General features: G+C 47.9%; 2 protein-coding genes across 2 annotated transcripts; both read left to right on the top strand.

Moving 5' to 3' along the window:
* Positions 1–37,757: 37,757 nt before the first annotated feature.
* On the top strand, positions 37,758–39,290 carry ANKRD34C (ankyrin repeat domain 34C). The gene has a single exon (XM_004577902.2). It carries the CDS (start codon positions 37,758–37,760, stop codon positions 39,288–39,290), a length of 1,533 nt encoding a protein of 510 aa, XP_004577959.2.
* Positions 39,291–50,582: 11,292 nt separating this feature from the next.
* TMED3 (transmembrane p24 trafficking protein 3) lies at positions 50,583–57,766 on the top strand. The gene is made up of 3 exons (XM_058665555.1): positions 50,583–50,880; positions 52,848–53,096; positions 57,275–57,766. The coding sequence occupies exons 1-3, from the start codon at positions 50,710–50,712 to the stop codon at positions 57,509–57,511; spliced, it is 657 nt and encodes a 218-aa protein (XP_058521538.1). The 5' UTR covers positions 50,583–50,709; the 3' UTR covers positions 57,512–57,766.
* The last annotated feature ends 13,573 nt before the right edge of the window (positions 57,767–71,339 follow it).

The following is a 71,339-nucleotide window of genomic DNA, read 5'->3' as shown; positions in this document are numbered from 1 at the left end:
GCTGCCACTCACCCTTCCTCCCTGGGGAGCAGGGGAGGGTCTGACACAGTTCATGGGATTGGATTAACAGCTTACAAATTGGTCCAGCGATCCCACCTGAGTGCCTTCTCCCTTGATCCTCTTGTTGTGAGCCGGACTTTCCTTCCTGCCCCCTGCTGCTGGTTTCTGATCAAAGTAGCAGGGAACCAGAGTGTGGCTGCAGATTTCAGCCATTCTTGACCTGCAGCAGAGCTGGCTCTTTGATGGCACCTTTGTCAGGTCACTTGGAGCTCACAGGGTATCGGAGCTGGATAGACTTTGACTCTGGAGTGAATAACAAGTCCTGAATTGCCAATCTAGGGGATGTGGGTGAGGAGAGACATAACCAGAGAATACATACAGGCATGCATTCACATTTCCAGGTGGTCCTCCCTCCCTGTGGCTATCCTTGGTCTTCTGGGCTTCTCCCTCCCAGTCCCCAAAAAGCTGCAATGCTTTTACCCCATGAACCCAGTCGGGCCTGGTACCCCTGAGTCCCACCCTAGTGTATTGCCAGACTCTTGTCCACATGCTCTGACCTGCCTGGTCGGCTCCAGCACAGCGCTATGAACATCCAGTTCAGCCTTGGCATCGAGGGCCTGCTCCTCCTGGCAATGCCAGCTGTTGCATTATGAAACATGAGAGGAGTCTTCAGATGTTTGTAAAGGGCCATTTGAACTTGTCTTTAATATCCTGCTTCTCCCGGGAAAGGGCATTTCTGTTTCACCGAAAAGGAATCATTGGATAATCAGAAATCTGACTCCTTGCTACTTCCGGTACTACAAACCTTGCACACTCCCTACACACAGTCCAGGCAGCTCTCTCTGAGCACTTGGTCCTGCCCGACCCTCTGTGCCAAATAATTCACATGGAATTCTGTCTATTCCCTGCTCTCTGCACTTGTTTCTTCCTCTCAGGGATTCTGAGCTTGGGCTTGATTGGCCTTCATTCTTCCTGCCTGGCCAAGGAAATCCACTCCATTGTCTGGACCCAACACTGTGTTTCCAGCCTTTCAGATAGAACCAAAGCACAATGGGCTATGCCTTGTCTATGTAGTGTCTATGGGTCAACTTCAACAGCTCAGATGTCTAGAAGAGAAAACCAGCACACAAACAGAAAACCACAAGACAAGTGGGTGTCCTGCTTCTGGAGAGTGTATGGGGAGTGTAGGAAGCACACCTGGGGTGAGCTGAACAGAAGAGGGACAGACATTTACATGGGGCAGGACTGGGTTTGCAGCAGGAGGCAGAGCTGGAGCCTTGGGGCTTTCAGTTCACCAGGGACATCAAGTAGGGTCTTTCATCAACAAATGCTAGGGAGCCACAGAGGGACACAGACCACGTTACAAGATCTTGCTATAAGTGGCAGCTACTGTTTTATTCTGAGGGTGACCAACTTTTCTCAGCTCACCCAGGATTTTCTGTTTTTTGCACCAAAGACCCACTTCTTGAGAAATCTCTCCATTCTATGAAAATAGGGATGGATGGTTACCCTGCTTTGGACCTAAGGCTAGAAGGATGACATGAGTGAAGTGACTTGGATTGGAAAGTGAAGGTGTGAGCATCACTTACCTTCCAAATCATCTCTAGCACCTAAGCATTGGCAGTGGATGTGTCGCTGATGCAAGCCGGAGTGACAATGGAGGCAGCTCTGACCCAAGAGGCGAGGAACCACAGTTCCCCCTTCACCTCCCAGAGGAAGGGCTGACGATTGGCCAACAAAGTGGCCACTGTATATGTGCACTGACTCTCATCCTCTCTGAAAAAATTTGTCCTTTCTTGCACGACCCACTTCTGGATAAAATGACACTAATAATATCCATCACCTTCTCAGGACTGCGAGGAGTCAGGAGCTAATGTATGCACTGTGCTCATTATGCAAATGACCTGTCCGGTGGCACAGACAGGGTGGGTGGGGTGTGCATACACTCCTGCCCATGCCTGGGCGTCAGGGTTTGTCTGTGGCTGCTGATACATCTTCCCAGGAGTATCTGAAAGCATGCACTTGAGCAGCTCTCTAAAGCAATGATCAAGCGGCCAGAAGCATCTTCACATCACTCTGGAGAAGAGGATACTCAAGGTCAATGTCTCTATTGAGATAAGAAAGGCTGGTGCTGCCTAACAGGGGCTGTGTAACTAGGGACATGTCTCCCTTTTCTGACTTGCTATAAAAGTGTGATGATAGCTAAGCCATCCACATCCAGCCTAGACACCCCAAAGCAGGTGATGATGACAATCGAGAGTATAATGTGGCTTGCCAGGGCATGAATTGGAAATATCCAAATGTATTGCAAAACCAGGGGTTCACAGTGGGCATTTGCACCATCTGAGGGATTATTTGATGCCTGTGTATGGACACCTGTAAAGTTCCCGTGCTGTGTTAGCCACAGGTAGAGCAAACACAGACTTTGGAGCAATATCCATCCATGGTTGAATTGTCAGCTTCAGGTGTGAGGGAGGCTGGGCGGCCAGGGAAGAGGCTGTTGGGGGTGGCAGTGCTTGCTGGCAATGTGCCTGCAGGCTGTGTCCTGTCCACAAACAAATTTGCTGCACAGCCATGAGGCTGTGGCACAGGGGACAGGAGGAGACCCACCAAGCACCCCCTCCTGACCCCGGCGAGCTCTGCCAGTGCCAGTTGACTCCACTTGTGACTGAGCTATTTTTAACCCAACCGTCGCCATGGCAGCAGAAGAATGGCTGGGGAAGCTGGCACCTTTCCTGCAGTTTTCAGGATTGTTGGCTGCCCTCTGGCCTGCCTTCATCTCCCAGGTGGGTGCCAGTGACCAGCTCCTTAAATGCCCACCCCTTCCTCAGAGAGCACAGCTAACCTTTCTTCAGATGCATCCTTATCTGCAAAGCTGGCGTGTTTGTTGGGGAGCAACGTCCAGAAGGTTATGGAGGTGCCCCAGAGCCCTCTGCATGTTCCAGTGGGTGGCTTCTAGGGTTGACGCACCTTCAGATACTGGCAATGCATTCTGGAGGATTTATTTTCACAGTGAGAAATGCAGTAGTCAAGTATTGCAGAGAAATGTTGCGGCCATGTGAGTAGATGCCTCTCTGCCCAGTTTTCTCCATGGGCCTGAAAATCCCGGCATTGGGTGCAGGACTACAGGCAGGTGTGGAGGGCATCAGAATCCTCCCAGGTGAGAGATGCATGAGTTTCATGGGTTCTCTCATAGGTTCCTGGACCTGGAACGGCTTTTTAATGTTGGGGCCAAGATCCCTGGGGAAGCAGAGAATGAGGGACAGAAGGGAAATTCTTGCTTCAATGTCTACCCATGGCCTGTGTCTTAGCCTCTTCCCCCATGCTCCTTGCATGGAACCTTCTTAAACGTTTGTTTATTTGTATCGGAAAGGCAGATTTACAGAGAGAAGGAGAAACCATGAGAGAAAGATCTTCCATCTGCTGGTTCACTCCGCAAATGATTGAAAAGGCCAGAGCTGAGTCAATACAAAGCTGAGAGTCAGGAGTTTTTTCCAGATCTCCCAAGTGGGTGTAGAGACCCAAGGACTTGAGTCATCCTTTGCTAGTCTCCCAGGCTATAAACAGAGACCTGGATCAGAAATGGAGCAGCTTGGACCAGAACCAGTGCCCACATGGGGTGCTGGCTCTAGAAGCAGAGGATTAGCTTGCTATGCCACAATGCCAGTTCTAGAACTTTCTTTTCTTTAGGACTGGCTTGGTGATGAATCTTCCCCCTTTGGGCTGCCAGCCAAAATATCCCATGGTTGGTATCTGTGTGATTTGTCTAGTTCTGCTCTGTAAGGATGACTAGAAATTCTTCTTTTCAAGTATTTTGAAATTATCCTCCCAACAACTTTAATGGAAAAAAATCATATTTGATCTGTAAGTGGCTCATAGGTCAAACTGGATAGTTTAAGGAAAGACAAGAATTTCCTGGGCAGCAAATGGGAAGTTGAAGCACCATTGTATTGGTTTGTCCTCTCTCCTTCCACCCAAATTCCTCTTTTTAAATTAAGGTTGACACAAATATGGCTTGCATCACACAAAGGAGGGAAGGCTTGGGGATGCCTGTGCCTAGGGAGAAGTTGCACTTCGATTAGTGGGTTGGTGTGTTGCCAAGGAAATACTGCCTGAAGGTGGTAGAAATGGTTTCTGTGAATGGAAATCTGGGATCTAGACAGTGGGATGGCTGCTTGTGGGTGTCCTGGGGACCCAGCTACCCAGGGAATCCTGACTTCAGGGCTTTGAGTCTTTGTCCTAGGTTGGGGAAATCCACTTCCGGCTGAGTGCAGATGCATGTCTAGAGGGAGTTGGCTGTATGATTTTCCCTGGGGCGCAGGCCTTGGAGGAGTCCTGAGGGGGACCGTTTGCACAGCAGAGGCTAAAGACCCTGTATTATAGTGCCCTTAGACACCTATCTGCTGATTCACTCCCCAGGTGATCACAACAGTCAGATTGGGCTGGTCTAAAGCCAGGAACCTAGAGCTTTCTCTTGGTCTCCCATGTGGTTGCAGAGTTCCAAGCACTTGGGCCATCCTCCATTGCCTTCTCAGGGAGCTGGATTGGAAGTGGAGCAGCTGGGACTTCAATTGACACCCTCGTGGAATACTGGTGTCACCGGCAGAGGATTAACCCGAATGTCACCACACCTGCCCCGTATGTATTTCCTTACAGAAATGCATTTCTCTACATCAACATGAGAGATTTGGGAGAAGCTCCTTGGCTTCTGGCTTTAGTCTGGCCCAGACTTAGCAGTTAGAGCCATTTGGAAAGTGAACCAGTGGATGGAATTTCTCTCTTGTTCTCTCTTTATAACTCTTTCTAATAAATCTTTTTAAAAAAGATGTACGTTGAAAGGCAAACACTTAATATTTTCATTGCTTCCTGTAGCACATTGTTAAGTTGAATTGACCTTTTAAAATTTATATGTATTTAAATGTATTTTATACATCATAAATTAATAGACGCACTTGTAGTTTGAATAAGTGGCTATGAAGAATACGTTGACAACCAGATTGGTTTCAGGCCACCGCCTTAATTCTTGCTAAGGCTCCAGCCCTCTTGGGGGCCAACATCGCAGTCAGGAGAAAGGTCTAGAATGGTTGCTTGGTGGTGTTGAGTCTACAGACCCCTGAAAGAACCCTGGGGATCCCTCAGAAATTCACAGCTTGGACTTTGAACGGAGCTGTTTTTCCCCCTACATATTTATTATTTATTTAAAATAAATGAGAGTGAGAGATATTCCATCCATTGTTCTGCTTCAAGTACCCTCTGTACCCTCCGTTTCTGGGCCAGAGCTGAATTCAGGAGCCTGGAACTAGATCCCAGTCTCCCATTTGGGTGGCTGGGACTCAGCTACTTGAGCCACAACTGCTACTCTGCAGTGTGCCTTAGCAGGAAGCTGGAGTCAGGCATGCAGAGGAAATTTGATTCCAGGTGCTGCAATACGGAATTCAGGTGTCTCAAGCAGCATCCTAACCACCATGCCCAATGTTTGCCCACAAAGCATCATTTTTAAGTAATTCCAGGCTTTATGCTCGTTTACCTGTCTATACTCGATATGCATCTCTAACAAAGACTTCAAAAGCTTTAATCCTCCACACTAGTATCACATACAACATAAATAATGTGTTCTTGATATCCTCTCATAGTACTGAGTCTAAGTCTAAATTTCCATAACATCTTAAAAACAATTTTTCACAATATTTTTTTTGAATCAGGGTCAGTGTCCACACATGACATTCATTCTATGTTCCTAAAAAAACTATTTCAGGGACCAGAGCAGTGGCATAGTAGGCTGAACTGATATCTCATATAAGCACTACCTCAAGTCCTGGCTGTTCTACCTCTCATCCAGCTCCCTGTTTATGGCCTGGGAAAGCAGCAGAGGATGGCCCAGGTCCTGGGCCTCTGCATCCACATGGGAGACCCATGTGGCTTCAGATTGGTCCAATCTCTGGCTATTGCTGCCATCTGGGGACTGAACCAGGGGATGGAAGATCTCTCTCTCTTTGCAACTCTGCTTTCCAAATAAAAATAAAACATATCTTTTTAAAAAAATCTGTTTCAATGTCTCCTCTCTCTGTTGACTTGTGGAAGAAAGTGGCTCTGGTCTTCAGGATTTCACCAATTGATTGTTTGTGGTGTCATTCCAAGTGTTTTTGGATCTCTCGTGATTTCTGTCCATGGGGTAGGTAGATCTGGTACAACACTGCTCAGCCCCACCCTGCAGGTGCCCTGGATCAGTAATGCCTCAGGGTGGGGCTGTCCTGTGCGAAGCTGGCTGTTGAGCTGCGTTCTCGACCTCCAGGCATCAGAGACTGACAGTATCTTCTTGCTCGCACAGATGGCAGCCAGCAGTGATGTTGTCCGACCTTACCAGAAGTTTCCTGGAAGGCCAATTCACTATTCTCGGGGCGGGAGGGGTGGTGTTCTGGAGACTTGGTTAGATTCTGATCCAACTTCTGGTTAGGCAAAGAAAGGCCACAGTCAGGGCTGAGTGTTTCTAATTATATCCGTCCGAAGTCTGGTTGACCCTCTTTAAGTCATGCTAGATTGATCTCCAGGTTAATGTGTTGTCAGGCGGAGCTAATAACTCTAAAAGTCTCCAACATCTTCCACTGGTGATGACTGCCTTGAATGTAAAGATATGATCTGATGTTTCTTTTGTTTCAGTCACTGGCTTCTGTTTCTCTAAGCTTTCTCTGTTTAATCTGAAATAAGGACCAAGCGGGATACACAGCTCATTCTTTGTGCTCACTGGTTTTTAGGGAGATAAGCAGGTGCCTGATTTATTTTCTCCGTCTCCTCCAATTCCGAACTTGCAGAAACAATCGCTAGGAATGTCATCTAGGTTTCTTATGTGTGTGGCAGGGAAGAAAGTCATCAAGCCATCCTCGGCTGCCTCTCAGGAAGCTGGACTGCAGGCAGAGCCAGACCTCAACCTGATACGGGATGCAGGTGTCCCAAGCAGTTTTTAACCGCTAGACCAAAGGCCTGCCCTCATGGTTTCTTTGTGGAATATTTGCCCCCTGCCACTCAGGACAGTGCAGGCCCCTCACTTTTCTTCATTGGTACTACAGCCCGGAGATCTCTTCAAAGCTGAACACAGGAATTGGCTCAATGGTTTTACTTGTGAATTTGTCACCGCAACCCTTGTGTAGCACATTTCTGCCACTCAAACAAATTCCTTTGCAGTCATTGATCACTCCCAGTCCCAGTCAACCTCAGATCTGAGTTCCCTCGCTGGGACTTTCTGATTTTCCTTTCTCTCAACAATTTATGCTGTCCTACAGTGCTTGGGGTGTGGCCCCTTCCACTCTTTTTTTTTTTTTTTGCTTGTGCTGTGGTGTGCAGCTGTACTTGGCTAATCTCAGTTGCTTAATTGTACTGCCGTGTCTGGTAATTACATAGTTGATTCATTCAGCTGGTAGAATGTTTGGGTATTTCCCATTTGGGGGTGGTTATGAACAATGCTGCCAAGAGCATCTCCATTCTTGCCTTTCCATGGACGTGCATTTTTTTTCAGCATTGGCTGGATTTGTAAGGGATGGAATTGTTGCTTGTTTTCTGTTTCTTTGTCCAGCTACACTGTTGTACTACAGTTTATTCAGCCAGGCCTCCATGAACAGGGACTTCTGCAGACATTTGTATGGTTGTTCATTCCTTTTATCAGGGTATCATTTGGATAGATCCCCAGATGTGGCTGTACCAGTTACATGGTAATAAAAATTCAGTTTGGAGAGAGAGTGCCACACCCTCCTTTCTAGGGGTGTGTTGTTCACTGTCCCCAGCAGGAACTGATGAGTATGGCTGATGTGAGCCAGAGCATCTTGGCTTCTCTTCCAGGTCCTTGCCCCCCAAGGGATAGGAATTCAAAGTTGAAGCATCATATTTGTAATGTAACAGTGAGAACAAGATCTTTGCAACACTGAGAATAAACACATACTCACAGGTGATGTGGGCTACTCTACATGGAGAAGTAACCATCAGGAGTGGGTCAGAGAGTTGACCACAAAAGTGAAAGAGAGCTGTACCTCCAAATATGGTCTGTAGCAAGAAGGGACATTTCCCCCCATTCACTTCTAGGAGGTACAAAATGGTACCTTGTATCTTATTTAGATAAGCAAATAGAGTAGGGTCTCAACAGGCATCATAGTCCCAGATGAGATGCAGGTGTATCTGGGATGGTGGGCATATCAAGCTACCAGGTAAGAGAGAAACATTATATTGTAGGACCATAAGAATGCCAGCTCACCCAGGTCAAACTGCTTGCTTAGTTCCATCAGGTACATTTTCCACAGTATTCCATCACACAGAGCATTCAACTTTGAGATGTTCATGGAAGGGCTAGGTCTTGGCAGAATCTTAATTAGGAATGTTCTCTTTGCTGGGGTGTCATGGAATGCTCTCTCCTTCCTAGACTGTCATCTCATGCATTCATCCAAGTGTGTCATGTAACCTGGAGGTAGCGTCCCATAGGCTGTCCTCGTGCTACTACTATTGTGATCATGAGTGCCAGGCAGATGTAGCTCTGAACTAGGTGAGGATGCATTTTGTCCCCTTGGAGCATGTGTTCTGGTAAAGGAAGAAAAATGATAACTTTCCTTTCTGGTATTTGTTTATTTGCGTGTTAGAGACAGAGATCTCCAATCCACTGGTTCACCGCCTAGAGAGTTGGGCAGTCTGAATTCAGAAGCCAGAACTCAGTCCATGTCTATCTGCTGCCTCCCAGGGTGTGCATTTATTAGCAAGGAGGCTGGCACTGGGGACCAGAGCCAGGACTCAAACTCTGGCACTGGTGCATGTCACAAGTGGTGCCTAAGATAGTGTGTCGGCTCCAGCAGGCTGTTTATAGCAGTAGCTATTGGAGATAGATAAGATCAAGTGTGCTCTCTGTTCACTCTCTGGTGGAGAACAAATTGAATCACTGGTAAGAAAAGCTGGGGGGCGGTGGCAAACAAGGGGACAATGCAGAGCTTGTCTGTGTCCACCGAGAGGTTAGGAAGACTCTCCGGTGGGGGAAGAGCACATCCTCTGGTCAGGTGGTAAGGACCTCCTGGGGAAAGGTCCCTCTGTCCTTCTGTTAGCCCAGTTCGCACAGTTTTGGGGGCCTTGTGGTTGGTGATCTTGGGCTTCACCATCCCTAAGGTACATGGAATGATGGTTGCTCCAGAACTATCTGCTGTGGCTGGAATGTGCTTTCTGGAGATTCAAATGTAGGAGGCTTAAATGCTATTGCCAGGTGTTAATGCTAATACCAGGTGGAGTCTTTGGGAGGCCATGACGGCTTTAAAAAGCAGCTGTATAAGAGAAAGGGAGATCTGAATTCGTACCTGGCTCTGTCTCACCGTGGGATACCATCTGCCATGCGATGATGAAGTAAGAGACTGTCCACAGGTGCTGAGCAGATGTAGGCATGATGTTCTCAGATGGCTCAGCTTCCAGAGCTGTGATCCCACTCAAACTCTATTCTGCATACATTTTTGCCTGACCTTTTGTGTTTTGTTATAGTTACAGAAAACAGTCATAGAACCAGGGCCACATCTTCCATGGCACTGGCAGCTATGCCTAAGTTAAGGATGTTGAGCTGGAGCCTGCTGATCTGGGGAGAAGCAGGGTTCGGAGTGCTGCAGCTAGGAGCCACAGGAGCTGGCTGAGGCAAGGTCGTGGCTTACTCCTGCAGCTCCAGGTGTCCTTAAGCAGCTGGAACTGAACCTATGCTCATATGGGATGCTGTCATCGCTGGTGGCGACATTACTTGCTACACCTCAGCACTGGCCCTGCCTCACTGTTTAAGTCTTGATGTTTTGGATTACTTATTGAGTTGTGTGTTGGTTGACCATTTGCATGTCTTCTTTGGTGATAAACCGTCTTATCTCTTTGTTCCTTTTTCTCTGAGAGCTCTGACTGTGTTCTTGTTCAACCATTTGTCACATAAGTTTGGGCTATTTTTCCCAGTATATCCTCTGTCTTTTCATTCTATTTATGGTATCTTTAGTTCAGGATCTATCAATCATTTCTTTCATAGCACTGAACTTTCATTCTATGCTTAGAAAGTTCTTCCAGCAAGGTGATAAAATTTTTTGTAATATTTTCTTGTAATGCAGTTATGATTTTTATTATGTGAATTTTAATGCATCAAGAATTTGGAATAATAATTTGTGAAGAATAACTTATGAAGAATAAATGATAGAATCACTTGAGAGGAATCAATTCATTCTCTCAAATGACTTGTTCATTTTTTCAAGTACCCATTTCATTACCAATGATTTGAGATTCCATATCCATCCTGTACTGAGTTTCTATATGAACTTGGTTTCATTATCTACCCTTCATCTCCTACTGCTACACAGGTCTCCTTGCACCCCAGACTTCTGACCACGCCAGCCCCAACAAGATGGCACCCCCAAAATGAGCTCCTTCACCACATCCATGGCCCAAGTCCATTCCTGGTACATCCCACTGCTGCTGATTATCTGTTTGCAGAGTCCCCTCCAGGTGTACCTTCTGGAAGCTGCACACAGGCTATCCTGTTATTTCAGAACACCCTGGAAAGCTGCTTATTAGGAAAGTCAATCCCTGAGCATGGCATTGAATGTGGAGTAGCAGAACATAGAGATGTGTGGTTGGAATAAGCTGCTCAGGTGGTGAGCTCAGGTGCTCAGCTGCTCACCTGCTTGTGGGTGCTAGTTCTTGGCAGAACCTCCATTCTGTTTCCTATGATATATCATGGTTCACCGTTGTTCACATCCTTTCCAGAATTACTTTTCTTTTTGTCTTTTTGTTACTACCCATTCCAACTAGGGTGGTTTTGATCTGCACTTCTTTAACAACTGATTATGTTGAGCACTCTTTAAAAATATTTGTATGTCTTCTTTTGACAAATGCCTGTTTATATTATTTGCCCATCTTTTTTTCCATTTTTATTATATTTTTGACAATCTTTACATAGTTAACTAGGGAAAAATGTTCAAGGGCTACAGGAAAATGGGTAAGACTATTATTTCTATATTGTTTCCTTCATGTATCTGAGGTAAAGGGGGATATTGAGGGAGAAGCCCCACCCAATCTCCATCCACCCCAGGTCCCGGATGCGGGGCATGCTCCAAGATTCTTGTTCAAGTGGTTTTGATAGTTCACCAGTTATGAATCGCTGCCAATCTTGCCACTCCAAGCACGATGAGGTCATTGAAGAATCCACTGATTGACACAGTCCATCATAGAGTCTCCGTTTGCCCAGTATTTTGCTGCCAACATATAGCTGAGGTGGTTGATTGACTTGTTCTGTCTTCTGTCTCTTCATGGTTAGGGTTCTGAGTCCGGCAATTCGATTTGGGAGATCCCCAAAGAAACTTTGTCTGAGGTGTTCCCAGACCAGATTCTTTTATGGTACTAGCAAGTACAGGGCCCAGCACAGTCCATCGGCCCAATCAGCTGGTGGTTGCAATTGCTGGGTTGGTTCTGTTTTCAGTCCCGACTTCCACTGGAACCAATGGGTGTTGCAGTCCAGCCTGATTCTGCTCAGCACACACTCGGCCCTCACATGAACCAGGGAGAACTGCAGCCTAGTCAGAGTGACCCACAATAACCCCCACTAGGTGTGCCCCCTACCCTGGTTTGCCAGTATGTGTAGCAGACTAGAACAGTCTGTCCCACATCCCATTTGGCTCTCGTACATGCCGATGGGTATTGAAACTTTGTTTCATCTACCAGCTCAACTATCCAGTCCTCTTGGATGTTGTTGAGTGCCTCTCTGCCTAGCCACCCCAGCCCCTGTCCTAGTTTTCATGCCCTCCCATGGGAGTGGTAACCCAAGAGGGAGGAGCCCACTATTTCCCTCCCAGGCCTCTTCCACTCCCGGATTGTGCACTTTCCAGGTGGTTCTGTGGTTTAACTCGGCAGAATTAGCCCCCAGTGCCAGCTTCTGCCAGCTGATGCTGAGGCTAAGCCCAAACAACCCTCATCCACTCTAATTTTGTTTGCACCAGTAGGAATAATTAGCCCAGCCTGGCTTTTCCCTGATCTGGTCCACATGAGGCGCACAGGTGTTGTAGCCCTGCTTAGTCTGGTCTGTCCCCATCCCAGCTCACGTTCTCCCGTGGGAGTAGCTGTCCGGCGAGGGGACAAGCCCCTTAATCCCCCTGCCGGCTCTGCCCCCTCCCTTCCTGGTTCTCATGTGTGCTGGTTGGGTGCTGTGGTTACATCCGGTACAGGTAACCTCCCCTTGGCATTGTGTAATGTGTACTGGTTTTTGTCACGACCAATCTTGGCTCAACCCACACTCTGTTCCAGTGCTCAGATTCGCTAGTGGATGATGTGAACTGATTCAGCCTGGTCTGCCCCCGACCCATGCCAAATGTATGCCAGTGGGAAACTTTCCATGGCCTGTTTCCTATGATGCTTCTTGTGCTTACCTGCCGGGTCTGTGTCCTGCCAGAGGAGTTGCCCAGGCTACTCCATCAGAACCTCTCCCAATGCCAGATTTCATGCATACCAGTGAGTCCATGAGCCAGCACTACTCAGTTTACCTCCTGTTCTAACAGGAACAGTTTGCCCATCTTTTTTTTTTTTAATTTGAGAGAGAGCGAGCTCAAGAGAGAGAGCTCTTCCATCCATTGGGTTATTCCTCAAATATCTGTAACAGGTAGGACCAAGTCAGGAGCAAGCCAAGATGCTGAACCTCAGCACAAGTTTCTCTTGTACATGATAGGAAGCCAATCTGCTGCTTTCCAGTGTGTGTATTAACAGGAACCTGGAATTAGACCAGGAGCCAGGGTTAAATCCAGGTGCAAAGAGGGTAAGAGCATTCCAAGCAGTAACTTAAGTGGCTCCACCAAATGCCTGTCCTGTTTCTCCACTTCCTATCCAATGATGTGTTTAGAGCAGTGTTATGCACACAGCAATGGAACAGAAGACACAGAGAATTGTAGAGATGTCCCGGACTGCCCACCTGCTTCTCAGCCTCTCCACGGTCAACGGCTCCCACTGGAGGGCACAGTGTCACGATGGATGAGACATGTAGTAGTATCAGGCCCAGCGTGTCCTGCCCTGACTCCTCCTACCCCAACCTCCAGCTATGCTTTCCCTGCTGCCTCTCCGCTACTCTGACAACTGAGGACCTCTCTAGCTTCAGCAATGGGGACAAGTGGTCAGAGATGAGAATGATGAGGAAACTGCAAAATGTTTGTGCAAGATGGAATTGGCATGGAGACAACAACTGCTAAAATCCTTGCAGACAGGGGTCTTTAAGAGGATCATAAAAGAAGCGCATTATTAAAAACTGCACACATTACAAAGTTGGTACCAAAATAAGCTTACTGAATTCTACCCTTCCACAAAGTGTGCCAAGTACCTAAGGGCTGGATAAGGGGAACTGCTCCCTGGGAATGTTTGTGCAGCTCAAGGTTTGCTTGCCAAAGTCTAGAGAGAGTTTCAGTTGTCACATCTTCTGGTGGGGACTGCTGCAGGCAACCAACGGGGAGGGGTCAGGGCTGCTGCAGAGCGTGTTATAAGACAGTCCTCAGCCAGGGGGATCACCTGAATGCTGATAGCACCAAAAGTGAGACATGTTGGTCTGGGCTAGGGACACAGTCACATACAACAGTTTCAATGCCTGGATTTCGTAAAAGAAAAAAGCACAGTAACCATTCACTGAGTAATCTTGAATTTTTAAAAAGGTTTCTTTATTTATTTGGAAGGCAGAGTTATAGAGAGAGAAGGAGAGAGAGAGAGTCTCCATCCACTGGTTCACTCCCCACATGGCTACAATACCTGGGGCTAGTCCAGTCCAAAACCAGGAGGCAGGAGCTCCATGTAGATCTCCCATGTGGGTGCAGGGGCCCAAGGTCTTGGGCCATCCTTTACTGCTTTCTCAGGTATATAAGCAGAGAGCTGCAGTTTATCACAGGTGGCAGCTTTACCCACAACACCACAATCCTGGCCTCCATTCTTTCCCTTTTAGAAGTATAAGAGGAAGAGCATTGCGGGGCTGCTGGCTGAGCACAGCTTGGGAGGCCGGCACCCCCAACTCAGAGTAATGAGTCACTTTGCTTCTAAATTGGCTTACTGTGAGCTGGGAAGCAGCAGTTGATAGGTTAGTAGGTGAACTTCTGCCAATATGTAGGAGATCAGGAGGGAGCTCCTGGTCCCTGACTTTGTTCTGGCCCAGCCCTGGCTCTTATAGGAATTTTGGGAGTGAACCAGAAGATGGAATATCTTTCTCTTTTTCTCTCTCTCTTTCTCTGCCTTTCAGATAAATAATAAATGAGTAAATAAATACTAAACACTGGATAAGGCTTAATCCTCCTTGTTTCCATAACAACACATTCAGGTATGGTTACACACACACTCACATTCACATTTGTAAAAGCTACCCCAGGGGCGAGCCTGATGGTTAAGGTGCTGGCATGGCACATCACAGCATGTTAGTTCTATCCCTGACTCTAGCTCCCTTTCCACCTTCCTCTTGATGCAGGCTGCGGGAGTGAGTGGTGACAGCTCCAGTACTCTGGCCCCCACCAACTGGATGGCAGAGACCCTAATGGAGTTTGGTTCTGGGCTTTGGCATAAACCAGCCTAGGCCATTGTGGGCATTTAGGGGAATGAACCAGTGGATGGAAGCTCTTTCTTTCTGATGGTCTGCCCCCGACTCCGCCAAACAGAATCGCACGTATGCACATACACAAACATACACATGTAAGTGGCAACTCCCATATATAAAAGCATTTTAAAAAGTTCCTAGAAAACAGAATTAAAGATAAGTTTACATCTAAAAAATTGTTCCTGTAGAATAATTACAACTTTGCTTGAATCTGCAGTTTTTGCAAGAGCCTCCTCACTCAACCAGCTCACAGCGACAGGGCCAAGCACCACAAGCCTATGCAGTCGGGGTCACTGCCAATGTTGGGTCACTGCCAGGCTTTCTTTCCTCTGACCTCTGTCCTGTGTTTGCCTCAGGCTTCCCTGGAGTCCCAGACGCTGCCTGCTGTGTGTAGGATCCCTTGCTCCAGCCCTGCCACCTTGGCCCTGACCCTGCGGCTGGCTGCACCCTCCCCACCCTCTTCACTTCCAGATGATGTTTGGATGCATCACACGCATAGGAAATTGGTCCTTTGTGTTCAACATTTAACTGTATTAAGTTCCATCCTTACAACTTAGCTCATGCTGCCCTTCACTGTCAGGAGAGGTAGTTCTGGGCTGCCTGCTCGGGTAGCTGATTTTTTCTGGTTGGCCCAGGCCATAGAACACAGTGCTAAAGCCACGAGGGCCCCTAGCAACTGGGGACAAGCTGGGGGTCACTGCTGCCTTCACTGCACTCATGGTGGCCTTTGAGGCCACTGTTTCGGTCAGCTGCTCAGTGCATTCCTGAGAAGGCCATGTGGATTCTGCCCGACAGGTTAGGGATACGCCCCTTTGCCCTCCTAGATCTTGGCGAGAATCAGACAAAAATGCAAGAACTCTGCTCAGCATTTCTGCTCTCAAGGGCATATCGAGACTCAGGGCAAGGGGCAAGGGGTTCTTGAAGAAGCCTAAGACAGGTGACTCCATGCTACCACCATGCCAGCAGAGTCAGGAGGAGTGCTCCGAGGGGTCATCTGCCTTCACACTGGCCCTGGCTCAAGGCAATGAAGTGCTGTCCTGGGGGCCTGCAAAGCAGCGCCACATTTCCGTAAAAAGTTCTGCTCTTTGCTCCCAGTTCCTGGAAATTTGCATACCCTGAACCTCCCTTGGGAGAAAAGGAGAGGAAATTTTTTTCCCCCTGTGACAAGATTATTTTAAAAAACACGAGGCTCTCACAGGACCCAAAAGCACAAGCTCACTGCTTCTAACTAGGTTAGCTAAACAAGGACACTCCTTGGAGGGAACTGCTAGCACCAGCTCTATTTTAGGCATTTCAGAGGAACACGGCTGATCATGACTGAGACTGGATTGAGTGGCTATTTAGGGATGCTTTTTTTTTTCTGAAATATTTGCCAAGCATATTTTCATAAAGGGCTCTATATCTGAAGGCACCAAGCAGTTTCTATAGGAGCCGGTGGGAGCTGGTGGGAGCCGGTGGGCAGGAACATGGTGATCATGATACTGCCACATCTGGACTGCAATGAGGGCTTGGTGGGATTCCTTTGGTGCAACAAGATGAAAAGCCAGAGAAGCATAGATCTCACGTCAAAGAGCCTGGTCAGCTTGCTGCTGTCCCGGATCTTTCATTCTCCAATGGACAGAGGCTCCAAGGCATCACGCCCCCTCCAGTGAGCAGGGGCAGATGCATTTGAGTTGGCAGATTCTGCTTTCCAGATGGTCCTCCCATGATAGCTCCCAGCCACCCTGACCTCTGTCCTTGGGCCCTGTCCACTTTCACTCCAGTTTCCTCAGGCCCAGAGGCTCCAGCAGCTCCATGTGCCACAGAGGCAGGGTGGTACAGTCGAAGTCCTTGCTTCACATGGGGTGAGGGGTGTGGCAGGTGTTGGGCCTGGTGATGGAGACACCTGCAGCCCATCCGGGAATGCCAGGGTTTGATTCCTGCTCTGGTTCTGACTCCCACATGCAGACACACAGGCCGTGGGGGGACAGCGGGTTGGCTCAAGCAACTGCATTCCTGACTCCCACATGGGAGACCCTGCTTGAATTCTTGGCTCATTGCTTGTGGGAGTTTGGAAAGTGAACCAGCAGAGGGGAGCTTTCCCTCTGTCTAGGTTTCAAATACATAACCAATGTTTTAAAGATTTATTTTTAATTTTCATTGAAAGGCAGAGTCACAGAGAGGAGAGAGAGACAGAAAGGGAAATACTTTCCATCCACTGGTTCACTCCCCACATGACCTCAATAGCCAGAGCTGGGTCAGTTGAAGCTGAGAGCCAGGAGCCTCTTCTGAGCCTCCCACCTGGGTGCCGAGACCCAAGGCTTTGGGCCATCCTACACTACTTTCCCAGGCTGCAAACAGGGAGCTGGATCAGAAGTGAAGCAGCTGGGGCTTGAATAAGTGCCCCTATGGGATGCTGGCACCAGAAGTGGAGATTTAGCCTACTACATCTTGGGACCAGGGGTCCTCTGAGTGTCATCCTGTGTGAGGGCTCCTTCTCATTAGGCTCAACAAGCCCTTAGCTCTTTCAATACTCTAGGCGGACATCGTGGGCAAGATCCTCTGGGATTGGCAGCTCATTGCCTTGCAAACCCTGCTGTGCAGTCTGGGGGCACTGGCTGACCTGATCGGGCAAGGCAAGGTGGGGCCCAAGACTGTGCATTTATAACAAGCTCCCAGATGTTGCTGGGATGTTGCCGGTGTTTCACTGTGAGCAGCATAAGACCAGAGCAACTGTCTGGGGACTTCAGCGTTCAAGTGCAAAAGGTCTCCCCAGGGGAAGCCCCCTGCCACAACCCAGCAAACACTGTCCAATTACTGTGGGATAAGAATTGCCAGCTGAGGGGCTCACACCCCCTGTGGAGAGAGAAGCGCTCAGCAGAACCTGGTATTTGGAGCAAACAGGGCAGAATTTACCAGCCAGTGAGGGAATCAACACAATTCTCACATGCATGGGCACACTGCCCACGCAGAGAAATACCCAACACGTGGGGTTCTGAGAGTTGCTGGCAAAAGAGAAAGAAAGCAAAACCATAAACTGGTAGTTCTGGGTGAGAGCGGAAGAGGTCCATGATGGGAAGACAGGAAGCGTGAGCAGTACCTCTATTTAAGGTCTGTGGCAAAGAGCGCCTTCTCCCACCTCCCGCCTGTTTTGAAGGACTGGGGTTCCAATAGGTGGGGATCTGAGCATGCATCCTAGGCCCGGATGTGACAGGTGCAGCCCTGGAAGGTGGCAGTACCACGACCATATTCAATGCATTACACGGCAGAGGTGCAAGCACTCCCGGTTCGCCTGAACCTTTAACTTCCTGGTTACGCCACGTCACAGTCACTTGTAGATACAAGGCAAGAAGGCTGAGGAAGGTGTTTTCCCCCTGGGGACCCAGAAAGACTATGTTGCTTGCTTTATTTCAGGGCTACACTGAACTATAAGAAATAAAGCATGAAAATGTACCTCGTATAAAGAAGAAAATAATTACGTTCATATCACATTTGTATACCCAGAAAACAAAGGGACTTTATTCAAACATGAAGAGAACCCCAGAAATTAGCACAATACTAAATGAGTGTAGAAACATCAGTAGCTCTGATATTAAGTTATAAAGCAGAATAGGTCCAAGGTGTCATTTATATTAGGGAGAAAATTTTATCTAGCCAGGAATATAAATTTAGCAATAAAACTAATATAAAACATAACCTGCTACTAAGCAAGATGGTCTTATTAAGGGTGAGAAGTGGTATTGTCAACGAGTTAAAAATTAAGTCAGATGCCTATCAGACCCCAGTCTTGAGTGTGATCATGTGACGTGATGACCCAAGGTTAACCCAGAAGATCAAATCTGTGATGTGTTGCAGGAAACTGACAAGAGGGAGTCTCAGAACGTCTGAAGCTAGGTTAGACACTTAAAATAATCAGGACGAAGGCATCTGATCATTGCTTTATCATCAAAAAGAGGAAGCTGCCTGTCTTCTCCTGGAGGGACAAATAGACCCATGGAGTGGGATAAGGGGTTCATACATGAATTCTCATTTTCATCACCAGTTATTATTTGACAATGACAATATCCAAAAACAATGGGGGAAAATAGAGTGTTCCAAAAACTGCATTGGGGGAAATTGGCTTATTGTGTGGGCCACAATTGATCTCAACAAGCCTCTAGTCAATTGTAGAAAATCAATACCAGAAGGAGCAAGATCCTATGAAACACTGAATTATAAGAGTGTCCCAGGCGGGGTGGGATTTTTTTCACAACTTTCTAATTACTGTGATTTCATCAGTTCACGGCATATAAATGTCTTAAAATATCTCATTGTGTCCCACAAATATGCACAAGCATTATATGTTCATAAAAATGTATCAAAGGTGTGGAATGTAAATTCATCAAAACTGTAATGGCTCTAAGCATGGTACTGAAGACAACAATTGTAAAGGGAAATAAATGTGGAGTCAGAAATCCTACATTTGAAAGATACATATGGAAAAGACAAGATAATAAAACAATGCAAATAAAACATGGGAAAGAGTTATTGTATGCATGGCAAATAAAGGATAGAATAAAAATATAGAGAAAATAATAAGAGATATTACCTAGGGAATTGGATGGAATGTGATCGATCAGTTCACACACAGGTGAATGCAATTTATACAATCCATAAATACATGAAAACACTAATCAACACCACTGATCACTGGAAGAGTGTAACTAAAAATGAGATTTCTGTATTAAATTGCCAGAAATTGAAAAGATCAGTAATCACCAGAATTACTGAGGATGTTAGAAAATGGTTTTATAACCTTTCTAGAGGAAGGTCCAGAATTATTTATTAAAATGTTAAATATTGGGAAGAGTGTTAAGGTGTAGTGGCTTATGGTGTCCAATTGCTCCCATATAGGTATAACTGTTCCATGCCTGGCTGCTCTGCTTCCGATTCAGCTCCCTCTCAGAGCACCTGGGGAAGCAGTGGATGTTGGGCCATGTACTTGGCCTCCCACCACCCACCTGGGACACCCAAATGGAATTCTTTACTCCTGGCTTCAATGTAGCCCTGCCCCAACCATTGACGTGACCATTTGCGGAGTGAACCAGCAGATGGAAAATCTGTTTATCTCTTCCTCTCTTTGTCCACTCTGCCTTCCAAACTATTCAATCTTTTTCTTAAACAAAGCACAAATATGAGATTGTGAATAAGCTCATCATAGACTTTTAGCAATAGACTGTATAACAAAAATCTTTTCATGTCAATGAATATAGTATATATAATAACTTTGCATGAATTATAAATGTTTAAATGTAAAATAATTCATTAAAAACAATCTACGGAAGTACAATTTGACTGTTTCCAATTTTTCACCGTTGTTAAGGAAGAATTTGTCTAATTATCTTAGAATAAATATCTAGAAAAGAAATTTCTGAATCAATGTAGGGGTAATATTAAACGTTTTGTCAAGATTGTAGACTTTTCCTTTATCTTTGTACTTCTCTGCTTATTGGAAATTTCTCTCATGATAAGGCGTCATTTTTATTTTTCCAAAAAAATTTTGTTTTGAGTTTGGGAATAGAAATGGGGGAGGGTTGAGGGAAGGCAGGGGTGGATTCGGGAAAACTGCTCTGAGGATGATTCTTCTCCTTCAGTGAATTCTATCATAAACCAGCAAAAATAAAGTTTTATTAAGCATCTATTCAAAGATTCAGGAAGTTCAGAAACCACAGCAAGAGATATGAAAGAAAAACAGGAGGACAGAATCCACAGAGATAAAACAGTGAATGAAGAACAGAAAATGTGATCATGAACAAGCATAAATGATCTCTTTGGAAGAACCAGCAAAAGAGATACCTCCCAACCAAGCCTTCTTTGTGGAAACCGAACTCAGGAAGCCCAGGTTCAGAACAGGAGGTGAGGCGTGGTCGTGGCCAAGGAGGATGTTTCCAAATTTGCCTCTGAAATTGACAAATACTTTAAAAAGATGCCCTTGAGGTGTGTCATGATATAGCAATGCCACACTTTAAAGAACAATTGGACAATTATTATTCAGAGCCTAACATTTTTGTCTGTTGATTCAGGAATGTGACTTTTTTATACTTATCCAAAGGAAATAATCCATGATAGGTAGGTGATAGATAGATGATATACATATTAATATATGTATACATGCTTATATAAATATATATGTATATATATGCATATATATGTATTTGTAAAAAGAGGGAGAGGTGAGGGAGAGAATACAAATGAATAACAGAATAACAGTAGATGATAATGGTGATTATCTCTGAATGTAGAAATTATGAACACTCTTACTTGCCTTATGTGCATTTTCTACTAAATTGTGAATCACAGCCCCTAACAGAAAATGAGTAGGAGCTCTAAATGGGAAATTTACAGATAGATAGCCAATAAACACGGGAAAGCCCAACATGGCTCATCATACTAGAATGAAAACAAAGATCTCACAGTCACGCTGAATGATCCTGTTGTCAGTTTTCTTTGTTGATGACTTCCACGACAGTGAGAAACCACAACTCTGAACAAGGAATGATGAAAATTAGCATCTGCAGAATTATCCTATGGTCTCTAATACAAGCACTAAAATTCTGCAAACCCACTAGTCTAAAATTCTAGGGGCAACATTTTGAAGCTTGAGAAGGACGAACTTCCTCCAGTGTTATTTAACAGAGGGCAGTTTTGCGAAGCATCAGGCTGAGCCAGACATTGGTACATGCAGTCCCTGAAATATAACAGAGTCAGTGGAGCAGCAGCAAAGCATGTGACAAGGTGAAAACACATTGCAGAGTAACAATGTCCAAATTAGTCCCCTTAGAGGTGCTATATTTGGGAGGAGATGAAGAGATCTAAGATGAACACAGAATGCTATATTATTTAATTCGATTTGTGCATATTGTCTGAAAGGTTTTTTTTTGAAGATTCAATTATTTTGTATTGGAAAGGCAGAGTTACAGAGAAGGAGAGACAGAAAGATTTTCCATCCAGTGGCTTACTCCCCAAATGGGCACAACAGCTAGAACTGAACTGATCTGAAGCCAGAAGAAAGCAGTCTCCTCAAGATCTCCCTCGTGGTTGCAGGAGCCCAAGGACTTTGGCAATCCGTCATTGCTTTCCCAGGCCATTAGCTGTATGAGAAGTGGAGGAACTGGGATACAAACCAGCACTCATATAGGATGCAGTGTTTGTAGGGGGAGGATAAAAGATTTTTTAAAGAAGACATATTTATTCAAAATGTGTGGTGACAGAAACAGAAAGCATGGCAGAGAGAGAGAGAGAGATCTTCATATAGGCTGGTTCATTCTCCAAATGGACTAGGACAAAACCAGGAGCCTGGGACTTTACCCGGGTCTCTCACATGGGTGCAAAAGCCCAAGAACTTGGACCATCTTCAGTTGCCTTCCCAGGAACTTTAGCAGGGAGCTGGATGAGCTGGGACTGGAGCTGGCACTCTAATATAGGATGCTGTTGTCACAGGCATTGGCTTGACGTGCTATGCCATGATGCTATTCCATATTATATGTTATAAATTTTGCATGAAGTCTAATTGCTGCTCAGCGATGTTACCCAAACTTTTAACAACAAATGTGGTGGCAGTCACATTATCTGCTCCTATTTACTCGCTCGCTAAAAGAACCCTAGCTCAAATCCTGGACAGAAACCACTTGTTGGCCTCTGCCAATCACACAACTTTGCTTTTTGTTTCCCTGACATAGATTACACATGCTGCATTTCCTTTAAAAAAAGATTTAAGTTTTATTGGAAAGGCAGATTTACTCGGAGAGAAGGTAATGGTAAAATCTGGGCTGGTCTGAAGCCGGTAGCCAGGAGCTTCTCTTGGGTTCCTCACCTGGGCACATGGGCCCAAGCACTTGAGCCACCCTCCACTTCTTTCCCAGGTACATTAGCAGGGAACTAGATCAAAAGTGGAAAACCCAGGGCTCCAACTGGTGTAGGGGATGCTAGCACTATAGGCAGTGGATTAGCCTGTTATACTAAATTTGTATAGGTTTTAAGATGAATTTCATTCAAAATACAGATATTTCTAGAAGAATACAGATGTCACATTCGCTTATCCTTCAGTTCCTTGATTACACATTTCAATTTTAAAAATAAATTATTTTAAAAATATTTTTAAATGAGCTTGCAACTGCTGCAAATAACAGGAAAGCCCATTCAGCCAAGAGTGGCTTGTTTTCTGTGTCAACATTTTTGTTCATGTATTGGTTTGGGGAAAGAGGAGGGGAGAAGCACTCATCTTCTGAGGCACTTCTCACATCTCAGCTCCCGCCGGCTCAAGTGACTTCAATGGTCAAAACTGACCTAAAGCTGGAGCCACGGACCTGAAACCCAGTGCAGGTCTCCCACTGGCCGGGACCCGACTACCGGAGCTGTTATCCACTGTTTGAGTAAGAAACTGGGACAGTTGAGACTCCAATTTGGATGTTCAGCCACAGGATACAGGTGTCCCAGGCTGAGGCTTAATGACAGCCCTGAACTCTATGCTTAATTGTGAACACTTAATCTGAGCTTTCCCCTCAGAACCAAGTAAAAGTGCAAATGATGCATTTGGATATGATGTTGTTCTCGCTGAGCACAAGACTGTGCAGCGGTAACCCTGTAACTCTGCATTTCAGGTAAAAAAAAAATCGATGCAAATTTGTGCTAGTTTGGAATAGTCCACAAGACAAGGTGTGGGTCCCTCTGGCTGCAGCATGGAACACAGCCAGTGGTTGTTGCCCACTGCACTGTTCTCTTCTTGGGTCTATTGACTGGAGGGCTTTCTCAATAGCAAGGATTCAACAATGTGCATTGCTATGACTGGCTGTTATTTTAGTAAGAATTGCTGTTGGCGCAACACAATGGCTTAATTTAGTTAATCCTTCTTTTGCAAGTGCCGACATCCCATATGGGTGCCAGATCATGTTCTAGTTGCTGCTCCACATCCCATCCAGCTCCCTGCTTGTGGCCTGGAAAAGCAGTAGAGGATGGCTCAAAGCCTTGGGACCCTGTACTCATGTGGGAGACCAAGAAGAAGCTCCTGGCTTTGGATCAGCTTTGTTCTGGCTATTGAGGCCCTTAGGAGAATGAATCATCTGATGGAAAATATCTCTGTCTCTCCCTCTCTGTGTGTGTGTGTGTAATTTTGCCTATCAAATTAAAAAAAAAATTAGTTTAAAAAGTGCCCCTGTGTCCCACACTGGAGGAGTGCCTGAGTTTGAATTCTGGATCCACTTTTGATTCTAGGTTTCAGCTCAAGGAGTTGGTCCCTGTCACTCACAGGAGAGACCTGAACTGAGTTCCCAGCTCCCAGCATCCGCCTTTCCCTGCCCTTCCTGTTGGGAGTATTTGGGGGAAGGGACCCTCTTTGTGTCTGTTTCTTTCTCTCTGTCATTCTGCCTTTCAAGTAGATAAAAGTTAATAAATATTTTTTTTATAAAGATTGACTTACTTGGCAATTTGAGTGACAAACTGGGGCAGCTGAGAATCAAACCAGTGTCCTGATACTGGATGCTGGTGTCACAATCAGTGGTTTAACCTGTTGTGCCACAACACCAGCCTTCAATAACTAAACACTTAAAATGGAAATTACATAAATCATACAAAATTATGTACAGACCAAAAGAAGTTAGTCAGACTATAGCAATGTCAGGAATGAAAAGTGAATATAAAAACAAATTCAAAGGAGATTTAAACGCATAAGCAAACACATTGTAAAATCTGGTGACTTTTGGTTTGCACAGCAACATCATAAGCAAGTCTTTTTCTAAAAGACTTATTAATTTGAAAGAGTTAGATCTAGAGAGAAGATGAGAGACAGAGAGATCTCTTATCCATTGTTTCACTCCCTAGGTAACTCTCACTAGCAGGGAGCTGGATTGAAAGTAGAGTAGCTGGGACTCCAATTGGATCCCATATAGGATGCTGTGGTTTAGACAGGGCCTTAACCTGCTGACCCCAGCAAGCAAGTCTTACATGTTTTTTGTTTTGTTTTGTTTTGTTTTTTTGTGTGTGTGTTGGTTATATGGTGCCACCAGCTTAAAATAAGATTATGGCAGAATGACTCAGATCAAAATGCATGAAGAAGATCCATCATCCATGGAGTTTATAGAAAACCAGAGAGCAGCTCTTCAAAGACATATCAAAGGAGCAGTAACAGGCACGCAACTTTACCCCAGGATCCTGGCTTAAGGCAGCTTTTGGGAAGTCCGAAGCAGTCCTGGGAAAAGAGAGAGAAGATGGTGAGCCAGGCTGTGATGCTGGCCCCAAAACAACCACCAAGATGAAAGAAAAGCAGCACCAACTTGAGGCAATCCGAGTTGCTTGACCTACCGCCTTGTCTCAGCTCAGAGAGATACAGGCGAAGATGGACCAGTGCCATCAAGAGCAACCTTTGGCTGACTTTTGTACATTTCCAGATGAAGTAGCGTTGATATTCCTCTTACTGCTGTAATGACCATCGAGTGAAGTACTGGCAGAAGTGGAAAAATGCTCAAATTAATGTGCTCAAAAAAAAAAGGTAGAACTGAGACTGAAGAGGATGGTTGCTAACAAACCAGATGAAATACAGTAAGCTAAAAATGAGACAGGAGAGTGGGAGGTAGAAGTACAACAAGCAGAGAGAGATGCTGAGCTGAGCTCTGACAATTCAAAGACAAGTGGGAAGATCTGAGAAAGAGGAAAAGATTTTAAAACCTATATCATTGAGATGCGTGAGCACCAACAAGCAACAGCTGCGGAAGCGCTGGGAGGCTGGCCTGTCTGAAGCCGAAGCCATCGCTGGGCTGCCAGGTGACTCCTGCCAAAGCGTTCATTGCAGTCATGCCGAATTCCACAGGAAGATCACCTAAAACCATCCTGGCAAACCACTATGTATTTTATGAATGACATGCAGATTTTATGTATATGTATGTTTTGACATTTTATGACAAACATTTTATGACATCTTATGCCCTGACTCTCTTTGAAGTGTGAACTGTGTCCTGTTGTCCTGAAATACTCCACTGTGTCTTAAATACATGCATTTGTAGAGAAAAGAAATTGCTGCCAATGTTTTCTTACCTAGCGGTACACTTTTTCATCTAAGTGTTTGAGACACAAAAGTGAGAAAAATTTCTAGCTTTCCCCCCCTTTACTGGAAGTTCAGCCTCTTTATGATGGAGATAATCAGTGCACTGGCAAGTATTCACTTACACATTCCTGTGCAGAAATTTGGATTTTTGTGATTACACTAATTCAAGTATATTACCTGCAGGGAAGAAAGAGGAAAAAAAGGAATACTCCAGCAGTCATTTAATAAAAGAATCATTGAAAATCTATTGTTAGCTGCATCAAGCAAAGACGGTTTTATGGGTGTGTTCTGAGTTTTCAGTAAGCAGAGTTAACTTGATAATTTGATTATTCCTGATAGGAAAAAACCCATTAGAACACTTTAAAAAATCATTCCATAATGTTGGCATAACCTTGCAGCAGGGAAAAATGAAGGCCTCACCAAAACCCCCAACAAGGAGAAAAATCCCAGGGTTTTTCTCAGATAAATAAAAACCTGGCCTACAATAAACCACTCCAGTCCTTAGCGTGTGTGGAGAACACACAGGGCGGATGGTTTGTTTGGGGAAAGGGAGGTCCAGTCAGCAAGAGAGGAGCAGGCTTTTTGGAATCCATGTTGGAACCCATAACCTCTCTCTGTGTTAGAGCCAGCCCTACCCCAAGCGCAGCTGCAATTTCTTCAGGAGCTAATAGCCTCACCAACCAAGCTGCACACAGCTCAGTGATGGGATAGTTGTTGGAATTCTGGGGTGGAAAGCCTTCCCGAACGAGACAGGAAACTTAGGAGCTGTGAGACAGGACTTGCAGATTCGGCTGTATAAAGCACTTTCCAGGAAAAACATTCCATGAACAGTAGTCAGCCATCACCCATAACGGGCTCTGTGTGGGACTGTTTTAATAACACCACTACAGCCACCCAGCGTGGTAAAGGCAAATCATAAAGCAGTGTACGTAATCAGGAATGAGAAAGTAGGAAACACAGATTATTAGCAATGAAGATATTCAGAGCAGATTCAAAGGATGTAAGCCACTACTTTTTTGCAGTTCTGTGCCAGTAAGTTTGCAAAGGTCTACAAAATGGGCATTTTTTTAAAGGAAAATATGATTTATGAAGATTGACACAAGACGTATTTGTGTTGGACAAAGAATTCATGTGTGGGTATAAATGAGATATGTGTTGGATATAAGCTAGATCTGTGTATTAGCTATATAGATGTACACCAGATATCTAAATATGCTAGATATACACATACCATCAATATGTTAAATATATAAATATGCTTAATGCTACCATATAGTGTGTATATTAAAATGAGGTATATCTAATATATAGACTAGATATAAAGTACGTGCAAATACTAGGTATGCTCATATACTAGTTGTATTTAGACACACAGCTGTATGAGATACTTACCATTTATAAACATGAGATATATATCACAGCTATAAATAGTAGATATACATATCAGATGAATGGATACATAGATGTTTCATATGTAGTATACACATGTACATACACTGTGTACTAGATTATAGCATGTCTGTATATACTAGACATATCTGTATACTAGATACATAGCATATGTGACAGTAGATATTTCTATATGCAGGATATAGGCACATAAATATGTGAGATACATGCATACAATATATAAATGAGATCTCTATCCTATCTGTAAGTCCTGGAAATATCTAGGTAGACCAAAGGTATAGATACACAGATGTACTATGTATAGTACATATATATGAATATATGTACATCTCATCTAGAAATACTAGACGTAGCCGGTCTAGTTAAAAGCCCTCCCTCAAGCAACTAACTAGTAGAGGAAGCACACTGGAGGCAAGGAGAGAGGTGGTGGAGAGGGGGTGCACTTCCTAAACGTGTCTCTTGGGCACCTTACACTACTGTGAGTCAATTTCATAAAAAGGAAGCAGGTACTGCTGGCAAATGACCCCCAGGGACAGCCCGGAGCAATTTGAGCTGGAAAGATCAGCCTTGGGGATCGATCAGTTTCGGGGTCACCTCGTCCGTAGGTCTTTCTCTGCCTCCCACACTGCTGACCCACAATATTGTGATCTCCAAATGTGGATTAAGAAAATCCAAGGAAGGCAGCAGTCGCAGAAAGAACCAAGCAGGCCCAAGTTCGAATCCTTGTCTTGGCTGGGCACCAGCAGGGTTCGGCTTTGGAGACTCCGAGCCGCCCTGGGGATCCACGGGTCGCCACGAGGGATCTGCGCGCACCTTCGGGCTGCAGGAGGCTTCTGCTTATTGCGGGCGAGACTGATCGCAACGCTCCGGGGCGGGGTCGGGTCCGCAGGTGCCTCCCCCGCGGCAGCGCTGCGCTCGCCGCCCGCACACACCCACATCGCCTTTCGGGCAGCGAGAGCCGCTCCAGCAGCCCAGGGACAGCGAGGACCAAGCTCTGACTAGGGCTGAGCTGGAGATCTGCGAACCAGCGACTGGAAACGGGGTTGCGAGGTGGTGGTGGTGGTGGGGTGGCGGTAGCACTTCTTTCATGCTTTTTTTTTTTTTCTCTCTTAAAAAAAATCCCCTCCCCCGTTCCCAGCGCAACTTGGACTAGCAGGGAGTGACTCGCAGGACTGACGCAGAGGCTTTATTTCCGAGCCTTGGAGAAGTTCTGGGCAAGTCACTGCCCAGCACGCACGAGGGCCCTGGGCAGCCCCAGTTCTCCGCGCCCTCCAGCGCCCACGCTCAGAGGGGCAGGGTGCTCCCTGACTTTGCCTCAGGAGTAATGTCGCTGTTCACGGGCTGCACCCAGGTGTTCTGGCTCCGTGAACGTTCCCACCAGGTAAGCGCCCTGTAGGGTTCTCCACGGGGCGGCTGGGTGGGACCAGGAGCTCCCCAGAACTCCACGCCTTTGAACCCTAGGCAGAAGTGGGGAGCGGTGTGAAAGCCTGCTTTCATCACAGGAAATTGTGGGAGGCGGGAGAGGAGGCGGGTTTAAGATGTTTTATTTTTTGCATTGACGCGTGAGGATGGAAGCGTTTAGGGCCTGGGTTTGCTTAGGCAATGTTTGCGTTGCGGAGCCAGAGGCTGGATGCCTGCGGCGGCTGACATTTTTGCGGTGAGAGGTTTTGGTCCTGGGAATGTGCACGGCGTTGCAAAGAGTATGCATGTGAGCATTTCCGGGGAATGCTGGGGGAAGCACTTACTGCCCTGGCTCCACCTGACCCCGTCCTCGGCCTTCTCCAAGATGCCCGCAAGACACTGGCGGCGAAGGAGGCTGGCGCGGCTGCTGAGCTGGGCATTCAGCACCTCGGACAGCGTCCAGCCCGGCCAGTGCCGGGGTGCAGAGTGGGTGGCGGGCGCACGCAGTCTGTCCGGTTCTGTCGTCCTGGGGCCACCCATCGCTGTTCCCCTTGTAGGGCGGCTGCATAACGATCCCCCAGCTCCCGAATCGGAAAAGCAACCGTGGAGTTTAATTTCTGATCTGCTTCTAGCGGCTTTCCTGGATTGCGAAAGAGAAGAGGCGGAGTATAATGATATCCCATCAGTTGGCGCGAAAATACCGCAGCTGACCGACCCTGGTGGCTTCCCGGGTTTTAAGTCTCCTTAAACTTCTGCAAACGTGGGCCAGGAGCCCTGTGCTAAGCGCTTTGCATGAGCCACACGTTTGTATAGTGTTATGAATCCCATTTGTAAACTGCAGCAAAGAGGGCTTGAGACACTGGTCCAAGTTATTACAACCAGCAAACGCCAGGGTTTTTGTCGGAAACTCCGTGTTCATTGCAGCCATGGGAAGATGTGCTTCAGCAGAATTTCCTTAGTGAAATAACGTATGCGTGGATTTCAAAGAATTTTTCTGCACCGAATGGAACTTAATATTTTCATTCCACTTTCCATGCACCCTTTGAAGTACCCTCATATCTCCGCACTTGGGATCAGAGGAACGGAATTTGAATCAAAGCGGCTACCGCTTACAAACCTGTGCCTCTGATAAAATCACTCAGTGAACCTGAGGCTCCTGCCTGTGAAGTGATGATAACAGCTCTTGCAGAGAGTGGAGGGGAGGCAGTCAGAAAAGGTGTTGCAAATTGGATTGGGCTACAGGGACTAGGAAGGAGGGAGCAGGGCCCTGGAAGAGATGTATGGCAGTGCAGGAATGCAGGCTAGGCCACCTGCCAGGAGAGCCTGGGCTCAAAGGGGTCCAGGGGTAAGAGCTCTGCAGGAGTGTCACACAGTTAAACAGCCACTTAAATTTGAGCAGGATGTTGTGGAGAGTGTTCAAATGTTGCCTGCCATTTGGTCCTGATTAGGAATCCTATAAAGGAGGGCAGATTATTCTGCTACTTGGTGACATGATGCTTTTTCTCATTCCTAGGATACCTAGTAGCACAGCTGGTATTTGAAAGCAGGTGTTTGACATTTCTGTTCTACCACCCTGTCCCTGAATAGGCACACTCCAGGGGAATGAATCACAAGAAAATGACTTCATACAGTGTGTTCACATAGGTGCTATGAAATGTGAATTTGATGATTTCAACTGTCTCTGACCAGCAGAAAGAGCAATTTCACATAGATCAATCTAAAAATACTTTGCAATTGTGTTTGATTTTTTCCTACAAGGAATGCAAAGCAATTGCTAGAGATCCACGGTATTTCAGGTTTACCTAGACAAGATTACTTCAAAATGTTGTAGAGAGTGGACTCCAAAGGTGAGCTTATTTTGGTGCAAGAAACCTTTGACATTCATGCATAGTTTTTTTTTTCACAATACTCATTTTTCCATAAACTTTTTAAATGTATTTTTGTTGCATTTCATTTTATAAGATCGTTTCATAGGCTCTGATGTTCCCCCATCCCTTCCCCGTGCCCTCCCCTCTTTCCATAAACTTTTGAAGAAATTTTATGGTGGGAGTTGAGAAAATAGAGGAGAAATAAAATCAAGCTAAAATCAAAGGTAATATCAAAATTATTAGAGTTTTAGAAACTGCACTGACTCACCAAGTGCAAAGTGTGCTAACCAAGCTTTTTCTTGGAGGGTCTGAAGAACTCTGAGACGGTTGCATGACCCTGAGGTTCCTTCTCTTCTAGGTCATGTAGTCATTTAGCTCTCTGAGAGTTCTGCCACCATCCTTTACAAGGGAGAGCTTGCTGGAGATCTGATGTCCGTGTGTCCCATGAAAGGGAGGATAGTGTAAGGGCTTCGTGTCTGCCCTGCAGTGATTGTTGGATATGGAATTTGCAATGCTCACATTAGCACACCACGCTTAAGGACTGCTGCATCTATTGGCTGATTTTAGCCTTCTAACAATCTCAGAGGTCAGCAAACTAACTAGGAAATGATAGGAAGGGCAAAACTGCAGCACTGTGATTTAGCTTGCGTGTGTTCTACTTTCATCCACAAGCCCACATTCTGGGAATAGGTGTTTGGCACACAGTTAAAATGCCACTTGGGGATACCTACACCATACTGATATGCTTGAATTTTAGACCCAGTTCTACTTTCTGCTAGTGTACAACCTGGGAGGCAACGGTAGTTTGGTGATACAGATGGGCCCCTGCCATCCATGTGAAATATCTGGCTTCTGACTTCAGCCTGTCCCTACTGCAGTTGTTGAAATTTGGAGCATGAACCAGTGCATATTTGTCTCTGTTTTTGTTTCCTCAGATCCCAGATTCAGAAAGTTAAAACTGGTGTTCAAATATGTGTTTGCTTCCAAAATGCCCTCAATGGCCAGCATTGGGATGGGGTCAATGCTGGGAGCCAGGAACTCAGTGAAGATCTCCTACATGGGTGTCAGGGACCCAACTACTTGACCTACAATTGTTGCCTTCCAGGGTCTTCATTAGTGGAAAGTGGGTGCAGCAGCCAGAGCCAGATTCTAAGCCCAGATACTCAGATGGGGACATGGGCATCTTAACTGATAGGCTACATGTCTGTCACAGGATGCTCATTTTTGAAGATGAAAACATGGTGCTTAGAACAGCTCAAGGGAGTGAGATTTCAGAATTCAGGGATATGCCATCACTTCTCAATCAGGATTGAGTTCCAGCCTTAGTTGTTCTCCACGTGCATTACCTGGGATGCATTCATTCTCCAGGTCAATTTCATGTTGTTTGCCCTGCTCACTGATGAGTTCCTGTTAAGGTGTACCTTCCCCATACCTCTCTGGCCTGATTCTGCGTTCCTTCCATGGTGGTTTGGATCACAAGATTATCACTCAGGGTTTCTCAGCTCTCCAACCCACCCCCTACATGTGGCCAGTGACCATATCACCTCTTTAACACTGTCTGCTGTTTCTCCATTTTTACACAGAGAGCAACCACCTGCAAGTCAAGGTTACAAGCAACTTGAACTTGAATCTCTGTAGACCTCCCTAGTGCTCACCCCCTCTCCATCGCTCCCAGGCAGCAACCATGGATTTTCTCCAGATGCCTGCACTAGGCTATATTTTGCCTTTGAACTTGCAGACACACCTAAGAGTAAGGATTTCCCTGTTTGGTCCAGCAAATTTCTTTTCCTTTTTTCCTCTCTAAGAGCTAACTGACTTGCCTTTTTGTGATTCCTGTCCCAGTCTGCATGCCTATGTTTTGTGATACTTGAGCCTCTGTGCTGTGTGTTTGCCTTCCATTCTGTGACTTCCCACCTTATATTATCACCATCTCCTGTAGAGACTAGGCACATAGACTTGGGAGCTAAACTGCTTGGGTATGACTTGCAGCTCCACAGCATACTGCCTAGGAGGCTTGGGGATACATGACTTGTTTGTTGTAAAGATTTAATGATAAATGGTACAATGCATACAAAGTGTTCAATCCATTGCATGGCACATGGTGGACACATCATAAACATCTATTATGCAAATATGCTATTACGAAAATTTCAAATACTTTCCCTTTTGAGGGTAAGTACCACAACAACTGTTCTGAAATTTTCATATGTGAAAGGCAGAGAGAGAGAGAGAGAGATAACATACAGCCACTGGTCCTGTCACCTTATAGCTCCAACCCGTAAGTCTGGGCGAGGAAGAAATCTGGAAGCAGGAACTCTTCCTGGGTCTTCTACATGGGTGGTAGGACCCAACACTGTGCCACCACCTTCTGCCCCCCCCCCCCAGCACAGCCACATCAACAGGGAGCTGAATCAGAAGCAGAGTAGCTGATACCCGAACAAACGCTTTACTATGGAATTCTGAAATCTCGAGCAGTGGCTTGTCATATTGCACTACAATGCCAGCCCCAGTTCCTCAATTTCATACTTGTCTCATCCTTAACACCTGTCACAGAACAGATAGTCAACATATGTTTGATGAATGAATGAATAAATGAGCAAGTAATACTGAGGCTTTAGTCAAGAGTTGCTCGATGATTGTAGCAGAAATTAATCCCAAGTATCACAAATAAAACATACTCATTCTAAGCTGAAAACTCAGAGAAGACTCCATGCCTCTCCGCTTCTCCACGTGCGTCCCTCATTCTTCTCTCTCCAACATCAGTCGCTTCCTCTTCTTCGCACACATGACTGACCCAGAGATGACGGGGGTCTCACCTCCAGAGTTCTTAGTCCCCAAACAGTTCAGAGGCACAGGTATTTTCAGTTTCTTTATGTGGGAGAGAAACTTTCCCCAAAGGGGCATTCAGTGATGGTCGAGGGGATGCTGTTGGTATCAGTGTGTGGCCAACACAAACTTGTGACCTCCAGTTCAGGTTATCCAATTTCGGATGATGGGAATGAAGGCAAATGGGAAGTGAGACTGGGAAGGGCAAGCAAACACAGGGGAAGTGGTATCATACTCTTCTTGGCTTTCTGCCCAGCACAGTTAGTGCCCAGGTGTGTGGAAACTCTTGCAGCTCTTAACTTCTTGGAGAGGCTATTGGGTGAGGTAGGGGGAGAATAGTCTCTTTTCCACCTCTTTCTTGTCTCCCACCTCTTTTTGGCCAACATCTGCTCTGCTAGAGTCAACTCTTCCTCATATCCAGATTGGAAATGGAGGGCTTAGTCTCTCCAGGCACCTGCTGGAGAATCTTCAGGCCAGGGATCAGTGCCCTGCCACCATAACAGCAGCTGTGACCTGAGCTGAAGACCAGTGAGAAAGTCTCAACTCTTGCCTAGGCCACTCAAGGAACAAAGTTAGGCCAGAGACAGGGGAAGTGCAAAAGACTATGCAATTCTGGAATGATTTGTGCATTCTTGAAATGAAAAAGGCAAGAGAAATGCAGCATGCCAACAGCTAATAGTAGTCCTGCACATTTTATCTGAACTACGGTTGTGAGGCAAGAGCCCGATTCTGTCCTCAAACTAAGCTGTTGCATTTTTTGTCATTTAAGGAATCCAGTAAGGAATGGCGATAGATAACATGTAAAATGGCTCACTGAGCACATGCAGTGTTCTGGTTGTGGGTGGGTTGGGTGTCCCAGGCCACGGGAAAGCATGTGTCTGCCTTGTTTCACCTCTGCTGTCTCCCTCGGGTCTGGGGCTGGGGGTTGATTTGGGGCAAGGCCTGAATTTGGGGGAGGAAGACACCACTGATTCCACAGGAAGGGGTTGGGGGAGCATCCTGTTCCTCCTCCCTCTCTCCCTTCCTCCTGTGATGTTGAGATAGACCAGAGGTACGTGAATCGTAGCACATGCAACCTGAGGCTGAGGCCTCCTGCCTTCTTCCTTCTGCTCCCCCTTCCCCTCAGCTTGCATTTGATTGCGCTTTCCTATCATTGCACAATAGGCAAGAGGCAGAAGAGTGTTTCTGCCTAAGGAGCACAGGTTCTGTGATAGAGGCTGACCCAGATGATGGTCAAGATCGGTTCTCCCACGGAGAATGCTGTCAAGTACGCAGCAACGTGCAGGGGCAAGCATTCATTTTTCCTTCGGTGTGCTGCCTATAGGTGTATCTGTGTATACTGATGCACAAACACATGAGAAAGAAAAAAAACTCAAGAGAGAGTTTGCCAACTTCCTATACACTATGAAGGGTCTTCAAAAAGTTCAGGAAAATGTAGCTTATAGAAAAAGAATCCTCGACATGTTTTTGAACTAAACCACACCTGTCTTTTAATTCAACTTCCTGCAACCCTCTCTAAGGACCCATTTTCCTCCTTGATGCATTGTTTCTGTTGCTTGTCTTTTGTGAATAGTGCTGCCAGGGTTTCTGGTTCACATGCTTATTAGTAATCTATGGCTGTGAGCAGACCAACTGCAGACGGGTGGCTAACGACCATGACTGTTTCCATTGGCTCTGATTTCTGCGCCTTTGGCCAGGATCTGGGTTTTGGCCGCTTTGCTTACCTGGATTCATGCGTGCAATTGTAGTCAGCAGGGGAGTTGGCTCTGAGCAGGTGACCCAAGGTGGTTTCACCCCAACCCATCCTGGCAGGGTGCTGGGGTTGTCAGTTTGATCTCTGGGTGCTCTTTCTCATGGGGCAACTAAGGCTTCTGCAGTTGGATACCAAGAGGGAAGACTGGGATGCTGTCAGATCTTTGCACACAAAATTACTCGGGCTGTACTTTCTTGGTCAAAGCAGATCCCAGAGCTGATTTTTCATTGTGACTCCATGTTGTTGTCTATCATAGAAGTAAGTAGGGGGTGTGGAAGAACTGGGTTGGAATTAAGTTCAGGGACACCTACTTGCTCTCCCCGCAGGTTCTTCCTCTTGCCCAACCCCCTAGAGTCTTGCTACTTGTGGTCTGTGCCATTCCCTCACCAGAGAGAGACAGCCTCACTCAGCTGTCCTCTGTTTCACCAAATGCTTCTTCCCGAGCTCAGTGGTCATTTGTGTACCCTCTCTCAGAGGAAGTGATCCACGAGAAAGCTTAACATAGTCCCCCTATGAGTCACTGTCATTTTCCTTCTCCTCCCCCCTCCCGGATCTTGAGTGATTTTCCTCTTGATTACAAAGGAAGTCACATTTGAGCTGAAGCTTGACGGATGATGAATAATTAAGGAAGAGCCGGGAGTTCTTATAGTTGGAAACATGAGCAGTGCCAAGAGGAAATTTAAAAAAAAAATGTGGTGTATTTGGGAACTAACACGACTTGAAGGCAGATCGAGCGTGGAGAAGACCGGAATAGCAGGGATGGCGTTGGAGGTGGGAAGATCGGGGAGATGAAGGTCCCTGGGGAGGCACAGAAGCGGGTTTCCCTGCACTTCCACATTTATCTGTTCCCCTTGGAAATCCTACAAGGCTTGGAGCCGGACAGGCTGCTCCGTGCAGGGGAATTTAACACGATCACCCTTGACTGCATAAGGGTCCAAATGATCAAAATGATGGGGAAGAAAGCAAGATAAATGTTTCTCTCTCTCTCTGTCTCTCTCTCTCGCTCTCATGCACACACAGAGAAAGTAGATCAATAAAATATGGGAGGGAGAGAGGGGAGGAGAAGGTGAGACAAAAACAGAACGCTTTGTCAAGGTTTTAGAAGACCCAGTGTCTTTAGCTGGTGTTTTTTTTTTCTTTGCAGAAAGTTCATTAGAAGCATGTAAATAACTAGTGTGAGATCAGATGCAGATGTAGTTCCCAGAACAATGGGCCCCAGGAAGCAGGGGATAACAAGAGAAGATAGACTGGACCCTGCTGCTTTCTAAGAGGTGGTGGGGCATCCATGGGGCTTGAGGAGAGCCAAGGAGACGTCATTCTCTTCAGGGACTTCAGTGTGGTTTGTGTGTGCTTTGTTTAAATAATAGCAACTCTCTATTCAAATACTAACATTTATTTAAAAATTAAAACTTTTCCCTAAAGTTCTAATTATTTTATTGAGAGACAGAAATGTTTCCATTGGCTTGTTCAGATTTGGGGGCTGCATTGGGCTGAAGCCAGGAGCTACCCATGTGGGCGGCAGGGACAACACCTGCTTTCCAGGGAAGTTTGAATTAACAACAGGAAGTTTTAATTAACAGTAGAGCTGGGATTTGAACCCAGGGTCTCTGACACAGGGTGCCCAATACCTACTCTTGAAATGTGTTTTTGAACAGATAGTGTCCATCTCTCAATGATAGTGTCCAAATTTCAACTTCAACCAAGGAAGTCTTTCACTTCTTCAAAATCTAGTAGAGGTATGTACCTCTCCAGGTAGCAGAGTAAGATAGAATGATATTAATCCAATGAGGAGGAGGCTTAGGGAGTGCTGTGTCCAGTGGATCACACGGGCCATTGGCTTAGCAGGAGTCTGAAGTCATAAGTGTCTGCGTGGAGGGTCTCTGCTGGGTGTGAGATAGGCCCTTGTGTCACTCACAGGCAGACCAATGTCTCCATGCTGTGCCCAACCAATCTCTCCTTAAGATGGAACTTTTCTCTTTGCCTGAATCTGAAAATGAGAAGAGTCAATAGCAGGAGCACTAAACCACGTAGTCCAGGTTTGTCAGACTGCAGCCGAGGGAACTCCGGCTTGAGCTTTATTTCTTCATGGTTAGGAGCAGAGTAAAGCTGTTTTTTGGTTCCGCCAGGAGGAAGGACCACAGGTCATGCTGTGGGTTGTTCAGTATGAGTTGTAGGAGAATCCTGACCCCTGCTGGAAAAAGCAGGGACTGCACTCAGAAAAACCTGCCAGGTGGATGTGGTTGTAACAATTCAATTACTTCCCCGTTGTAACAGCGAGGCGTATTTATTTTAGGAGAACAGCAACAATAAAATGAAACCGTCTATAATTCCATTATCCAGGGTGAGGATTAGTATCTTTATGGATCTCCTACTGGTCTTTTGGATGCACCTCGGTAACAACACTGTGTGGTCCAGTAACCTATTCATTGTGTGTGAATCATGAACAAATGCTGAGCACACAGCGATGACCGAGCTTACAGCTTCATGACTGTGTTAAGGATTGTGCAGTCAGAACAAGTGTTGTCTTGTGTTTGTGAATACTGGCTGCGCACCAGGCCTTAGACAAATGCTTCCACGAGGTTGAGTGTTGGGTAAATATTGTCTCCTGCAGTCTTCACTGTAACTCTGTAAGGTTGGTTGCCACTGTACCCCTCGCTGCCTGCTCCAACACACACATCCCAGAGGGGGAAACTAACTCCAAGATGCCGCAGACCAAGGCCAAGGCGACGTGACTTGGGGCTGTCAGGCTGGGCGATGGCTATATGCCTGCATCGACTTTACAGTGCGTGACGTGACTCCTCTCTTCTCTCCTTGCTAGGTCTGACGGCCACTGTGGCTCCGAGACTTGAGGCTGTTGCCAGGATGATGGACGATGACACCGAGTTGAGGACGGATGGGAACTCCCTTTTGAAGGCCGTGTGGCTGGGCAGGCTCCGGCTGACCAGGCTCCTCCTGGAAGGAGGCGCTTACATCAATGAGAGCAATGACAAAGGAGAAACGGCGCTCATGGTGGCTTGCATCACGCAGCACGTGGACCAGCAGAGCATCAGCAAGTCCAAGATGGTCAAGTACCTGCTGGACAACAGGGCTGACCCCAACATCCAGGATAAGTCGGGCAAGACGGCGCTTATCCACGCCTGCATCCGGAGAGCAGGAGGAGACGTGGTCTCGCTGCTGCTGGAGAACGGTGCAGACCCCAGCCTGGAGGACCGCACCGGGGCATCTGCTCTGGTGTACGCCATCAATGCCGAGGACAAAGATGCCTTGAAACATCTCCTTGCTGCTTGCAAAGCCAAAGGGAAGGAGGTGATCATTATAACAACCGACAAATCGTCCTCGGGCACCAAAACCACCAAGCAATATCTCAACGTTCCTCCCTCCCCCAAAGCGGAAGACAGGCAGTCGCCTCCGCTGTACACGTCTCCCTCTGAGGTCGAACTGGCAGCTACGGGTCTCGGCTCTGCCCCCGGGGAGAAGGAAGATGACTTCTTCAGCCATCCAAGTGGTTGCAGTGCCGCCAAGGCCCTTCCAGAGCCCGGGTCCCCCAGCAGGAAAGTGGGCAACCTCAAACGGGCCCGTTTGCCCCAGCTCAAGAGGCTACAGTCTGAACCCTGGGGCCTGGTCGCGCCCTCCGTGCTGGCAGCCTCCGCTCGGCAGGATGAGCTGCACTGCACCGGCACCGACAGCATCGGCGACGTGTCCTTCGCGAAAAGGGGGCCTCTGTCCAGGACCAACAGCATCGACAGCAAGGACCCCGCGCCGCTCCTCACCTTCACGGAGCAGGTGCTAAAGATTCCGGCCTCGTCAGCTCCAGCGTCTTGGAAAGCAGCCTATGAGAAAGGTCAGGCTGCCCACCCACGCCTGGCCAGACGGGGAACGCTGCCCGCTGACCCAGAGAAAGGTGCCATGGGACCCTGCGCTCTCAAGGAGCCGGCCTCGCTCAAACGCTTGGAAAACGACCTCTACAATTTGGATTTACAGGCAGGGACCGAGCCACTCGACCCAGGCAAAGGACTGACAGACAGAAAGAAGATCACCAGCTCCCACTTATCCCTCGATGCGGCCCCCAGCACGTCTCCCACCGCCACGCGTCGGCGGCCTCCGCACCTGCTAGAAAGACGAGGCTCTGGGACCCTGCTTCTGGACCGCATCTCCCAGACCAGGCCCGGTTTTCTCCCGCCTCTGAATGTGAATCCGAACCCTCCTATCCCGGATATCAGATCAGGCAGCAAAGCTGCTTCTCCACTGGCCAGCGGCTTGAAGTCCATGGTCCCAGTTGCTCCAAGTTCACCCAAAAGAGTCGACTTGAGAAATAAAAAGAAACTGTTCAGGAGGCACTCGATGCAGATTGAGCAGATGAAGCAGCTCTCTGACTTTGAGGAGATCATGACTTAGATGCTGGGCCACGGGAGGGCTGTTCTTTCCTTTCCACCTCTGTGGTTGACACCAGTGACCCATGTGACCGTGCGCCTTCTGCTTCCCTGCTCACTGCTGAATATCGGTGCGTGGTCGGGTCAGAAACGGGTGCGGTTTCACTTCCCCAACAGAGGGTTAAGGATCATCTCAGAGTCCCTCCTCCCACCCTGGCATCTGGAATAATCCCTGGGGTTTTATAGGTCTATTTGCAAAAGGCTCAAGATCATCATATTTGGCAGAGGAAGTCTCTCTCTCTCTCTCTCTCTCTCTCTCTCTCTCTCTCTCTCTCTCTCACACACACACACACACATACACTCTTCTCCAAAGAAAGGAAAACTTTAGAGTGCCACAGGAACACAGCAAGGGCACTGGTGTTAAGCTGTGAACACCAATGGTTTCTCCAACAGACATACAGGAAAGGAGAGTGTACTCTGCAAAGTGGTATTGGAGTTTGCATTCCCTGTAACTCTCTATATAAAGTGCCTACAAAGAAAACACAGATTTCATGTGAGCAAAGACGTACAGAATCTCCCTAAGTCCTCCCTAAGTCCTGCTGCCAAGTATGCTGCGTCCCGGCTGATGAAATGGAAAGAGACATCCGTATCCAACAGGCCCTGACCTGTGAGTCCTGCTTCCTTCTGCTGTGTGGACACTGGCAAACAGGCCTGGGTGACATCACTCAGGTACTTTGCTCACACACTAACCTGAATCTGCTCCGAGTCCCCAAATGCCATATACTCACGGGACCCCTTAGATTCTGGTGGGTAATGGTGGCTGGTGCCCCTAATGTAAAATTTTCTTTGGAAAAGAGACTTGTCCAGACCCCATCCTGACACAGATTTGTGAGAAATGGTTAGCCAACTTGGAGCTGAACTTGTTTATACGACAGACCCAAAGGAGGAGTTTCTGGATGGGATCTGCCAAGTCAGACTGGCAGATGTGGATGGGGCATGTGCAGGCTTGAAACCTCCCAAGCTGGAAGCAGCAAGGAAAAGACAGGGATGCTAACTGTCACTTCCCTTCCATTAGGCAACTCAAGGAAAATCTGGTTCCTTCTCTGGATGAATGCGCTAGGGGTGGGAGGTTTGTAGAGCTAACTTGAAAATCCTGTTGAGTGACTGATCAAATCCAGGGAGGATACAGAGCCCGTGTGCTGTCACGTGGTCATCCGTGCCTGAAGATGCTCCTGGCTACCTTCCTGTCAGTTTGCCCTCTCACACTGGAGAGGTGTGTCTGCTCTGTGGTTTGAAAGCTCAGCAGTTTCCCGGGTAGCATCCCATAGAGTGAAGAGGAAAGACAGATGTAAGGTTGTGGAGAGAGGATTAGATGGCTTCGTAAGATGTGAAAGTGTCTGCAGTTGTGCCTAGAAGTTATTGGATAAAATATAGCAATGAAAAGAATTTGTTTGAAATATAGAATGATGGAGAAAGAGGGAGGGAGAGAGAGGAGAGAGAGAGAGAGAATCTTCCATCTGCTGGCTGGCTCAGTTCTCACAGCTGGACCAGGCTGGAACCAGGAGCCAGGAACTCTGTCTGAGTCTCCCACATAGACCATAGGGGCTCAAACACTTGAGCTACTCACTGCCTTCCCAAGTGCATCGGCGGGAAGCGGGATGAGAAGCAGAGCGTCTGACACTCAAAGCAGTCCCCCTCACCCCCGGATATGGGACGTGGATATCTTAAGTGGTAGCTTTATCTGCTGCACTTCAGTGCAGTGCAGCTAATCGTGACTGTTTGTTGATACCCCTCAAGTTACAAGGTTTCAAACATCCTACACAAAAGGAAGTACAATCTAGCTGAAAATATTTTGCTTCTGTGAGAACCCTGTGAGCCTATCAAAGCCCTTCTCTAAGCTGATTTGAAAAGAAAAAGCCTCCATTAAGGTCTAAACAATACACCGACTCTAAAACATCTTCGAAAAATTCATCAGATTCCAAGCTAGAGTGCTCATAAGGCTGGGCATTTGTCCTAGTGCTGAAGATGCTGGTTGGGTTAGCCACCCACATCCAGTATCAGATGCCTCAGTCTGGTTCCAGTTCTGCTCCTGATAACAGCTTCCTGCTGATATGCAGCCTGGGAGGCAGCAGGTGATGGCTCAGGCAGTGGGCCCTTCCTACCAGGTGGGAAGGAATCAGTCCTTAGCTTCCAGCTTTGGCCTGGCTGGCTGGCCCTGACCATTGTGGGTATCTGGAAAGTGAACCAGTAAATGAAAGCTTCCTCTCTCTCCCCACCACCCCGTCCCCCTCTTTCTCTCTCCCTCTCCTTTCTACTTCTCAAATGAGAAAAAATAACAAGGGACCAGCTTTGTAGCACAGAAGCTTAAGCCACATGACCCTGGCATCCCATATGAGCATCAGTTTGAACTCCAGTTGCTCCACCTCTGATCCAGCTCTCTGCTCATGTGACTGGGAAAGCAGCAGATGGCTCAAGTAGAGCCCTACCACTCTGTGGGAGATCCTGATGGGCTTCCCTGCTCCTGGCTTTGATCTGACTGGCCCCAGCCGTTGTGGCCATTTGGGAAGTAAAGTAACAAACGGGAGATCTCTCTCTCTCTTTCTGTGACTCTGCCTTTCCAATACGTACTTAAATAAATCTTTCAGAAAATTATAAAGAAAAAAATCATGAAATCTGAAGAACATGTTCATGACCAAATGGTTAAAGAACAAATGAAGTACTTTCTTTTTAAACTCCTTTAGCACAACCTCGGTATGAAAACCCAGAGTTTTACCTGCTGGGCGGTGGGTGGCTGTCCCATGATGCATAGTAGGATGTTTAGTAGCATCTCAGCTTTCATCTGCCACAAGGCAACAGCACCTTTCTCCCACCTTGACCACCAAAGCAGTCTTCAGACATGGCCAGATGTCTCCCTGGGCAGTGTCGTCCAAGGTCCAGAGAAGCATGATAAATAAGGTAGAAATCATGCTGGAAATAGGAAAAGAGCTATGCAGACGTAGGGGGATATGGCCATAGGGACTCTTGGCATACACACACAGACGTGAGTGCTAAGGGTCTCTTGTACTTTGCCGTAAGGGAAGAAAAAGAGATGAATATACAAGGACATAGAAATCTCTTAGCTCATGAAAGAGCCTTCCTGTGGATACCCCAATATTCTCCTCAGAACCACTGAATCATTGTCAGTACTTACTAGTTGAACACTCTTATAGGCAAGCAAGTAACTCTCAAATGCATTCGAGAGAAGTCTCTGCAGACAGCATCCCCAGACATTCACAGAACACAAGACGCACGTGCTATGCTGAGTGCTTTCCCAGCTGCTAATAGTGCTGGTGGAAACTCACTCTGCTAGCTGGCATCCAGCCACGGGCATAGCCAGATACTGCACAGCAGCATTTCGCCAAACCTTTCACTGAGATTGGGACGTCCAATTTGTGCTGCATAGCAAACACAGTCCATTTATCACCATTAGTTTGGAACACCAGACATGGTGAGCCGCTCCTTCAGGATGGCTAGTCCACTGCACAGATAACTCATCCAACCCAGGCTGGGCACCTTCACAGCATTCCTTGCCTGCCTCAGTCAGCCATGATCTTTCACTCAGCCTTTCTCTAGGCACCAGGTGGCACTCTGTCTCACCACTTCTTGATGACATATTCACCAGATTAGACTGTTCTCAACCAGTGCAGTGACCAAAATACTTTATCATGAGTTTGGCATAAATAAATGATGCTGTCAATGTCACTACACTTTGCTCCATATAAATGCCTCCGATGAGCGTACTTTAGATTCAAGCGTGTTTTAGGTCAGAGATTAGATTAATGCCCCAATCAGAATCCCAGTGGCAACTACACACATTAGCTGCACGCTCTAGTTTCAATAGTCCATCCACTTAAGACTCTCTGAACTGTCCATGTAGCTGTTTACACAGAATGTGAGCCTAGAGTTTAAAGTCAGAAACTGTTTTAATTTCTAGACATTCCAAAGCCTTTAATAAATAATATAACAATAATAATAAAAACCAAAAAGCAAACCCATTGTCAATTCTCTGTGAATTTCATTAAGTTCCTTGCAACAGTTCCTTGCAAATGCAGGCTGCATCTGACCTTTCTGTGTGTGTGTGTGTGTGTGTGTGTGTGTGTGTACGCTGGTGCTGCAGGTATATCCTGTAGTGCTTGATCTTGGTTCTGTGTTCTATCCTTAGTCTCAAGCTGATGATGTCACCCAAGAAGTGTCACGTTCCAAGTACTGAAACTAATAAGATATGTCTGATACGTCAATAAAGGAAATATTACAATCTTTTAGTAGTGTTCCTCATTTTTTCTCAGTGAAACTGCAATGATGAGCATTGCACTTTCTTTACTATGAGATTAATGTGATGGCTTAGCAGTGTCAACCTTAGACAACATTCAGTATTTTACATATTGCACTTAATTTTAGAAATCCATTTTTGAGGATGAAAACGTTATACTCTCTGGTGCAGTAGATGATAAGGGGCATTGCCACTTTCAGGGGAAAGTGTATCTCTTGGGCTCTGCTGTTACGGTTGTCATGTACTAGTAGCAACTAATTTCAGGTACTAGAGACCCTTTGTAGGCCATTTTCTGATGACAACATCTGTGGATGAAAGCTGATTTCTATCAGTGTATATTCAAGGTTAGGGCAGTCAGTATGAAATAAGTCAGTGGAGCACATGGAAGGTCCCACTTGTCCTTTTAAATTTTTTAATTGATTTGTTTGTAAGAGAGAGAGAGAGAGATGGGTTGTGGGTATCCTGCCAAGTGTCTTAGTTGCTAAACCAAAGGTCTGGATCTCACTTGGGTTCTAGACTTCAGAGTTCAATGATTCTTTGAGAGTCCTTCATTCTCTGGAAAGTTTCAAGGCTTCCACTCAGATTTCTCCTTATTCTATGGCAATTGCTAAGTTACCAAAAAGAAAAGAAAAAGGAAGCCTAGAAATTGATTATCCTCTTTACTAATCTGTCTTCAAGAAGAGAGGCCAACAGTCTTCCATATCCTCTAACAAGAGATAGTAATGGACCCAGGGACCATTCTGGAGAAGGAGAAAATTGTCGGGGATGGAGAGAGGTGTAGAGAGACCTTGGAAGGGAAAAGTTTGTTCTTAGGGCTGATAAGTTTGGGATCCTTTGTTTGGAATTCTCTCCTTTCCAGAGCAAACTCCTGGAAGGGGATGGGAAACTTAGTGCATTTTGGGCAACTGGGCCTGGCCCAGCTTGGAGGGTGGCTGTCTAAGTCACCTGTCCAGAAGAAATCCTGTAGCTTGGATGCCGGGCTTCTCAACCCTGTCCTTGCACCTGCCCCCTGGGAACGTCAGAAGACCTTTCTAGGGTGGCTCAGGGAGAGCTCCACCACGACCCAGATGGGACTTTCTTGGCTTCTTCATTAGACATGAACAGGGGTTGGGGGTCTAGTTTTGTTTGATTTAGAGACATAAACAGCTTTGTCATTTATAAGTACAAAGCTTTAGTGCAGAGAACTTCATAGCATACAAATGACCAATTGGCAGGCAAGCAATAGAAAGAACTGGAGCTGACCCCCATGTACCTCTGATCTAAGGCAGAAAGCATTTCTCCTATGGAAAGAGGCAAGGTTCTAGATTCCTTTTTGATTATCCCATTCTAATCTGGCAAGTATTTAATACTTTGTTCTCTATAGTAGGCACTGCTGGGGACACGTCCATTTAATCCCTTTTATGTCCTCCTTTGTGTCAAATCCTGTGTTTGCTCAGATAGCAGAGTATATCCTCAGCCCTACTGAAGCAAGGGAAGCAGACCCCACCGCTACTCAGAGGGACGTCTCTATTGGTTCAAGTTCATTCTCACAAGTGATGGGTTACAGGGTGCAGCCAATCAGCATGTGGCCTGCCCTCACTGATGCTTTAGACAGAGATTCTGTGACTGAGGTCAGACTTGCTGGACTGAAGGAAACAGCCCAGGCTCTGTGCTTATAGACAGATTTTCTTTCTCTTCGTTCCACTGCTCAATTCTAACTAAGCACGTTGTTTTGGGTTTATCTGCATGACGATGAAAAATGGAGTCTTGGGGTCAGGCCAGCATGGTGAAGAGGGCAGACCCCAGGGAAGAGAAGAGAAGCTGATCTGGAATCCTGGTGGGGCCGTTCCCGCATCCCCTCTGAGTCCTCCCTGTGAGAGCCGTCTTCTGGCTGGAGTTGCTGTGTCCTGCTTGAAGCCAAAAGTCTCCTCATTTCATTCAATGATGTGAGATGTCATCTTCACAGTAGGCTAAATTCTTTAATTCCCAAACACTCTTGTATCTGTTTCTGGGCTCCCTAGCCCCATTCTATCCTATTTCATTCTATTCTGTTCCATTGAGGTGATAACCTCTTGGTGCTAAGAGTCACGCATTTTAATGGCTGTGGAGTTTTAAAGCACTTTTGCAAATCATGGGTCAATGTCACTGTCAGTTCTCTTCATTGGACAAATGACCCTTTAGAATAATTTTACCAGGTGCTAAAACAATCCAGAGTTATAATCAATATTTCACCAAATTAGTTAGTTATCTCCATTATATTATTTAATTTTTCCATTACATTACTAATTTTCTTACTAATTTTAAGAGATAAACTTCACAAATCTGGAGACTTGGATTATTACTCTAAAAATTCAAATTTTCATTTTTTCATCCTTTATTAAAGAGTTCAGGTATCTCATGCACAGCTAATTAATCTTCGACAAGAGAACAGAAAACAACCCAGGAAAAAAGGTTGGTCCCTTCAACAGATGTTGCTCTGACAATTGTTGAGACCATAGAAGTAAGAAACAAGACACCCCCAGCTTTCACCATACACAAAGATCAAATCTAAATGGATAAATGACCTAAGTTTATACCCAGAAAGCATCAAACTATTAGAAGAAAACATAGGAAATACTCTGTAAGATACAAGTATAAGCATTGACTTCCTAGAAAAGGCATCAAAAGCACAGGAAGTCAAGGCCAAAATAAATAAATAAGAATGCATCAAACTGAGAAGCTTCTGCACAGTGAGGGAAACAATGAATAAAAAGCAACCAATATAATGGGAGAAAATCTTTGTACACTACACAACAGATAGGGGGCTAATATCCAGGGTATATTACAAAGAGTTCCAAAAATACAATAACAAAATAAACACATCAGTTAGGAAAGGGGAGAAGGAAGTGAGCAGACATTTTTCAAAGGAATAAATCCAAATGGCTAACAGACATATGAAAAAAATGCTCAAGCTCACCAGCAATAGGGAAATACAAATAAAAACCACTTCGAGGTTCCACTTAACCCCAGTAAGATTGGCCTACACACAGAAAACTACTAGCAACATCTGCTGGCAAGGTTGTAGGGGAAAAAGTACCCTAGTCCACTGCTGGTGGGACTGTGGACTGGTGCAATCACTGTGGAAATTGTATGAAGAGTACTCGGGCAACTGAAAACATACCATGATAGTCTTTGCTACACCATTAGCTATTGTTGACACATATAACTCAGGTTTTCCTGGATACATATACCATGAAAATGGCCAGAAGAGTTTTCACCAGAGATGAAAAAATGTTTTTATAGTTCCCTCGGAAGAGCCAAGAACTGGAAATGAAGTAAGACCGTCTTGAAGAATAACGTGATTGTGAGGATTGCAGAGCCAGATGGCAAAATTTAAACAGCTTCAATAGTTAAAATGGCATGACACAGCACACTCATTCATGCAGTGGGTCACCAAGTATTAGGACAGCAAGTCTAGAGCAGAACCTCATACTGATGGAAGTTAAGTAGGAGACAGGTGGCATTACACATCAACGCATCTTCTGAAACAACTCGTTGTCTACATGACACAAGAATGAAACGGAACCTTTATTTTAAAGCTTCCATCTGCAAACCTGAAGGAGAAAAGCAATGCTAATCTTTGGATGATAATTTTGTGTTTATATTCATAAGTGAGCTAGGCCTGCAACTTCCCCCCTTTGCACAATTTTGTTTGGCTTTGATATCAGGTTGATAGAGACAAGCCTTTTCTGGCGCATCAGGGAGTGATCCTACATGCTATGTTTTCTGAAAAAGCTTACTTATACTTTAATGGGAGTGTTCCTCCCCCGTTTACTCACTTGCAGGTTTTTCTTGTAAGTAGATCTCATTTGGTAAAAGTATTTGGGCCAACTGGGAGTGTATACGTGTGTGTGTGTGTGTGTGTATGTGTGTGTGTGTACTCACCTGTGTGTATATACAGGCAGGTGCTAACAGACACACCTGTCTCCACTTACCACTGAGCAAATATATGTGGAGAGAGTTGGTGACTGGCCAAGGTCATGCAACAGGGTAAGTGGCAACTTGGCATGGGAACTCAGCATTCTTTTTTCCAAAGCTCCAAAGACTAATCCTATTTACTTAATGGCAATGGTAATTCTTAGGTTGGTGTATTAATCTGCTTTTTTGTTGCTTCAATTAAAGGAAAATGTATCTCAGGTTACATGTGTGGAGCCTCACATTGAGCTGGGGGAAAAAGAAAGAGAGATAGACAGCGCGCGTGCCTAGGCAGGACCTGAACCCAAATAATCCACCTTCTTGTGAGAACCAATGACCTAAAGACCTCCCATCAGATCCACCTCTCAGACACCGTAATTAGATGGAATCTTCACCTTTAATTCATCAATCATTAGCATTACAATATTAAAATTTAAACAATCACATGAGTTTTGGGAAAGTAAGTCCTACTTTACCTACCAGAGTTAGGTTTGGGTTGTATGGGTGTGTGTGTGTGTGTGTGTGTGTGTGTGTGTGACAGAGATGTAGCAGGTGCCCTTGACTCCATCATCCCATGTGGGTGAGCACCAGTTCATGTCCCAATTGCTCTGCTTCCTACCCAGCTCCTTGCTCATGGCCTGGGAAAAGCAGAGGAAGATGACTCAAGTGCTGCCATCCACATTGGAGATCCAGATGAAGCCCTTGGCTTTGGCCTTGCTCACTCATGGCTGTCGTAGTCACCTGGAACGTGAATCACCAGATAGATCTCTCTCTGTAACTCTGACTTTCAAATAAATAAACTGTATCTTTAAGAACGGAAACAGAGCTGAGTTTCTGAGAAGCAACACATGGGCCAGTGGTTTGGCCTTCTGCGAGGTACTGGGGGAGCACTCTTCCGAATAAACATGAGGGGCAGGCAAGGAAGATGATGGACTGAAGAGAAGGCCCAGCAAAGATGTGACCTCAGGTGAAGTGTTGTCCGTGAAGGACTCCCAGAAGCAGGGTCTGGAGAGAATAAAGCATACTACAGGGGGCAAGGGCTTGGCTGAGGGGTTAAGATGTTGGTTAGGCTCCTCGGAGCAAAGCGCCTCGGTTTGGTGCCTTGTCAGCCATCAAGGGCTTGGCCAAGGGGTTAAGATGCTGGCTAGATTCTTAGAGCACAGCTTCTAGGTTCGGTGCCTGGCTTCAGCCATCTTGCTGATAAAGAAGATGCTGGGAGGCAGTACTGATGGCTCAAGTCACTGGGTCTCTGTCACCTATGGGAGACCTGGACTGTTCCCAGCTCCTGACTTGTCAAGAGCCTGGAACTCCATCCAGGTCTCCCACATAGGTGCAGGAGCCCAAACATCCTCCACTGAGTGCCTGGACACATTAGCAGGAAGATGAATCAGAAACAGAACAGACAGCACTGCTATGGACACTGGCATTGCATATGGAGGCTTCTCACACTCTGCCGCAACACCAGCACCAGTCAACTTATTTTTAAACCCATTTTCCGTGCGCCTTTTGAAGGATCTTCCTGTGTCTCCTTTAGTGAAGTATCTGTTCAAATCTTTTGCTCATTTAAAAAATTGTTCTTTAACTATTCTGGGTGCACCCCTATTGCCATAGGTTTTGTGGTGATTTTCTTCATCTCTAACTTGTCTCTTACTTTCTTAACAGAGTGTTTTGTTGAAGGGCAGAATTTTTAAATTTTAAAGTCTAATTTATCATTTTTTTCTTTCATTAAAATTACACTTTTGATGTCTTAGGAAATGTTCACTTAATTCAAAATCATGTGTCTTGTCATGGTTTCTTCTGAAAGTTACATAGCTTTTGGCTTTGCATTTAGGTCTATGATAAACTTGGGTTATGAGACAGGGATGCAAGTTCATGTGCTTTGCTTATGGATATGAAATATTCCTGACTATATACCAAAGAAGTTTCAGTTATGCTTGTTTTTTGCAGGTGTGATCCTAATGAACCGATTCTAAAATTTACTTGGAAAGAGACTCAGGTCTGGCATGTTGCCTCCCACCTCTCCCCGCCCCCCCCCCCGAAGTGCCCTGCACGTCAGCCCTGCAGCAGGCCCAGGACTCGAACCCAGGCACTTCTATGGGGGATGGAGGCGCTCCAGCCACGTCTAAACCGCTGCACAAAACTCCTGCCCCAAGCTTATTTTTCAATTCCACTTTTCACAAACTTTAAAAGCCATACCCATATATGGGCTGTAGAATTCCCTGCTGAAGGGCCAGCACATGCTAATCTTCTACCCTGTGGTGCTGGCATCCCCTATGGGATCTGGATTGTGTCCTGGCTGCTCCACTTCCCATCCAGCTCCCTGTTTGTGGCCTGGGAAAGCAGTAGAGGATAGATCAAATGCTTGGGACCCTGCATTCATGTGGGAGACTCAGAAGAAGCTCCTGGCTCCCAGCTTTTGGAGCAGCTTGGCTCTGGATGTTGCAATGATTTGGAGAGTGAGCTAGCAGATGGAAGCTCTTTTCTGTAGCTCTGTGAATCTTTAAAAACAAACAAACAAACAAACAAACAAACATTTTTCCCCGTGGAAAGTAAGACACTGTACACGTATACAAAAGTGTACAAAAAATGTATACATAAAATTTACACTGTGGATCGACATCACAGTGTACGGGACTTACATAGAACTCTAAAGTCTCACACAAAACCCTAAAGTCTCTGGAGCAGTTGACGCCTTAGCCTGTTGACGCCTCACCCTGTGTTGACGCTTGTTTCTGATCTGTGCGGGCGTGGACGTGCACTCACGCTTACGTGTGATGACAGGAATACTCCTCTTACATACGCATCTCCACCTGCAATACAAGATAACCCATTCACTCCTCGCGGTGCGTCCCTTGGGACTCTGCGGCAGGAATCAGCTCGGGGCCCCTAGGGGGAGAGATCAAGGTCCGGCCGAGACCTCTCCAGAACAAACAGCAGCGGCTGGCCACAGTGGGCTGCACCCGGGGGACGCTCAGCCCCGCGCGTCCGGGGGACGGGGTGCCCGGCTCCGGCCAGCGCGCACGCGCACTCAGCCAGGGCTGCCCGGGCCCCAAGGAGCGCGCGGCTGCGCACTGAGCCGCTGCTGCTGCCCGGAAGCGTCGCGCCCGCTCGCGCGCCACGTCGGCCCTGGCAGGTCCACCCGGCGTTGCCCGGCCGCCGAGGGCCGCAGGGCCGGAGCCGCGGCGCACGGACGGAGGGCGCCATGGGCCGCGCGGGGCTGCGCTCCGCCTCCGCGCTGCTCCCGCTGCTGCTGCTGCTGCTGCGCGCCGAGCGGCCACGCGCCGCCGAGCTCACCTTTGAGCTGCCGGACAACGCCAAGCAATGCTTCCACGAGGAGGTGGAGCAGGGCGTCAAGTTCTCCCTGGACTACCAGGTGTGGCTGGGACCGGTCCGGGGTCGAACCTGCGCCAGGTGCAGGCTTGGGGCTGGGGAGGCTGGATTGAACCCGCAGAGGCCACAGGGGGTCGTTGGACCCTGGCTGCCTTCCCTGGAGGAGAGTTGTTAGGGTCCTTCGGAGACCATCGGGCCGGGGTAGGGGTGCAGTCACCCGGAGGGGAGTGCCCTGCATCCCTGGGAGTTGGTCAGAGTGACTGAATGCCGTTTTTGATCTGCTGGATGTAGGCGCTGAGCCTGTTCCAAGACGTGGCCCAGACCTCCTGGTCACCAGTGAACATGGAAGATGAGAGCAATCGGGTTCATAGTTCTGGGAGCTTATTATTAGTAGTATTAGTATTAGTATTATTTTCATTTGTCTCCGCTATGTAAGCTGCAGCCCCGGGAGAGCTCTGCCTGGTGGGTGCTTAGGAGCGGTGCTGTGGCCATCTGGCTCTGAGAAGCCCAGCTCCTCTCTGTTTTGGAGCAGGTGTCAGGGGGCACAGGTCCCTGGAACAGGTGTTGGGCCCCAGGAGGTTTGTAGTGAACCGAGGGAGGAGGGTTGAAAGTTGAGCGGGAGTCTTCCTCAGCCATCTGTTGGCGGACACCTGTGGGCAGGTGCGGCTGCAGAAGTGAGGGGGCATGAGTAGCAAGGGTGGTCAGACGCACTGGAGGCTGGGCTTGGGCCAGCTTTGCAGGTGTTGCCGAGTGCCTTGTCCGTCATGTGGATAGCACACAAACTGGCTGGATTGACATGGGTAACAACAGAAATAATCATGATAAAATAATAATTGTGTGGCTGGATGGTTCTGGGAGCTGCCAGGGCAGAAATGTGACATGGGTAAAAAACATGCCCAGCAGTGGGACCTAAGAGTGTGGACATCTTCGTCTGGAACAAAGGGCCAGTTCACTCCTGGAAGCAGATGGAGACTGCTGGCCCTGTTCTGCCATGGACCACGGCTGCGGCTGGAGACTGCCCTGTGATTCTGCCTCTGTGTGTCTGAGCATCACTTCTGTGAACTGGCCGAGTTGGAACGAAGTGATGCCCAGGGATTCTCCCCTGTCTGTCCCCTACTTCTGTCTTCATGGCCTGTCCCTTGCCTTCAGTCTGCAGCAGTTGTGTCAGAAGTTATTGAACTCCGTCCGCAAGTCAGGAACACCACCAGCTCGGCCGAAGGGGGCGTGGAAGAGATAGGCAGCACACATCCACCTGCCTCTGCCCTGGAGTGAGGTCCCCATCTCCCCCCGCTCCCCACTCCCACCCCAGTCCGTTATTGTCCTGTGGGGAGCCAGTTCGTAGTCTGAGGCATGTCCAACAATTGGCTGGCACCACCAGGCATGTACTGCACTGAGAACTTGTGAACCGTCTCTCATTAAATCCTCACCCCCAGTGTACAAGGAGGGTACTATTGTTGCCCACTTCCAGACGAAGACACGTCCCAGCCGTGGACTGGCGCTGCCCTCAAGAAGGGACTTGCTGCCTGTCTTCTGTTGGGCATACAGCAGAGATCAAGAAGGGGAGCAGTCCATGGCCTTGGGACAGTTTTTCAGGCATCGCTGCTTCATCTTGCTCGTGCTCTCTGAAGGGCTTGGTGAAAAGCCGCTAACAGCAGGGTCACTCCTGCTGTGGAATGATTGAGATGGGGTTGGTGGGCAGCCTTGGGGGAAGGCTCCAGCCCTACCAGTTCCCTGGTGCAACTTTGGGCAGTTTACCTGCAGCCTTAGTTTCCCCTTCCACCAGTTGGGAAAAATTGGGCTTATTGTCCTGTAGGAGAGAGAGAGAGGGAATGGGGTCAGGCAGACAGGGATTCAAATCCTGGCCCTGTTGCTTCCTTACTAGCAGTGTGATCATGCAGAGGGGTGAGGCGGCACCTACCTCTGCAGGTGGCAAAGGTGACATGTCCAGGTCTTATGTTTGGTCAGAGGGTCTTGGGTCCTTGGTCACAGCAGCTCTTCTGTGATTGCCAGGTCATCACGGGAGGTCACTATGACGTGGACTGCTACGTGGAGGACCCCCTGGGGAACACCCTCTACCGGGAGACCAAGAAGCAGTATGACAGTTTCACGCACCGGGCCGAGGTCAAGGGTGTCTACCAGTTCTGCTTCAGCAATGAGTTCTCCACTTTTTCACACAAGACCGTCTACTTTGACTTCCAAGTGGGTGACGAGCCCCCCATCCTGCCAGACATGGGAAACAAAGTCACGGCTCTCACCCAGGTGAGTGAATGCCAATGACTGCAGGCCTGGCTGAACCCTCTCTCCTGTTCCTTGTCTTTGAGTCCTAAGCTCCGCTCCCCCATTGCTGGGCAATATGTGTACAGCATAAGCACCAACGGGGTGATCCAGGCTTGCTCTTTCTTTCTTGTGCCTTCCCTGGGGGTTTTGGGATCCTCCATGGAAAGAAGGAGAGAATGAGAAAGGCCCGGCTGCTGCTTGGGAGTCATTTGGCTTCTGCTCCTGCCCTGCTGGTGCACAGCTACAGGCAAAGAAGGAAGGCTGTCAGGTTCAGGCCTGGCTGGATGCCCCCCGCTTAGCTACCGTGGTGACATGGTGTGGGAACCCGGAGACCTCCAAGTCAACTTGCCCTCAAGATTGACTATCCTCCGAATGCCACTCTCTTCCCCTCCTCCCTGCCTTTCTGCAGGCCAAGACTCACTTCTGCTGCACCTGTGCGCGAGGCGTGCTCACAAAGGGAGCTGGGCCCATGTCTGTTGAGTGACTGTCAGAAGCCGTAGAGACCGGTCAGGCAGGAACAACCACCCATGGCTGTTCCAGGAGCAAAGCTGGAGCCTCCTGGGTGTCCAATAGGCATGCTGTGAGGTGGCCATGTGCTGTGCTGGCCTCTCTGTGGCTGCTGCATGGTGCATCGGCAGCAGGAGGGAGAGCTGTGTTGCCTCCGTCCTTGTTACATTACAAACCCACTTCCTCCTCGGCACTGCAGTGCTGCAGTGACATGTCCGATGTTCATCAGTCACTGGAAGCTTGTGGCCAGGCCCAGGAAGTTCTGTTGGCTGAGGCCGAGTCTGAACATGGCTGCCGTTGGAGGACCTGCCCACTGAGCGTGTGTGTTGTGCGTGAGATCTCGCACCAGCAGAGCTGGGGAACGAGCTGATGATGGCTGATGGAGCAGCCTCCGTGGATGGCATTCTAGGCATTTCCAGACTCTGCCCTGGAGATGCTCCCTTTCCTTCCAGATCTGCAGAGAAGTGGCTTGATGGGTTGGTCCATGGAGCACTTGCGATGGCCATGCCCTCCCTGATATTAGGAGCCTGGCAAGAAATAGCCGTGTGAGCTGGGGAGCCGCAGTGCACCGTGGTTGGGGCTTGGGCTGCAGGGTGAGGGGATCTTAGGTTCTCCCAGCAGGCTCAGGATGGCTTCGTTGGGGCAGGTAGCTCACCTGTCCTAGATGAGGGAGGGACTTCCATGTGGCGGGGAGAACAGGTGACATTATCAGCATGTGCTGTTTATACTTCTCGCCAGCTTCCAGGGGAGTGCAGCTGCCCGGCAGCCAAGCTGAAGGTTATCTGGGCCCCTGGGTAGAGGCTTGAGGTTTCCCACCCATTTTGGCAGGATTTGGGGTTTTCTCACTCCACGGTGGGGCCTTAATGTCAAGTCTTTGAAGAATGGACAGGCCCCAAGCGGCTGTCTGCAGAGGCCCCATGAGGCAGGGGATGGAGGACATCCTGTGGGGGTTGCAAGCTGCCAGCCATGCAGTGGGTAGAGGAGGTGAGTGGGGTGGCAGAGCGAGCAAAGGGTGGGGTTCAAGGACAGCTTTCAGGATGAGTGGAGAGGCTTCCAGGCAGGGAAATCAAACCACAGCTGGTGGTGTAGGCAGAACAGAGCGCCATTCCCTGCCCCCTCTCTGCCCCAACCCTGAGCCCCAAGAAAGTAGGAAACAGGCTAGAGGCACTGCCTGATGAGGTAGTTTGTCCCTCCTGAAGGTTCATGTGCCAGGGCTTGGTCCCCAGGGCAAGAGTATTGATGGACGGTGGAGATGAGACTCTAGTGACCATCTTCTGGGGATGGGCTGGGCCTAGCAGGACTCCTGTCTCCACATGACAGTGGGTTGATGGATGCAGAGCCTCTCAGTGGTTTGGGTCCTTGTGCCGGTGTGGCTTCCTGTTGCCCTATGCTGGGTTAGAAAGCGGCATGTGGTGCCTTGCTGCTCAGCAGATGGAGCTGCCTGGCTGTGTTCCCTCCTCGCCTCCCCACCTCCAAGCTTTGTTTTCTGAAGTTCCCGCCCACAAGTGTGTTGCAACGGTGGGTGCTGTGTGGGTGCCAAGCAGGCTGGGCAGGACAATGCCACGTCAGCAGTGGCAGCTGGCCCCTCCCTCCCTGCGGCTGTTCTGGCACCAGGTCCTCTGGGCAGCACCACTGTCTGTGTCCAGTGTGGCTGGCCTCTGAGGGGAGACTCAGGTGGTGTCTGAGAGGCTTGCATCTGGCACTTTGCAGCTTTCCTCCGACTCCTCTTCCTCCCACCTTCCTCTCCAGGGCTTCTGGATACTGGAGGAATGCTGGAAATGCAGTCCTAGTCCTTCCTGGTTTAACCCCCTTCTTTTATCTCTGACAGCTGGCAGGCATTCAGGAGCCTGCATAGTATTGCCAGACAAGTTGGGTGGGCCAGGGCTCTGTGCCCCAGCAGCCTCCTTCACTGGTTGGCATTGAAACCAGTTGGCACTTGGAAGGTCCACCTGGAATCCACATCAGTCTGTTTTTATCTATTTTCATCTACTTGAAAGGCAAAATTAAAGAGAGGAAGAAAGAGAGGTTGATCTTCCATCTGCTGGTTTACATCCCGAATGCCTACAACTGATGCTGGGCCAGGCCAAAGCCAGGGACCCTAGATGTCCACCTGTGTCTCCCACACTGGTGGCAGGGGCCCAAGTACATGGGACATCTTCTGCCTCCCAGGGGACATTGGCAGGGAGCTGATCAGGGACAGAATAGCTGTGTCTTGAGCCAGTGCAGGTGTCCCCAGCGTAACCTAATGGGTAACATCCACTTGGAATCTGCTTCTTCCCCACTTGCCCCTTTCCAATATTAAATGTCTGTGGGTACAGCCTGACTATCGCATGTGGGAGGGAGGAGGAGCCCAGGGCCACTGCTGTGCAGTCTTAGGGATGGGGACAGGGTAGTGCTCTTCTCTGTGCATAGTTCATCTGTGTAGTTTGGGAGCTGAAGCAGGTATCTAGCAGGTGCTTGATGGGCCCCTGGAGCCTGAGCACTTGCTCACATGGTGTTGTCTAGCCTTGTCTGCAGTGAGATTGCCTCTGAGTTCTGCCACAGGCACAAGGTACTGGTTGTCCGTGGCTGAGTAGCTCATCCCCATGCCTGCTGGCACCCACTCTTGTGTCTGCGGAGCCCCTCACAGCTCTGCGTACTCTGGGGCAGGTCAGGCTTGGCCAGGTTTTGCAGCCCAGGCTGGGGCTGGGCTCTTCCCTGGCATCTGTGGGGAGGGACGTCCACTCACGGGCCCATGCTGTGCAGTTGTAGGATTGAGGTCCCATCCATCCTGTTGCCAACTGTGGTGCCCTCAGTCCTTGGTGGCCTTCCCTCTGGCCCTGGGCAGGTGGGTGCTGCCTCCTGCAATAAGGTGGGGAATGTGCTAGGTGTTCAAGGACTGGCATGGTATTCCCTCAGACCCTGGACAGTCCCTTTGACTCAGTGACAGCTGACAGCTGTGTGGTCACAGCGACGATGGCCTGAAGCGGTCACAGGTTCCTGGAGTTAGTTCAGGAAGGCACTCCATGCGGCTGCAATAGGGGACATTTTCAGATTTCTGCCTGCTGCCTGGAATGTTCCAGTGGGAAGTTATAATGTACTACATGCAAGCATCTGTATGAACGCATGGAATGTGCATGTGTGTGTGCTCAGGGAAAGCGAGAAGCATGTCCTCACTGTTTGCAGAGCTGTGACCCAGAGCCCAGCACTGCAATGGCTTGGTTCTTTCTCAGCTGTTTATGGACTGTGTGGATCTTGTGTGATTCATGTGGCCTCCTCGGGCCTCAGTTTCCCATCCATGCAGTGACTTAAGCAGTAAGTCAGTCTTCCCTAATGGCGAGGGTGCTGTGGGCATGGGCAGGGCTGCAAGGGTAGGCTCGAGGCTCAGTTCATGGAGTCAGACCCTGTGTCAGCCACATGGCAGCACTGTGACTCTGGGGAGCTCACTGGACCTCTTTGCATCACAGCATGGCAGGAGGAAAACAAACCACATGAAACCCTCAGACCAGAACCCCAGTTAGCAGCCTGGACATGGTCATCTGGCATTGCCTGTGGGCTGGATTCTGCACCTCTGCCTTTCGGAGTGAGAGAGTGACCAAAGCCCTTGTCTCCTGATTTGCTGTGCTCCCTAACTCAGGACTGAGTGATGTGACCGCTTCTCTCTCCCTGCCCAGATGGAGTCAGCCTGCGTGACCATCCACGAGGCCCTGAAGACTGTGATCGACTCACAGACCCACTACCGACTGCGCGAGGCCCAGGACCGCGCCAGGGCTGAAGACCTCAACAGCCGCGTCTCCTACTGGTCTGTGGGCGAGACGATTGCCCTGTTCGTGGTCAGCTTCAGCCAGGTGCTGCTGCTCAAGAGCTTCTTCACTGAGAGGCGCCCGCTCAACAGGGCTGTCCACTCCTAGTGCTGCATCGCCAGGCCCTGGGGCTGGCTGAGCCGTGCACCCTAGCCCGGGACATGGGTCCCAGGATGTGTGGCTCCAAAATAGCTTCCATGCTTGCTGGCCGTTCCTCTCTCTCCACCTGGGAGGGCGGGGGAAGTAGCAGAGTGTGCCACCGAAGCGGGACCTACTCATGGCTGCATGGGTGCCCTGGGCCCACTGTTTCTCTCCTAGGGACCAGGAATGTGGCTAATAAAAGTGGAAGTGTGCGCAGCCTGGGGACTGTGTCCTCCCTTACTTGCTCTGCAGGCGCTCCCAGGCCTCCCTGTCCATGTGTGGACAGAGGATTGGTGTCTCTCCTAGAGCAAGGGGTATGGGGAACCTCTGTGCAAGAGCTGTCCGGCAGGGGGGCGTGGAACTGTTTCCCCCAGCCCCCACCACCACGGGTGAACCAAAGCAGGGATTGAGTGCCACGAGTGGCCTTAGTGTTATAGTCACCCACCAGGCCATGTGCAGGTCTTTCTACTGCTGTTTCCTGTGGGTGGGTGGTGGGGGGAACTCTCCCTCTCTCTGGGTCATTCGTACATATGTTTTTAAAAGTGTCTGATGGTTTGCTTCACAACAAAGATTTTCAGAAAAGACACCAGAGCTTCTGGGAGAAATTCCCTAGGAAGCAGTTAGGATCTGGGTGGGTGAACTGAGCTTAGGTCTAATTCTTGTTGGACCAGCTCATGTTGGTATGTGGTACTAATGCCTAACACAGCTGAGAGTGGGTCCTGCATGCTGTGTGAGGTAGGTGCATGTAATAAAATGGCAATTTTACTTTAGGATTGCCAGGCTGGAAGCTTCATGGCCATAGGGGAGATGTTCCAGGATAGGATAGGATAGCAGGTACTCCAGAGGCAAGAAGGAAACTCTTGGAGAAAGAATACAAGTGAGCATCTCAGAATCAAAGATCTCAGATTGAAGAGTGGCAGGTGGGACTGAGAACTGACCACGGTCTGGCTACTCTGTACGGAGGACAGTCTGCTACAGACCTACCCAGGCGTGCAGAGCCAGGGCTAGGTGACGAGAAATGACCCCAAGAAGCCACTGTGGGGCACCCGACAGCTAAGGATGCTTACTAGTGGGTACAATGTTTGGGACCAGAAAAAAAAAGAAAGAAAGAAAATATACTCAATAACATATACTGGTGGAGTGGGGTGCTCAGAGGGGATGAGTTAAAGTGATTGTCTAATTTAGGGAAAGGTCCCAATCTTGATGAACTTAAGAAATCTGGGTGGGGGGAGGGTGTGGAGTGGGAGAGCAAAAGCAGGCTAAGTCTTTGCCTGGAGTGCTGGCATCCCATAAAGATGCCAGTTTGTGTTCCTGCTGCTCCACCTCTGTTACTGTTGCTTACTTATGGCCTAGAAAAGCAACAGAGGAAATCTCAAGTGTTTGGGCTCCTGCACCCACATGGGAGACCCAAAAGATGTTCCTGGCTTCTGGTCAGCTCCCGCCATTGTGGCCATTTGGAAAGTGAACCGTCAGATGGGAGATCTGCCTCTCTGTCTCTTCTTTCCTCTGTAAAACTTGCCTTTCCCATTAAGAAAGAAAGAAAGAGAGAGAGAGAGAGAGAGAAATAAAGAAAAGAGAGAAAGAAAGAAAGAGAGGGAGAGAGAGAAAGAAAACAAGAAGTAGGAGCCATGATGTAGGAGCCAGCACCAAACGACACAACCAGAAGCAGTATTTTTGAAATTAGCTGAGCTTGATCTGGGAAAGCAAAAAGTAACAAGAAGCGAAAGGACAACAGGGTATTTGAAAACGAAAGGGGAATGGCTGGAAGAGTTACACACAATTTCTATTAAAACATCAGGTGCTTGGCTTAGCCTTTAAGACGATTGGGTTGCCTGCATCCTGTGTCAGAGTCTCTGGGTGTAAGTTTCAGCCCTGCTCCTGCTTCTGTCTTCCCACTAATGCACCCCCTGGGAGGCAGCGGGAGTGGCTGAAGAAGTAGGGTGCCTGAGGCCCATGTGATGACCCTGGACTGAGTTCCCAGTTCTTTTTGACCCAGCCCAGACCCAGCTGTTGCAGGTATTTGGGAAGTGATACTAAGCCCTGACATGTGATTGGGAGTGTTCTCTCTACCTCTTTCTCTTTCTGAGAAATAGAAATCTCTAGTAAAAGAAAACCACTTGCAATAGACTGTTGCTTAAAATCCAAAGACTATCACCCAAGTATGCAAGATCCAATGATATGTTTTCTTTGAGGGACTCAAAACACCACATATTGAGAATGAATGGATGAAAGGGGACTTTTTCTTTTAGGACAATGCCAACTTAGGGACCCTGAGGTTGTAATCAGAGCACCTGAGAGTAGAAGGCAAGAGACAGGCTCTCATGGAAGCATCTCATAGCAGGGTGAGGGAGCAGTGAAAAGAATGGTGGGCAGGAGGATGTCAGCCATTGTCCTTGGATGTTGTAGAGGGAGGTCTCTCTCTCTCTCTCTCTCTCTCTTTCTCTCTCTCTCATACACACACACACACACACACACACACACACACACACACACACACTGCAAGCAGACAGACTGCAGAGACACATGGACTCAGAGGGGGAAAACTGCACAGGCTCTAGCCAAGCCCCAGATGCTGTGAGGCATCACACATACCCAGCCTTGCCAATGGCAGCATTCCCTAGCTTAAACAGGGGGTGAGGTAGAAGTTGGGGGTAGGGTTGAATGGGCATTGGCACACATTCCTCTTGTTGCTTTGTCAGAATCCTCGGTTTAAAAACAATTGTGTTTTTTTGTTTCTCTTTAAAGGATGGATTTGTTTATGAGAGGGAGAGAGGGAGAAAGAGGAATTGTTGGTTCACTCCTCAGATGGCTTCAATGGCCAGGACTGGGCCAGACCAAAGCCAGGAGCCTGGAACTCCACCTCGGTCTCCTATGAAGGTGGCAGGGGCCCAAGTACTTTGCCAAGTTTCCTTCCCAAGTGCATCATCAGGGAGTTGGATTGGAAGTGGGGTAGCCAGGATTCTAACTCGTTCCCACCATATGAGATACTGGTGTCACAGGTAATAGCTTAAGTGGCTGTACAGCAGCCTCCCTAGGCTAGCTATTCTGGCTGTGTGGTTATGTCGCAGAATCCTCCAGATAGGCGTCTATTTGCCCCACCCACAGCAAACGAATCACTAACCCAGGAAGGTGGAAGAAAGGAGGGTTTACTTTGCAATGCACAAAGCAAGTGGTTGTGCAGCAATTGCCCAGTACCCACACTCCCCAAGGGATTAAGGATGGTACATGATCTGCCCATGTACAGTTAGGTCTCTGATTGGCTCGTGGTGCTCAGGGCCTTCCTTTAATTGGTCAATGAATGACAGGAGGCTGCCAGCAAATTCTTCTGAGGATGCTGTGATGATAGAGTGGGGTCTGGGTCCTTATGTAGCGTTCAGAATAGAGCCTAGGTTAGGACGTTTACCAACAAAGGGGACTATTGAATTCTGAGGCTTGTGAACTGGGACTCTATGGGGTCAGCCTCACCCACACGCCGCTCCTTTGACTCAGTTAGTTGATCTCTGGTAAGGAGTTGACTTGCAAGCATTGAAATGGAGACAGAGGGGCCAGGCACGGTAGCCTAGTGGCTAAAGTCCTCACCTTGCTCATGCCAGGATCACATATAGGCGCCAGTTCTAATCCTGGCAGTCCTGCTTCCCATCCAGCTCTCTGCTTGTAGCCTGGGAAAGCAGTCGAGGATGGCCCAAAGCCTTGGGACCCTGCACCCGCATGGGAGACCCGCAAGAGGCTCCAGGCTCTTGGCTTTGGATCAAGTGCAGCTCCGGCCGTTGCAGTCCCTTGGGGAGTGAATCATTGGACAGAAGATCTACCTCTCTGTCTCTCCTCCTCTCTGTATATCTGACTTTCTAATAAAAATTAAAAATTAAAAAAAGAGTTTGCAAAACCTATACTGAAACCTGGGTCTTTAAAGAAAAATAGAAATAGAGATAGAGGAACCACAGGCTGAGGATGAGAACCAAGGCCTGATAAAGTCTACATCAAGGATAGTAGGAATAAGAGCTCAGTTTCAGCAGAGGGACAACCACTGGAGAGGCAGAGCCCGGGAAGTGTAAAGCCTGGGGCTTTCCCCAGAGCAGATAGAGGAGGGAGACTTCTCCTAAGTCACTGCTTCAAGCAAGTGTACAAGGAAGTGGAAAGAACATTCTTGGCCAAATTCAACATGCAGGTGAGACCTAACTGCTGAGTGATGGGAAATGGAGCGAGGTTAACGAGAACCTGTTTGTCCAGCTCTGAGGGCAGGGCCAGGGAAGGTTGGAGGCTGCTGTGCGCTCTTCCAGCTCTGTGGGACTCCGGCCATTGGTCTTTTCTTACCTCCGCAGTCATTCCAGCAGTGCAGGTTCTGACATGGTGCGCTGTGCTCCTTTAAGCAATGAGCCTCTTAACTGGCTTCTTCACCAGTCACCATGGGATGAGGTGTTTTTTTTTGTTTTTGTTTTTGTTTTTGTTGTTGTTGTTGTTGTTGCTTGCTTCTACTAGTGTACAGAGGAAGTATCAAGGTTGGTCTACCTTTGTCCAGTGGAGGCTCCTGGCCACTGAGGTGCCCATAGCCTTGGTTTAAAGTGACTGTGAGAATGGGATTGAGAAAGAAAGGGCCTCCGGGAGACAAGAGAACATTTTCTTTCTTTTTTTTTTTTTTTAAGATTTTATTATTATTGGAAAGGCAGATATACAGAGAGGAGGAGAGACAGAGAGGAAGATCTTCCATCCGATGTTTCACTCCCCAAGTGAGCTGCAACAGGCCGGTGCTGCGCCAATCCGAAGCCGGGAACCAGGAACCTCTTCCGGGTCTCCCACACGGGTGCAGGGTCCCAAAGCTTTGGGCCATCCTCAACTGCTTTCCCAGGCTACAAGCAGAGAGCTGGATGGGAAGTGGAGCTGCCGGGATTAGAACCGGCGCCCATATGGGATCCCGGGGCTTTCAAGGCGAGGACTTTAGCTGCTAGGCCACGCCGCTGGGCCCAAGAGAACATTTTCAAATTAAGTAAAACAAGCTTGTGTGCAGGAAGCTCCTCCTTCTGATGTGATTTTTTTAAAAAAGAGTTTGCTCATGTACTTATTTGCAAGGCAGAGTTAGAGAGAGAAAGAGAGAGAGAGTGAAAGAGAGAGAAATCTTCCATGACCTGTTTCACTCCCCAAAAAGGCTGCGAATGGCTGGGAAGGTACTAGGCTGTAGCTGGGAGCTTCTTCTGGCTCTCCCATGAGGGTATGCGGCCCAATGACTTGAGCCATCCTCCACTGCTTTCTTAGGCAGATTAACATGTGACAGGAGCCTTCCAGAAATTAAAAAAAAGGGGGGGGGGGGAAGGATTTTTTTTTCTTGGGAAAGAAATGTGGCAGTATCAATTTATCAGCATTTGCTTGTCAACCTCATGTTAAGCAATGATTAGTCAATCAGTGTGTAGTTCATTACATATGGGGTGGAGCAGGGATAGTAGACCTACTAAAAGAAATTAGTTAACCTTATTGATAACTATGCACAACTTTAAAGTAATCCCTATAGTAATCAAGTAGCACTAGAACATCCCATCACTGTACGTAACTGTGGAAGGCAGACAAAGGAGCTAATCATATGCATAACGAAATGCTTCCGTTTGCGGCTCAGTCTTCAGGGATATGAACCTGACTGAGCGTCATGCTGGCATGAAAATGAAGAAATCAGTCTTGCGAAAGCCTCTATGTCTTGGATTTCTGTTCAAGTACCTTGCTATTTGCATGGAGCCAGATCAGAAGAGGAGGAGCTGGGACACCAGCTGGCCCCTCAGTGGGATGCCAGGGTTACAGGCAACAACTTTACTGGCTATGCTACAACACTGGCCCTTGGAGTAGCCTTGATACAGGCTAGCCCTGGGCTCAGTTCATGAATCAGAGAGCTGGGAGATATCCCTCAGTTTTTTTCTGGCAACTCTGCACCCTAACTCCATACCCCGGCATGCCAGTTCAGCACTCCCATTTTCCCAGGATGCACCTAAGCCGTTCTCCCAGAGGTCGTCACTTGCACTGAACCCCACCCAAATTCCACTTGCATATTCAATTAGGACACCTTTCTCTAACCAAGAAAGGGCCAACTAGTCTGGAATATGGGGTGTACTTCTTGTGGGGTGGCCCATGTCCGTGTCTGAATATGTCTCTCTGTCTCTTTAAGAAATCCTGCTTCCGTCCTTGCACTTCACCTGTTTCTCTGCTTTGAATTCTTGCCTCATGCAGAAGCAAGAGCTTGGAGTAAGATGGCCATCTGTCCCCGCAACAGTCTCAGCAGCCTCATAGGCAGCATAAACCCGTTCTTCCTGTTTTATGTATTTATTTTCAAGGTTTCTTTTCAGAGATTTATGTACTTATTTGAAAGGCAGAGTTAGAGAGAGAGAAGGAGGGAGAGGGAGCTTGTCATGTGCCATTTTGCTTCCCCCAAACACCTGCAGCAGCCAGAGCTGGGCCAGGTTGCAGCCAGGAGCCAGAAATTTCACTCAGGTCTCCCATGTGAGTGGCAGGGCCCCATCACCTGCTGCCTCCCAGGGTATGCATTAGCAGGAAGTTGGATTGGAAGCAGAGGGAGGACTCGAACTCAGATCCTCCCCAACGGAACATGGGTATTCTAAGTGTGGTTATTAATTGCTGCACTGAAGACTGGTGACTCCAACAACCACAAACTTTTAATAAAATTGTTGAATAAGTAATGTCTCTAAAATTGTTGTTGTGGATTTGTGATGTGAAAAGGAAGTTGTTTCCTCCATCATACTCCGTGGTTCCCAGAAATCAACTTTAGCAAATAAAAGGAAAACGGAATTTGAATCAATGAAACCACAGGTGAGCCCTGGAAGGCCAACCACATCCATGATCAAGTGGGGGACCCTGTGGGCAACTGGGAGACCCTTCCAGTGTTCCTCCTTGCTCAGGGGTGTAGGGTGGAACAGGGCAGATGGAGGAGGAGACAATCAGCTTTGTTGCCACAGACCACACACCTGTTGTGAAGTGCCCTGGCGCCCTCACACATCCTGGGTGGCAGTGGCAAGCAGGGAGGGGGAGGAGCCGAGTCACAGCTGGAAGGCGCACAGAGGCTGTGTTTTGGGAGGATCACCCCAAGAAGAAGGGCGATTCAAACACACATTGCCTTTTAAAGAAGAGATAAGACAGAGCAAGGCTCCAGAGCAGGGTTAGAACGAACTGTAGAAAAGATGAAAAGGAGCTGTCAGATGCTGGGAAATATGTGCAAGCTGGAAAAAAAAATCACAGAAATGATAGCAAATTTAAAGATGCTGGTACTGCTGAAACACTAAGCAGTGCCTCGAAGAAAGACTTGGGAAACCTGACCCTAAGACAAAGAACAAAGGTGCACACTATTAGATTTGCACAACAAAGGAAGCATCCAGCAGGCAGATAATTGGTGCTCTGAAGGAGAAAACAGAACCACACAGTTTCAAAGACATGGGGAAGAAAGCTTTCATAAAATGGAGTCCTTGGTTTCAAAGACCACCTTTGTGTTTCAGGGAAAAAACGAAGCAGAGTAATCAACAGTTACTGGGTTTCAAGGAGAGATGAACAAAATTGACAACTTTTTTTTTAAAAAAAGTACTGTTTTGAGGGAAGTTTGGAAGGCAAATTAATAGAGAGGAAGAGACAGATATGTCACCTATTGGTTCAGTCCCCAAACGGCCACAGTGGTCCAGGCTGGGACGTCCCAAAGCCGGTAGCCAGGAATTTCATCTGAGTTTCTCATGTGGGTACAGGGGCCCAAGAACTTGGCCCACCTTCTGCCACCTGCTCAAGGACATTAGCAGGGAGCTGGATCACACAAGTGGAGCAGCCAGGACTGGAACTGGCACTCTGATAATGGGGTGCTGATCTTGTGCAGGGTGGCTTAACCCATTGCATCACAGAATGAAATTGGGGGTAAGAGAAATGAATTAAACCTACGTGCAAGTCTCCAACATGGTACGTCTTCACATACCAATAACCCTTAGTGGTTTTCTGCTTGCCTATTGCTTAGTAGCTCGATATCCCGTAAGAGCTGACTGTGCTGAAAGCCAGTTGAGTCAGAAGAAACCGACCACAGCTTGCGTTGGGATAGACCTCCTCACAACTCCTGAGTGATGCTAAGTGATGTGGACAAGTGGCATGTGTGAAACTGTGAGCCAAGGGCTTCCCCTACCCCCTCCTCTGTACCTGTCACACTCTCCCACTGGTTTGCTCAATTTCACACCCTGTGTATCTCGCGCCAGTGGATGCCCACCCACTTTCCTCCTGAACAGGGAGATTGAGCTGGGATTGGCTATTACCGGCTCCTTTCTTCTTGGAGGCTCATTCATGGTTGCCATCAATGTAGATGTGTGCTTTCTTTTTTTTTTTTTTTTAAGATTTATTCATTTTTATTATAAAGTCATTTTATTATAAAGTCAGATATACAGAGAGGAAAGACAGAGATCTTCTGTCCGATGATTCACTCCCCAAGTGAGAGCAACGGCCGGTGCTGTGCCGATCCGAAGCCGGGAACCTGGAACGTCTTCTGGGTCTCCCACGTGGGTGCAGGGTCCCAAATCTTTGGGCCGTCCTCGACTGCTTTCCCAGGTCACAAGCAGGGAGTTGGATGGGAAGTGGAGCTGCCGGGATTAGAACTGGAGCCCATATGGGATCCCGGTGCGTTCAAGGCGAGGACTTTAGCCACTAGGCCATGCCGCCAGGCTCTAGATGTATGCTTTCTTTCTCTGAAGATAAACTAGTGTTTGTGTAATAATGGTCGTGTGTGTGTGTGGTTGGGTGGGTCTGTCATCTGATGACAGCCTCCTTTGATTGGTCAGTGACAACATTTGGAAGGCAGAGTGGGCTGCAGTGGGGTAGCTGGGAGTGATTTCCGCTCAGGGACTGGGGGTCCTGGAGGAACCTCTGAGGCCAAAGGGACAGCAAGGACTCCCCATGAGTATGGTGTTCATGGACCTAGGGCCCACCTGCACTGCTTCTCCAACTCAGCTAATTCCTTTGAGAACAAGCAGGGCAAGTAAGCTCTCCACTGAGTGGGCAGGCTGGGAGAGGGGTAGAGGCGGGGACCTGCTTGTATGTGGCAGGTGTATAAAGCACAACAGGGGCACTCGGTTTCAGGGGTGTGCTGTTCACTGGTGTCTGCAAGGATCTCAGGAGAAAAGGGGGCATAGATGTAAGTATATGATCATGCTGGTAGCTTAGTGAGCCAATGCAAAGGCAGCCATGACTATCTTAAAACTGAGTGCGATAGCTCAGTGGCTAAATCTTCACCTTACAAGCCATGTGCCTGAGAACCAGTGGAGAATAACCCAAGTGCCTGGGCCCCTGCCACCCATGTGGGAGACTTGGCTGGATGAAGCTCCCGGCTCCTGGCTTTAGTCTGACCCAACCCTGGCTGTTGTGGTCATTTGGGAAATGAATGAGCAGATGGAAAAATCTCTCCCTCTTTCTCTGGAAATCTTCCTTTCAAATAAAGACAAATAAAGCTTTTAGAAGTACTGTATTTGTACAAGAATTGGTGTTTTGTATATTTGCTGATCTGCGTCTTTTTCTCTTACAATTGTAGCCATCTGAGACATGGACACAAGAGGGCAGTAGAGAAGCATCAATGGAACTCAGTGTTGTCTCTCAGGACAGGTGCACCTGACCAGGAAGAAATTAAGCTCTGTGGGCAACTCAGGGTATGGGGACCTCTGGGGCAATTTGGGGAACCTCAGGCACTCCGGCAGCTCAGTTGTTGTTGCGAGCCTCTTGCTCATTCTCCCAGCCCCAGCCAGGCTCCCAGCCTGCAAGACTCTGAGCCAGGTCCACCTGCAGCATCACTCCTGAGCTGAGGCAGTGATGGCAAATGCTTGCCCTGGGAACCTGCAAATAATCTGGAGCTCTTTTGTTAGGCTGTATGTTGTCAAGAGGCAAGGAGGGGTGTCAGCTGGATGTTACTCAGCTCTTTCTCACGATGTACAATTGTTTTCTTTCACTGATCTCAATTGCAATGTATCCTAGGAGGAGTATTATCCATCCATCCATCCATCCATCCATTTTATAAGTTAAACTATTGGTTGAATGTCATCTGTCTGAAAATCAAGACATTACTGCTGAGTCTGATCACTAACCTCATTCATTGCTTTGGCTTGTGTGCACCAGCATGAGCAGGGCAAGGAGGTTCTGCAGGGCTCTAGTGTCCAGGGCAAGCCAAGCCGTCATCAAGGTTGGCTTGTGGGAGCTGGGGGTGGGACAGTAACAGACATGAGCTGAGCAAGGACGATGGAGAGAAGGCCAGCAGGACAGTCTCTCAAGCCATAAAGAGGTTATTCCGGTGCAGAGAGCATCATGGGAGTAGCAGCTTGCTGTGATGGGAGAAATTCATAGCACACGGGAAGGACCCTCATTGGGAGCTGGGGTCTCATTCTGGGGAGGAGGTTAGCAGGTGCACTCCTGGCCAGGGGCAGCCTTCTAGAAGACCATTGTGGTGGCCTGCCGCTGCTGAGGCAAGGGGGATGTTACTGGGTGGGAAAAGGCAAAATATTAATGCCTTCATCCCCTGTAGCCCACATGCAAATCATGGACAACTGAGCTGTTTACTGCTCAAAGCCCAGCTGCCTTCCCAGGCTCTGAGTCCAGTTTGGGCAGCAGCCATGTTACTAGACAGGTACAATGTCCCCTGCTCGTGCTGTACCCTTCCCAACCAGTTTGTTGGTAAAAGCGGTTGCTCCCAATAGCTCTGAAGACCCAGTTTGCTGAGCCAGTCAGGAGACCTCACGAGCCCCACCCTCCTGCTGCCAGGAAAGCAGCTATGTGGCCCCGCCCACCTGCCCTCAACTCCAGGATATAACCAGACTGAAAACCGTGAAAACCCCATGACAGTGGATTGCTCTACAGAAGTCCCAAGAAATAGGTTAGTTGCCCTATCCTCACAATATGATGTGCGGAAGCACCAAGAGCCCCTTGAATGGCTCAGCCTGCCGAGTACTCTGGGAAACAATGAGATAGCCTTGCTCCATCCTCCCTTGGTTCCAAGTAGCTACAGAGAGGCCTGTCCTCAGACGCTCTGCCAACTCACACTCTAAGAAGCCAATGCCGGGTCTCAACCACCCATCTCTGGCCTAGAGGAACTGCTGAGAGCAGGTCAGTCCCCAGCAGCCCTAGGAAATGACCCGAGAGGCTCCCAGATTTGGACAGGCATTCCCTGTACCAGCCATGGATGGGTACAGCACAGGGTGGGGTGTACACAAAGCTGCCAGGGACCCTGTCCCATATAAGTCAGCTGCAGAACAGCTTGGGCTGCAGTACCACCCACCCCCGCAGCCCAGGCCATCGAGACAGCCACTGTCATGGCCAGTGTTCATTACAGATGAAGAAACCACAGATACTACATGAAGGCATACACCTGGCACAAAAACCAGCTGGAAAGCATTACGCTTCTTGAAATAAACCAGTCCCCACGTGATACAGACCATGCTTGCTCTAATCTGTGACAATGAACACTCAGAGGGAAAAAAGCCTGATCTTCATAAGCAAGATTAACATCCTGGGATTTGATCACAGTTTATAGCCCACGTCTATGCTCCTGAGTATCAGTAGAATTTCCATTTTTTTCCCTCTCTACTTGTTGGGTCTTGATATCTTTACCTATCGAAGTGTTAAACTTGTGCATTTGAAGGGACAGCAACATGCACCATTGTAACCATTAGAGAAGCAAAAGGGGGATGGGGAAGATAGGGAAGGAGGAGGAGCCATGCCTACCCATGCAGTCTCAGGGGCAGAAGTGGGATATTAAAACCAGAGGACTGTTAAGTGAAGAAGAGCTCCTGGCAACCAGTGTCACTTACTGTGTGGGTTGCAACAATCTGCACTGGAAATGAATTCGTAGGTAGGGATGTGGATGGAAATGTCTATGGAGGGAGAGAAATCCATAGCCATCTCATCAGTAAATGACAGTTTTCCATAATGAAATACTAGGCAGATCTTACGAAGAATTAAATCATTCTCTCCATAGTGAATTAGACCAATTCCAAGAGGCATTGTTAAATGAAAGACAAGAAGATGCAGACCAGGAGGACGGAAACGTTCCCACATGAGCACCACACAGACCCATGCCACCTTACAGAATATACCTGTAGCATTCCTGGGGTCACAAAGTTGGGACTGAAGTGCAATGGCTGGTGGAATGGTCCCTTCTCCCCCAGGGCAAGAGAAAAAGAAGTACTGTACTACCAAAAGCAGTATTTCTGTGAACAGCTGGCACATATTCTTTGCAATTTTTTAAAAAAAGTGATTTATTCTAATTTTTAATTTGAAAAGCAGAATTACAGAGACATGGAGAGACAGAGAGAGAGAGAAAAAGAAATCTTCCATCTGCTGGTTCACTCAAACGGTTGCAACAGCTGGAGCTGGGCAGATCCGAAGCCAGGAGCGTCTTCTGGTTCTCTCACATGGCTACAGGGGCCCAAGGACTTGGGCCAACCTCCACTGCTTTTCCAGGCATGTTAACAAGAGGTTGAATGGGAAGTGGGGCAGCCAGGACACGAACCGGCACTTTTATGAGATGCGATGCTTCAGGCAAAGGCTTAGCCTACTACAGCCATAGTGCAGACCTCATTTTATGCAAGTTAAAAATTGAGGCCCATAGTCCGAAAATCAAGATGGTGGAATAGGGTAAGGCCACTTTTAAATGGACAGAGAACATTTAATCAGGATGAAGCAGAGAGGACACATTCCAGGAAATAGCAGAGGACAAAACAACAGCAGAGGGGAACCTGGAGACTGACAAACACAGGAAAGCAGCAGACACAGTGGTGTGGTGTTGCAGTGACTGATATTCCAGCGGCATTCAGCTAACGGCGATCTGAACTCCACCAGCATCCGGAACTCCACCAGCAACCAGGTGGGAAGGGACTTTCACTGGGAGGTTGGGAGGTGAACCCAGACAAAGAACTGTCCATCCTGCTGATCTGTTTGATTTGACCAGGAGCAGAGACAGATCAGCAGACCCCAGATGGGCAGTGTGAGAACAGAGTGGATTTCACAGCCCAGTCAGCACCGTAGAGCCAAATTGGGCACCACTTTGTGTAAGGAGGCCTAGGCAAGGGAAAGGACTGCACATGCGCTGAGCTGGGAGTGAACTCATTTCTGACTCAGTGAACTGCAGCAACATGGCATTCTACAGGTTCCACCCAAGACAGGTCTGGGTAGCCCTAAGACCTGACGGTCAGCAGATCAAGAACTCTAGTAGTGGTGCATCTGGCGCCATTTTGTACACTGTGGAAAAACCTTTAGGACTGCAGGGGACAACAAGGAACTGTGCATGTGTTGAGCTTGCGAGAACTCACTGAGTTCACTGGATTGCACTAGTCCCGCAGGAAAATAATACTGACTGTGGCATCCTACGGGTCAAAATAGGTCCGTGTGGCACTCAGAGCTAATAACCAACATGCTCCAGCAAGATTAGCGCCACCAACAACCTAGCTATATAGGATGCCTGGTGTCTCTGTAATCCCGGGACCTACTCCAACCAGAAGTGGGAGAAAGTTTGCAGAGACAACGGTGCAGCCTCAGCTTGGTATCACAGGAGGTGGAGAGTGGGGAGCCAGGAGCTGGGGCTATGGAGTTCTTGGTGGAAATCTAACATAAGACCCCAGACCTGGAACTCACTAGATGGAGTGGCACAATTGGCTGCAAGCAAAGAGTTGTGTACCAACTGCAATAAGTAAAATCAAACTGTAGACCTGTGGGTGGCACAGCTTAGAAACCTGTCATAAGGAGAAGACTCTGGAACCAGAAGTGCAATGACCAAGAGCAAAAGAAGAGACAAAGGCACAATGAATAT

The sequence above is a fragment of the Ochotona princeps genome, chromosome 6 (genome assembly GCF_030435755.1).
Source record: "Ochotona princeps isolate mOchPri1 chromosome 6, mOchPri1.hap1, whole genome shotgun sequence".
In the NCBI taxonomy this organism is placed as follows: Eukaryota; Metazoa; Chordata; class Mammalia; order Lagomorpha; family Ochotonidae; genus Ochotona; species Ochotona princeps.
The sequence above is the reverse complement of the archived record's forward strand: the minus strand, read 5'-3'. Positions and strand labels throughout refer to the sequence as shown.

Coding starts and splice junctions, on each gene's coding strand:
- ANKRD34C (XM_004577902.2), top strand. CDS start 37,758: ATGATGGACGATGACACCGAGTTGAGGACGGATGGGAACTCCCTTTTG.
- TMED3 (XM_058665555.1), top strand. CDS start 50,710: ATGGGCCGCGCGGGGCTGCGCTCCGCCTCCGCGCTGCTCCCGCTGCTG. Junction 50,881..52,847: donor AGTTCTCCCTGGACTACCAG/GTGTGGCTGGGA, acceptor TGTGATTGCCAG/GTCATCACGGGAGGTCACTA. Junction 53,097..57,274: donor AAGTCACGGCTCTCACCCAG/GTGAGTGAATGC, acceptor CTCCCTGCCCAG/ATGGAGTCAGCCTGCGTGAC.